We start from the raw sequence: 60,948 nt of genomic DNA, 5'->3' as shown, positions 1-60,948 counted from the left end.
CTGCTTGCCAATGTCAGGTGTCAGTAGCAGGAAAAGCTGTGATCATTCCTCTGTCACTCAATGCATGACAGTCTTGCTCTCAAAGACCAGCCAATTCTGTGCTATTGGACAGATGACTCAGGTGCTCTTGAAAGCGTTACAGAGGTGATTCACATGTTAACTTCAAGTTCACGGACATGGATTTTCAAAGCATGAAACAGCTGAGGAATGACAGAGTTGGGGAATCTATAGTCCCCACCAAACCCTCAAGACCTTTGTGTTGAGTCTAGGCCAGATCCAAACTAGCCCCTTTCCTCTAGGTAGTTTTATGTCATGACCTTGTTGGCTTCTGCTAATATTGGGTCTTGCTTGGGATCACAGCATGATTCCCATAATAAATGTCCCTAACTTGAGTTTCAGTAAGCAAGAGTGGGGGCATCAGAGTACCTTCTCACCCAGAGGAGTTTGGATGCTTTATGATTATAGATCTATGTGTCCCCACAATCCTCTGGCCTTACAGTGGTGGGGGAGCCTTCACTAAGCTCCACAGAAGATAGAGAGCAGTTACACCCTTTCTCCAGGACTATGGATGGTGACCACCCTACATTTTTATTATTAAAAGGACTTCTCAAGCAGTACCACATTGATAAATGTTTAACCACCAGATCTCTGAAAAAAATAAAAAGCCCTGATTTTTTGTTTGCCAGTTTGTGTAATGTGAATACTCTTACCATGGCCAATTTCAACCTACCAGGGTGATGGCCCTGGGCTTTGAGTTGAGAATTAATGCCTGCTGTTGGCACCCTCTGCTCTTGGGAGTCCAGCCACCTCCAGCACATCACTGCCTCCAGTGACCGGCAAGACAGATGACAGCTCTGAGGATACCTCTTGTTTTTGCTACCAGAGAGCTGCTGGAAGCTTTTTCTAAGTAAGTAAATAAATAAAGTACACTCCATTATATACTTAAAAACTGGGACTAAACCAGACAGTATATTCTCTAAATGTTATCAAAATAAAGCTCCAGATACCCAGTTTTTCTGTACTTATCAACCCCCTTAGAGAATCGGGTTTATTTTTTGTGTCTCTATTTGGTTAAAACACATGGTGCCCATCACTTGAAGCACCTCCTTGCTAACCAATGCCATTCCCTCTGTCCTATCTCCCTCCCTTTGTCCTTCTCTCCCTCCTTCCTGCCTTCCTTTGCAACTGCTGGGGAAAAAGAGACATTGAGAAGCCAGGTCCACCATGCGGGCAGCTCTGGACTCCATTCCTAGACCCCGAAGGCTCACGTTTTATATGTTGCTGAAAGTTGTGTGATACTTCAATGAGGGGCCTCTTGTTAAGCATTTGGGCCAGTATGTTTCCTTTAGGGATCTCATTGTGAATTACGATATACATTTAATATTGAACTTGAGAGTTTTGCCTCAAAAGAGTATCTAGGGATTAAAAAAAAGAAGAAGAAATGCCAAGTTACACTATAATCAGCCCTTCCCCTCTTTTCAGTGGTTATTTTGAGAGATGACTGTTAGTGCTAAGCCACAGTCTGCCCCCCAGCCCCCCAACCCCCCAGCCTCTAGCACAGAGAGAGCCCCCTTCTGGGGTAGCTTCCTCCCATCATGTTTCCCTGTCTTCTGGGGATTTTGCCTATGGCCTTTAACATATGTACTGGTGAGATATAATTGAGTCAAAATAGGGGATGCTTGTAGGATCTGTGTTTTTTTTCAGCATATTTTTATTTCGGGCTTACAAAGTGCCAGGCACTGTATTAAGTACTGAGATTTATCAGTGAACAAAATAGATAAAATTCCTGTGCTCATGGAGCTTACATCCTGGTGAGGAAGGGCAGACTGAATGAATGATTGAGGGAGTGAGTGAGTGAATGAATGAATGAACGAGGTAGTGAATGAATGAGTGAATGAATGAATGAATGAGTGAATGGGTGCAGCGCAAACAAGGACCAACGGCCTGGGTGGGGGGGGGCAGCACTTTTTGCTAGAGGAAGCAGTGGAGTCCTAGAGTCTTGCAGAAAGGCTTCGAAACTCAGATATCCTGCCATAGACTCTGGAAAGGCGCTGTCTGGGTTCCCAGAGATGGCAGGACAGTGCTCAGGTTTGATTTCACCCCTTCCCTCACCCCTCGAGACTCAAACTCGGAGGTCCAGGAGCATTGCCAGGCTCCCTGGTCCAAGGGCCCTTAGAAAAGGTGGCTGACCTCCCATCCTCTCAGCCACTGAGCCGCGTATCTTGCACTAAGGTAGTGCACACAGGTGTCGGTGGAACAAAGGGGGGAAGGAGCCCCAGATAAAACCAGAAGCCCCAGCTTTGAGTCCTGGCCTTGCGATTTACTAAACATAAGACTTGAAGCAGCTTGCTTACCTTCTCTGAATCTATTTCCTCACTTGGAAAACAGCTACTAAATCCAACTTCAACCCAGACCAATAGCTGATACAACACTATTTAAATGCAATTTTTAAAATATTATTTTGATTATGAGCTAAAACATATAGTGACTGAGGTGGGTCAGTCTGGAAATTTGTCATGTGTTTCTTTCTCTCTCTTGCCATGTAAACAGCATTTCCAGTACAATGTTGGACACTGAAGCAATTTTCAAGTGGGGATTTAAATCAAATATTAAAGAAGCATGTGAGGTAGCTGGTGGTGGTAGGGTGAGCCTTCTGCTTGAGTGTGAACCTCCTCTGTGGTAGCAGAGGGCTCTTGGGATTTGACCTAATAGTAAGGTCACAGGGGGTGCTTCCTTGTGCCTGGTCGCTAAAAGGAATGAGAGGCTCCCAGGATGCTGTAGGACTCCGGGGGAGGTGGGGTGGTGACAGAATGTTTACGTATAGGAGCACTGGGGGAAAGACTGCCTTAGTCAGTGTGGATAGTGGACTTTACAAGTCTGAACCTCTCTGCCGTCTTGCATTAAATTTGGTTCTGTGGGGGCACCTGGGTGACTCAGGCTGTGGAGCATGTGACTCTTGATCTCGGGGTTATGAGTTTGAGCCCCATGCTTGGTGTAGAGATTACTTTAAAAAAAAGTAAAATCTTAAAAAAATTATGTCCTATGGAAATTTTTAAAAAGATTTTATTTATTTATTAGAGAGAGAGAGAGACAGAGCAGAAGTGGGTTAGAGAAATAGAGGGGTAGTGAAGGGAGAAGCAGACTCCCCACTGAGCTGGGAGCCCGATGCGGGGCTTGATCCCAGGACCCTGAGATCATGATCTGAGCTAAAGGCAGCCGCTTAATTGACTGAGCCACCCAGGCGCCCCTGTTCTATGGAATTTAAGGGAAAAACTATGTCCTATACTTATAAATTACACATGTAAGGTGCCCCTGGTTGGAATTAAATAACACACGTAATTTCTGGTCATTATATGTGTGATACCACAATGTTACTATCATTTTACAGGCAGCCTCTTTGGGTCACACTCAGAATGTTTGCTGATGCGCTAAGAACATCCAGATCATGTCAAGGGCACTTTTAAAATTTAGTACTTGAGAAATCTTTACAGCTGGAGAGGTGGGAGTGTGGGGGAGAGAGACAGCAATTAGCAAAGTAAAGACCTAAGACATTTTAGGAAACATTGTCTATAGGGGGTAGAGTTAAAGTGGCAAAGTAATAGGGGGACCCTGAAATTTCCTCGTCCTTCAAATACAACTAGATCAACAGCCAACTATTTTGAACAACTAGGAATGCGATTTAAGGGTTAAGGAAACATTGTCTATGTTCTTTAGTACTATACCCTTAAAGTGCTGTGGACACATTGTGTTGAAAAATATATGCCAAATTCTTAACTGTTAAAGTTCACTGAAGTTTGAGTCGTTTTTTTTTTTCTTTCCCAGTTTCCCTACTGTCTGATGGAGCCTAAAGTAGTTCATGGAATTCCTGTCTTCCTAGTAGTTTTGGAAATAGTTTGTGGGTTGTAGTTATTTCAAAATGAGAAAACTGAAGCTCAGGGTGGGAATACTGTTTCCTTCCGAAACAAAATGACAAGTCAGACTTATTACAAGGAGTCAGCTCTTCAGACTAAACAGGCATGTGTTACAGCTTTCTAGAAAACGTGTGTAGTTACTAGGCTGTACTGTGTTCTGTCTTCTCCGGGAAGCTTGCCCCTTATCAGTCTGTCTTGAGATACCCTGGAGGGTCTGTCTGCCCTCCCTCTTATCATCCTTCTCCCCCTCTTCTCCCTCCCACCCTCTCCCCTCCCCACTCCCATCAGCGTCACCCCTGCTTTGTTCTCTTCTCTTCAACCAAAGGGGGAACTGTTTGATTAGATCACCAAAAGATACCTTTCCATCAACACCAAAGGACTGATTAAATCTATTTCTCAGGCCACAAGATGACTCACAAAGAAGTTTGTGAAAAGAAGGAGCAGAGAAAAATGATTTAAGATTTTAAGATTTTATGATTTTAAGAGTCGTTTACTTAGTAACAGACTCCATGTAAACAAAACTGTCCAGAGGTTCTGTGATGATTTCTGGGGAGAAGAAGCTAGGGGAAAACAAAACAAAACAAAACAAAACAAAACAAAACAAAAAAACAACAACCCAGATGTGGCCTGTTGGTTGGAACATACATTTCCTCGGTGTTTCCTGGAAAGGGGTACCACGCTGAGGGCAGAACAAGGAGATCCATCATACCTTACATCCTCGGATCTATTAAATTCTTGGGTAACAATTTCATCCTTTTCCATATGCTAGCAGCCTCAACCTGAGTGTGCAGGGCAAAGTGACCCCGATCATGATAAGGAGCAAAGTGTTTTCTGTGCTGTACCATTTCTTTTTCAAAATAGGAAATCTCGTTCTGTGGAAGAAATTCCAAATTGGCTTTTCATTTTACATGCCCATAGCTGCGGGCAGCTGTAACTAACTTTAAGCAGTGATTACAGCCTTGTGCACGTAACAGCGCGTTCTGCATTTTGATTCAATTTATTAAATTCAGGCTCTGGAGTCTATTATTGATGATGTTATTCTGAACTGGATTCAGTTAGGAAATGACTCAGTGTGCACGTGCGCGCACACCTCATCGGTGAGCTGGCACTGCTGGGGTTCTGAGCGTCCTGTGAACCGCCCTGTAGCAGTTGTGTTCAGTCACAGTGACAGTTGGGTTCATCTCGCCAGCTCATTTGCACACCTTTTCCCTCCCCTGTGGTTTTAAATTGCTTAGTTAGTGAATCTGTCTTACTTTTAAGTAGCAGCCAAGCAGGTTGCTCAGCTGCCACGTTTGTTTTGCCCATCAGGGCTCCCCTGTCTTTCTGCCTGGTCAAGTCTGATTAGTTCGTGCACAGTGTGGCTTCTTGCGCTGCTGCTGAGGGGCAAGCTGTATGTTCCCTGCGGCGCATCTCACTGGGTGGTGGTCGGGCATTTCAGCACAAGGTGGGGGGAAGGAAGAGTGCGGTGAACTTGGGTGTCCCTGGGAGCCCCCAAGGGAGAGGAAGGGGCTGGTTGCATCCCTCCTGTGGGGTTATAATCGCAGGCAAAAGAAAAGCTAATTAGTGGTGAAAGGACTTGATCAGGTTGAGGAAGAGTCTGATTTCAGGACATGAAACAAGTCAAATGCCAGTCTTTGTTGGGAGCTGTGTCGGTTTCGTTGGGGATGGGAGATGGTGATGAAACCTTCACCTCCTCCCACCCCCAGAGACAGTTACGCCTCTCAAAACATGCTGGTTAGAGGCAGAGATGTTTTGTCTCTGCAAATCTATCAGATCCTTATTGTTTTGCTGTGGTCCCTGTCACAGGAATGGTTTTGGTTACCCTTATAGATAGCTATTTTTTATAAACAACCTTATTGACATATACTTTACATTCCATAAAGTTCACCTGTTTAAGGGTTCTTTATTATATGTAGAGAGTGCGTAACCAACACCATAATCTAATTTTAGAATGCGTCATCATCCCCCAAAAGGAACCTAGTACCCATTAGCAGTCACTCTCCATCCCCCCTCCCCACCTACCCTCTCCTCCTCCTCCCCCTGCCCCCCACCCTAGGCAACCATTAATCTGCTTTATGCCTCTATATATTTGACTATTCTGGTCACTTCATACAAATGGAAGCATACAATATGTGGTCTTTTGTTGACTTCTTTCCCTTAGCATAATTTTTGAAATTCACCTATGTTATAGCCAACTATGATATAGTTATCTATTCCTTTTTATGGCTGAGTAATATCACATTATAGGGATATATGATTTTTTGTTTATTGATTTATCAGGTGATGGACCTGTGAGTTGTTTCTACTTTTTTGACTGATATAAATCATGCTGATATAAACATTTGTGTGCAAGTTTTTCATGTGGACATATGTTTTTGTTTTTCTGGGGTTATGTACATACCTAGGAGTGGAATTGCTGGGTAATGTGGTAATTTTATATTTAACATTTTGAGGAACTGCCAAACTCTTTTCTAAAGTGGCTGCATTATTTTATATTTCCACCAGTAATGAATGAGTGTTCTAATTTCTTAGCATACTCAGCAGCACTTGTCTTTTTGATTATAACCATCCTAGTGAGTGTAAAGTGGTATCTCATTACCCTAATAGCTAATAATGTTGAAAATCATTTTGTGTGCTTATTGAGCCATTTGTAGATCTTCTTTGGAAAAATGTCTATTCAAATCACTTGCATGTTTAAAATTGGGTTGTCTTCTTATTAGTGAATTATGCAAGTTCTTTATATATTCTGGATATAAGTCTCTTATCAGATACATGATTTGTAATTATTTTCTCCCAGTCTGTGGATTGTCTTTCCTTGATGGTGTTCTTTGAAGTACAAAAGTTTTTTTATTTTATTTTTTTTAAGATTTTATTTATTTATTTGACAGAGAGCACAAGCAGGGGTGCGGGAGAGGGAGAAGCAGGCTCCAAACTGAGCAGGGAGCCCAATGTGGGGCTCGATCCCAGGACCCTGGGATCATGACCTGAGCCGAAGGCAGTTGCTTAACCAACTGAGCCACCCAGGCGCCCTGAAGTACAAAAGTTTTAAATTTTGAGGTCTGACTTATTAATCTTGTCTTCTATTGCTTGTGTTTTTGGTATTGCATCTAAGATATCACTACCTAAAAATCACAAGGATTTCTGCCTATTTTTTTTTCTAAAAGTGTTATAGTTTTAGCTTTTACATTTAAATCTATGACCCACTTTAAGTTAAATTTTTTGTATATGGTGTGAGGTAGGGGTCCAAAATCATTTATTGCATGTGGATAGCCAGTTTTCCCAGCATTTGTTGAAAAGAGCATTCTTTCCCCCATTGAATTATCTTGGCCTCTTCATCAAAAATCAATTGACCATGAAATTTAGGGTTCATTTCTGGGCTCATAGTTCCATTACATTGATCTATATGTCTATCCTCAAAAGTCCTCGTCAAAAAAATCTTTTTATTAACTAAAACATATGCATAGAAAAGATCCTAAATGTGTTTAATTTTGAAAAAATTTTGCAAGTGAATGCAACTGTGTAGCCAGCACTCAGACTTAGAAATATAACATTATTACTACCCCACTGGACTCCCTTACTCCTCTTAGTCACTGTCCCCAAAGTTACTTACTCTCCTGACCTTTATCAGCACAGATTAGTTTTGTCTGTTTTTGAACTATATATAAAGGGAACCATATAGAATTGGCTATTTCCTGTTTGGTGTTTTTCCCTTCAACATTGTGTTTGTGAGCTCCACCTGTTTTGTTTCATGTAGCAATAGTTCCTTAGTAACTAATGCAATTTTTTGATATTGTATTATAAAATATGTCATTTAAGCGTCTTCGTAATTCAACAAACCAGTATTTTCTCTTTTTAAAAAACATTATTTATTTGAGAGAGAGCTAGCAAGCGCTCAAGTGGGGGAAGGGGCATAGGGAGAGGGAGAGACAGAATCCCAAGCAGACTCCCTGTTGAGGATGGAGTCCAATGTGGGGCTCAATCTCATAACCTTGAGATCATGACCCTCAGGGGGGTCATGAAATCAAGAGTCGGACGCACAGCTGACTGAGACACCCAGGCGCCCCTATTAACCAGTATTTTCCAAATGACAAATGCATGGGAAAGGTTCACTTAAAGTGCAATATACATGAATGGATTTTGATGCAACAGAGTTTGAAGAATTCGTTGATAGGATTCCAGTTTCTACGCTGGAATCTACACTGGAATCCAGTTTCTACACTACACATTTAAAAAATGACCACTTGTAGAGTTTTGGTGTAGTATCAAAGAAGAATAGCCACAAGCTGTTAAATTTCTCCTTCCTTTTCTAGCTAAATATCTACATAAGGACAGATTTTCTTCATGCATTTTAACCTAAAAACATATCACAATAGATTAAATGCAGAGGCAGATGTGAGAATATAGCCGTCTTCTATTAAGTTGGCCATTAAACAGATTTACAGAAATGTAAAATAATGACACCCTTTTCACTATTTTTTTTCTTTGGAGAATATAGTTGTTTTTCATAAAATACTATCTTGAGCTACTATGTAATAAGTTTTACCATTGCTATTTTAGATGAATTCATATTAAAATAATTTTTAGTTTTAATTTCAATAGGACAAATATTAACAGATATTACTCAGACAAACAAAAGCTCTTTGAGGTCACTGATCATTTGTAAAAGTGTAGAAGGGTGCTGAGACCAAAAATCTTGAGAATCACTGGTCTAGTGGGCAGCTAGGCATTTCACATAAGCTTGTAAGTAAGCATGTCGTTGTAAATCATGGCAAGTGGTACAAAGACCAGAGTGCTAAGAGAAACGAATCTGGGAGAGCTATCGGAAGGGGAATGATGTCAGAGAAGTCCCCTCTGAAGAAGTGGTTTTCAGCAGAGATCTGAAGAATGAGAGTGAAGATCATTGTGGGCAGAAGGAACAGTACAAGCAAAGCCCCTGTAGTGGGGACGAGTATGGCTTGGGTAGAGTATGATGATGAGAAGGAGAGTGGCATGAGGTGAATCAGGAGCTCAATCCTACAGGCTCTTGTAGATCATGTTAAGATTTTGCATTTTGTCCTCATTACATGAAAATGACACTAATATGAATTACTACAATATGATCAATTCAAATTTTAGAAAGAGAACTGATTGCTGTGTTGAAAAAGGACTGGAAGGGGTATGAGAGAAATAAGGGGAGCACTTGAGTGGCTATTGTAATAGTCCAGGGGAGAGCAGGGGGTGCCCACACCAGGAAGGTGGTGGTGCGCGTGGGGCTATTCCGAGGTTAACATTTATAGTTCTTGCTGCCCTTATTGGAGCAGAAGAGAGAGGAAGACTCCTAGGTTACAGCACTTCTACCCACCATGCTTAGAGATACCAGTTCCAAGTATCACAAAGATGAAATATCCCTTACATCAATTTTATAATTATTAACTGAGGTTTTGTGTGTGTGACTGAATCACCCACATTTACTTGATAATTAGATTTGATAATGAGATTGAAAAAGTCACTCTCATAGCACCACCTTGTGGACAGTAGTGAGAAGTTTTCCTATTGGGTTCAATAACAGAAAGAAGACACAAAGGTCTCGGAAGAGTCTCACCAGTTATCAGCCATTCCAAGTCCTTCTTGGAAGGAGATGGTATATGAATACATCTATAGAATTAAAGTTAAACTGCTATCCTTAAAATAATGGTCTCATTTATTCAGACTTGATCCCCTCTGGTTGACTTTAATATCAAGAGTCATTGACTGAGAATACCTTTTATTTAGATATCACCTGACAGCCAACTCTCGTATCTGTCTACTCCTTCTCTGCCTACTTTCCAGGCCCATCAAGCCTGACTTGACTACTGACCCTGGAATTCTTCAAGGCTTAGTTTTAGACCCAGTCCTCTTCTTGCTTCCTTCTCTCCTTAGGCACATTTATTCTAGACCCTCATGTTACTTCCCATCAAGACTCCCAGATGTAGTTCTTTGGTCCAAGCCTCTCCTCTGATTCTGAGCTTCCTCTTTCTAATCCTCTGTTCCACCTCTTCATGTGAATGTTCCATCCAAGACTGAACCTGGGATTTTCTCCTCTCCAAATCTCCCATTCTTTTGGTGTTTCCAAATTCACTGGAGGCACAACCTTCCACCCGTTTTCAAATCAGAAACTTGGAAGTCCTTCTTGAGTCCTCCCTCCCCCTTCCCCTCCTCTTCAGCCCTCCCTCCCCAGTCAATCTCCTGGCCTTGTCTGTTTTACTGGTAGGTATCTCCTGAGTGGCCCACTTTGGTCTACTTTTATTGGCCCTGCTCTTTCTGGCCATCTCTTGCCTGTACCACAGCTATAGCTTCCTAACTTGTCTCTGCATCCCCTCCAGCTCTCTGCAGCCCATCCTCCACACTGAGGCATTTTTTTCAAAATGCAAATCTTACCAGGCTCTTAAAAGTTTCCAAGGTTGCCCTGTGGCGGGTCCTTCCCTCCCCTCACCACAAGCTGCTTCCCAGCCACTCTCCACCTTGCCCCTGCTCATTCCTCTCCTGGTTATTTCTAACCTACCTTTCTACCTCAGTTTAACCCATCTGTTCACAGAGAAGCCTTTCCCTGAATTTCCAGGCTTTTGTTCAAAAATTCTATGCATCAGAAATCCCTTTCCTCTGAACGCTTATCTCCGTTTTCAAGTTTATATTCATTACGGTGGTGTTCTGATTAATGCCAGAAGAGCCTAAGCTCCGTGAGAGAAGAGGGCCCACGGCTGATTGTGCTCACTGTATTTCTCTAGCACCCAGCAGAGCGCCTGGCACATAGGAGATGTTAGAAAAGTTCCCTGAATGAATGAACAAACGGTTGTGTCTCTAAGGCCCTGAAAAGGCAATTACAGCAGTCAACAGTCTATATCCATAGTTTGTGTTACTTACTTGTAAGTAAAATCAGGTCCAGGCGTGACTACGGGTGGCGCAGACCTGGTGAGCGCAATGCCGAACCCAGCCCGTGTCGGGGAAGGGACTCTGAGGCTGCCTGCCCCCTGGCCAGCTCCCACCTGGTCTTGCCACATTGGTGAACGTGTACTTGAAAAAATCATCTGCGCATCTTCTCTAAGGACAAACAGTGATTTTGAGGGCCATACCAGTCTAAGTCAATATCGAGGGGAAAAAAAGTATTTGCCGTCTCCTCAGGGACGTTGTCCCACTGTGGATACGATCAGCTTAGGTAATGATTCAGAAAATCTGTCTTCAGGCAAATAGCTTTCTCCTGATAGATTAAGAAGCTGACAGGACATGGCGTGCGTGGGTGGCAGAGTCGGTTAAGTGTCCGACTCTTGGTTTTGACTCAGGTCAAGATCTCAGGGTCGTGAGATCGAGCCCTACATCGGGCTCCATGCTCAGCGGACAGTCCGCGTGTGATTCTTTCTCTCCTTCTGCCTCCTCCCCCACCCCATGCTCTCTCTCTAAAAAAATAAATAAACCTAAAATTAAAAAAAAAAAAAAAGAACAAGAAGCTGACAGGACAATTAAAGTCATTTATCTCAAAACATGTAAGTTCAAAAGTGACCTGATTGTCCCAGGACATTTCTAGCTACTTTTAAATAGCATGTTTGTGCCTTTAAAAAAGTCACTGGGTGCCCTGGTAATAAGACAAAATAAAAACTCATTTTCCAACATTGACATGAAAAGTGATTAATATTTTTATATATATCAAAATTATTATACCTTTATATATAAAACATAGGTTCTTAATCTTTCCTCTATTATTTTACTTATTTATAGATTTGTTCCGGGAATAATTTAAGACAAGTTACAACACAAAATACGACAAAATAACACAAATTATAAATAAATTAGAAATTCAAAGGAAAAATAGGGTAGGGACCGAAAATAGACTCAGAAATGAGGCCAATTAAAAAATGCCTTTTGTCAGGACGGTGGGCTGGTTGTCTACACAACAGTCATCTTGCCCTTCTTCCTTCTGGGAGCCCCGATTTTGTTCTGGTAACACGTGTCCTGTTCTCAGCCCTAGAGGATGAATTATGACTGATCTAAGAGAGTCATGGAGTCCTTGCTGGACCATTCTTTTTGGAAAAGCATGTTCCTATTGTTGGAGACACCTTGAGTGAAATCTCTTACTCGTGGCTGGGACTTCCTCCCTGAGGCATGTGCTGTTGTTTCTCATTGTCTCTAAGCTTTCCAGCAGTCCACTAAACAGGGACATTTGGTTACAAATGACTCAGTATCCTTAAAACAAAAAACAGGCCTGCACCTCAGGAAAAGCACAATATTGCTAAGACTAAGACCAAATAAAACAAGGGTCGGAAAGTATCCACGTATTTATCCAATGGATTTAAAATCCCGCACGAGAACACCAATATAATAACGTACTCAGCAATCCAAGCCAAATTGGCTTTCTTTTTTGACATAATTTATTATTCACCTTGAAGTTTCATTTTCTACGTGCTCCTTAAGTTAAAACATTATTCTTTGAGCCAAATGAAAATGGATTTTACAAATTAATTTGGAAAATGGGCGCGGAAAGTTGTTCTTAGCAATCTAACCTTTGGCTTGTGAATATGGAGCCGTAAGTTTGTGAGTTGGAAGACCAGTGGGGTGGGTAGGAAAAAGGTCTAGATGGTTTCCATGTACTTTTTAAAGAAAGAATATGTGTCTTACTCTGTGTATTTCTTCAGAAAACATGTAGGCATTCAACAGGACTGGGAAAGATCACATTCTAAAAAGGATTGTTTCCCTTTTAACAATGACATAAGGAGAGATTCTATTTTTATATATAATTTTATTTTATCTAGGAATAAAACTTCTTTCTCAGTTTTTCTGTTTGTCTGTCTATGTATTTATATTCAGCTTATAAAGGCCAGAAACAAACATAGCACTGGTAGAAAGAATGTCTCCTTCTGTGTGCTCTCCTTGACGGCTTGAACCCATAAGCCAATGACTATTACTGCCGCACTACCAGGAATAGTCCCCGCTCCAAGCCCAAAGAACCCCATTTACTATTTTAATGACCAGAACTTGCTAATGTGGTCATGTGAAATGTAACCTTGGAAAGGAATGCTCTCCATACCAGGAAGTCTTTGAGAAGGCTTGAGTTCTTGCCATAACTAAAAATCTGATGATGCATTACTGATGACTTCATCCCCAAATGAAAGCTAGCTGCCTGTGTCCATAATCCTCAGGGAGAATCACACCAAGAAAAGACTAATTTGAAAATAACAGACAGGAAAGATCCTTCATTTGCTCTATTGAATAAAATGAAGGATCAGTCTATGCAAGTATAGAGAATACACCTTGCAGCCCCTGCTGGAAGGGCCTGTGTTTCTTCTGCAACACAGATAGCAACTGCAGAGGGCTTCACAGAGACAGAGAGAGAGAGACAGAGAGAATGGCTAATGGGGTTTTTCAGTGGGGTTCATGAATCAGGAATGTAGAAGTGAAGTGCTCTCCCCCTCACATGAGGCTTTGTGCCCCAGCAGCTCTGACGCTTCAGAAGTCATTGCACATCCTGGCTTTCTCTTTAGAGAAAGGGAACAGTTCCATTCCAGTTGATGGTGGCTTCTCTCCACTTGGTTCTGATGGCCATCTCCACTGGAGAGAACCGTCTTCCTGGCACACGCTCATCTTCATGTTGGGTCCTTTCCCAGTGATGGGAGTGAGTATCTGAGTGAAGGATAGATAGCATTTTTTTTTTAAAGATTCTGTTTATTTATTTGAGAGCAAGAGAACAAGTGAGAGAGAGAGCAGAGGGAGGGGCAGAGGGAGAGGGAGAAGCAGACATCCCCTCTGAGCAGGGAGCCTGACACAGGGCTTGATCGCAGGACGCTGAGATCAGGACCTGAACCAAACTCAGACGCCTAACTGACTGAGTCACCCAGGCGCCCCGAACGGCCAGCCTTTAGGCCCTAGCCTCTTTACACCATTCCAGAGGAAGCCAGGAACAAAGGAAAACACCACGGTGGGCAGCAGTTGGGCTCAGCAAGCTGTGTTCCTAGAACTGGTTAAGCAGAGGGACATTCCAGTAGATGGTATGTAGAAATGCCCCATACAAACACGTCTGTGGGAACATAGGTTGTTGTGTATTTTGGAACATGAATATGGATAAGTCATGTATGCACATTCCAGCATTGTGGTGTGATGCACAGAGCATCTGGTAGCCACAGGATATTGTCCGGAAGACCAGGAGAAGGGAGAGCTCATCACTTCTCTGTGCTTCTAAGAATACATTTACATTTTTGGGTGAAGGGCGAGGTAGTTTAGTGAGGTAGTCAAGAACTGGATTCAAGAGTCCGTTTTGTCTCATAGGACATTTGAGAAGATACTTAACGTCTCTCAGCCTCATTTATTCAGTTACTAACTATTGGCTACCTCAATTTCTTCTATGTGAAGATAGATATCAAAGTATCTACCTCATATGACTGCTGGGAGAACTTAATGGGATTACATGTAAAGCTCCAATACAGTGCCCAGAAGAGAATGCTTGCAATGCGTGTGACTTAATACAAAAAATGATGTTTTCTGGGGCGCCTGGGTGGCTCAGTTGGTTAGCGTCCGACTCTTGGTTTTGGCTCAGGTCATGATCTCAGGGTCCTGGGATCGAGCTCCACATCAGGCTATGTGCTAAAGCTCAGAGTCTGCTTGGGATTCTCTCTCTCCCTCAGCCCTTCCCCCCATGCTTGGGCATGTGCACACGTGCTCTCTCTCTCTCTCTCTCAAATAAATAAATAAATAAATAAATAAATAAATAAATCTCGAATGATGTTTTCCTCGAAGAAGACAGTAAAGTAGGAACAATATTTTAAGGAACATATTGCCAATGTCCCCCTAAATTAAATGGCTAATATATATCTCTCATAATTAAAGAATTAGGAGCTGCACAGATAATAGAGTCACTAAGATACTTTTCCAGATTTAGTCATTATAATGAAAAAATTTTTAATACCAGGCCCATGATGCTAAACACCGAGTCAAGCATCAAACCATCAAGCCTCCACCAGTAGAACCAAGGTACCCAATACAGAATCCCAGTCTCATCGTGTTTATTCCCTTGTCCAAAAGGCCAGTGTTTAAAGACCTTTAAAGTTTAGCCTTTTTTCCTTATGAGTTTAAATGAATATAGTTGTTATTGAAATAAAATGACCTGTGTGGTTGTCTGCTTGTCTCATTGGACCAGAACCTCTTAAGTTTTGCTGGGACTGTGCCTTAATTATTGTGGCTTTCCTAGTGTCTAGCACAGTGCCTGGCACTTAGTAGGCCCTCAAATATCTGAACAGAAATGCACTCTCAGTTTGCTGACTTACGTCACTGGGTGATCATCTGATCAGTAGTAGGATTGAATTGAGCAAATGGAACACCCCTGCCCCAATCTGTCCATTCTTCCAGTTCTTCCCACAGGCATTAAGTGCCTCATGCTCACAGGTAAAAGATCCTGGAGAGGGCTTTTGGAGGTGTGATTCTTTCCCTTTTGTTGTTTCTCTTACCTGGAAGTCGTTTGTTCCTCTGTGCTACTTCCAAACCCGGGCTCTTATTTAAAGCAGCTGTAGAATGCCCAGGTTGCCGTGCTTGGGTTTAGGCCCATGGGACTCATGCATGGGTCTCATTTCAGAACTCAAGCCTAATAAGCATTTTCCTGCAAAGCGAGCATGAATGTCCACACAGCGGTGAAACGCTGGCAGCCGCATCTTTCTGAGCGTGTTAAAGTCTGAAATGCTCACCTATGGTAAGATGCACAGGCTTCTTCTGCGGGGGCCGGCCACCGTACAGGTAGAGATCAAAGTGACACTCCGCTTTCCAGTCTGATAAGAGCTGCCTGTTTGTGCTAAAAAGGACACTGGGATTCCCATTGATGTCGCACAGCCAAATGGGTAATTTGGGAGTCTTCAGCATGCTGCCCACCTGGGAGGGGAGAGGACAATGCAGATGAATATATAAATTGGGCCGCATCACGGCAGATGCCGATACATCATCGTGTTCAAAAAGCAGCTCGGAGGCTTCTTCTCACACTTGTAGGTGCACAGGCTTCGTCCTGAACGAATTCACACGTACGAATGCCGTCGTGTAGTGCGGATGCTGCAGTGTGGGGATGGCCTCACGGAGGACGTGCAGCCCCCTCAGTTTGCCTTAGAAGTTAAGTAGAGAATAAATAGATAAACTGAAACAGAAGTGTAGGGGTGGAATAAGAGAACTTCAATTTGTCTTCGTCATTGACTGGTGTATTTACTCCTGTGCCCAAGATAGGACAATATTCTACTCGGCAGGTGGTCAAACTTCTGCGAACACGAACCATTTAGAATATAGGAAAAAGAGAATATTTAGAATATAGAAATATAGAATATTTTGAATGGAGGAAAGAGCTCCTGGGAAACGAGGGGGAAACACAGATGTACGTACAAATGTTCGTACACAGGTACACCCATGTGCATGTTAACACGCGCGTCAGATGTGAAGATGTCCTGAGAGCTGAGCATACTAGTTTAGCGTTACAATAAGAATATGAAGTTTGCTCTTTTTATTTTTTTTAAAGATTTATTTATTTATTTATTTGACAGAGAGAGATAGCAAGAGGGGGAACACAAGCAGGGGGAGTGGGAGAGGGAGAAGCAGGCTCCCTGCTGAGCGGGGAGCCCGATGTGGACCTCGATCCCAGGACCTTGGGCACGACGACCCAGGTGCCCCTGAAGTTTGCTCTTTTAACTAGTTTATCTAGCTTTTCCAGTCAACTGTCATTTCGGCCTTGAATTCTCATAGCTAGTGAATTAGATTGACAAAAGTACCACTCCGAGAGGCACCTTCCGTAGCCCCCAAGGGCATCATGATATTACAGTGCATTTCCATTTATGACATCTACCATTTTGTTTAAAGAGGCAGGAAAACACCTGTTTCTTAAAAGATTGCCATCAAAACTTGTTAATGTTAAAAACTACTTTTTTCTATGTAGAGAAATAAGCATGAACTACATAGAAAAAAACCAGCATTTTCATGTGATGCCAGGGAGAGAGAGTGGACCCTCAGCCTTGGCCAGCCTTCCCGTAATGGAAGGATCCAATTCTGCTCCTTTTCTCCATCAGTCCTTAGAGTTGTACTGTGGGTTCAGGAGCAGATTCTGTTTTATGGAAAATCCAGCTTTGAAAAATGATCACTTTTCATAAACCCAAGTATTAAAGGCTAATAACTTGACATTTTGATTTCTCAATAGTTCTATTCAAATCTCTTCGTTTTGCTTTAGTTTAAATTCTTCAGTTGTGGGTGAGTGGGTGAATCAGAAATGCTTTTGTCTTCAAGATTTTCATTTTCAGCTACCATAGAAAAAAATGTATTACTGTGTTTGAAAGACACAAAATCTGTTTTAGTTAATAGTTTAAAAAAGGGGTGCAAGCCTAGCACCTCAATTTGGACATGCTCATAGTGGGTGCAGGATTTGCTTATCTTCTCACACTAGAATTAGCCCCTTTGGGCTGAGTATAATATGAGCATCTCACATGTCCAACGGGCAAGTCGCCCACTGGCTAAGGTCGGAAATAAAGCACAGAGGATGTGCCGCGGAAGCCACCGAATGTGTTTACGTTCCAAGAATCCACCCACAAGTTCCAAATAACATTGTAACCATTCATTAGTTATAAAATAAGCACTTTCTTTCTTAGGCCTTCTTGTGATGGCACCTTGTGTATTAAGGTTAGATGTAATCAAAATATGATCTGCGGGACATCGTTTGGAATAAAATGTCACTTCTTTTGAAATTCAAAAGAATTGAACTTTGACTGATTTTCAACCAATGAAAGTCAAAGTTCCTGTCAATTACGTCTGGCCGGATGCAATAGAATATAGACATGTATGCTATTATTTCAGAGTTATTGTAAGAGGCAAAATTCAACTGGCACTCAGGTACCTCTCTGCGAGGTGCTGACAACACAGGATTGTTACTTTCTGCAACAACGCAACAGTTTTCTCTACTGAAGATTTTATTAGAGTAGGAGGAAGATGAAGTAGTTATAAATACAACAATCTCCAACGCCCAAAGTAACCATACAGAGACTGCACGCTGAGCAGACAGAGCCTCGCTTGCCTTCAGAGATTCTAGTGGAAAGGAAAATGTCATGCATGACTGTCAAGGCAGTTTGGCTATTAACGCTAAGAGGCAAGCCTTAAGCTTACAGCTGAGAGTACACCTGGTTTAAAGTGAGTCCTGCAAAAACAAAACGAAGCACTTCCCAATTAAATGTAGCCAAATATTATATCCCTTTCTTTTCTTAGTACACCACAGACTGTGTTTTGGAACTTTCAGTTAAGAATTTATACTGCTTTTGGGTAGACAGTGTATCAGCTAACCTCCACCCCCAAAAGCAGCATTCTAAATATGTTTTATTGGTGAGATTCCCCCAGTGCAGAATTTGTGCATGTTGCCTCGCGTTGCCATGGTAAAAAGGAAATTAACTTGTGATACAGTAGTGCTATAAATAAAATACCTTTCTCCTTAAGTTCACTCATTGTGTAATAAGCCCAGTGTTACATGCAGCAATCAAGCCTTTCACAACATGTGTCGTTTAAGCCAGTGTAAAACTGTAAGGACAGGGCGAGGGATGGACAAATTCTAAACACTACAGGGCAAGGATAGAGTCCATGTAATTTTTTGTTTCTTTGTTTTGCCATCTAGAACAACGGCGCTTAGAATGTGCTTTTGCATAATGAGCTCGATACTGCAAGTCCCGAGGGCCCAGTGTGGTAATGGGAATGGGAGAAAGGTGTTGGAGATCTGTGCTTTCGTGCCTGATTCCTGGTGACGATTCGCGCGCGTGACTGTGAATGGTCCGGCTCTCCTCTCCGCACCTGGAACACAGAGTTGATGTAATTCCCTTGGCGAGTTTGCAGGTATGTTGTCGTGTTTGCGGGGTGCTACCGCAGCAGCTCGGTGGGAGAGCGCCGTGGGTGGAGCTTCACGTGGTACTTTTATGGAAGGATTTCTTCCTACGAGTCTCTTTAAAGGGAGTTTGAAGAGGGAAGAGGGTACGGCTGGGATGGTGGTGTGCTCTGCCAGGGCTGCCGGGGGAGTAATTCCAGCAAGACCTAAATGGCTTCAGTCCCTTCTAAAAATCAGAGTTGATTTTTCTTCTCGGTGGCAGGTGCGAAGATAATGCGAACCTCCTAAGGCTTTCCAGATGGTGTTAGACTCAAACTGCTTTATGTTCTCACTTAGGTATTGGAACCTCACACTCAAACCTGTACCTTCAAATAGAAAAGTGACGGGAGGCTTCAAAATAGTGCCTCAGCTTGAGGGGAGCTGGCTGTGTTCCGCGGGAACTGTCAGTCTGGTGGGCTCTGGGGGGCTTGCCATGGCATCTAATGAGAGCTCCATTTTTTTTTTTTTTTAAATCTCACCCGCTGGGCTGTGACATTGGGACTGAAAGACATGTGTTTTTGCAGTCTCTGCAATTCTATCCCAGAGTAAGAAGAGCTTTACTTTAGGAAGACAGATGCAGCCTTACAGGATGGGTTTCACCTGGACAGCAGAATCTGTTAGCGCGTTGGTTTTCTTTTGAACTCAGAAACCTTTCTTATATTAGATTTTTATTATCAGTGGCTACACAGAATCTTCTGATTTGCAGCGCTCTCCCTAGGCAGGGGTCCCTACAGACCCACGCAGCACTTAAGTACCCAGTTGGCACATTCAGGGGTCCTGCGTGGAGGACTTACCTGCTCAGAGCAGAAAGGAAGGGTTTTGACCCTGGGGGTCTTCAATCCAGCGATACAGAGAGCACTGTTCTGGAATCATATGTAGGTCTTTCTGAGCAGACTTCGGCTCTGCAAGGTTTTTCAGTTCTACGATAGAATCCTGTGAACTATGAGGTTTCTGGATACACGACGGTCATGTGCGTCTTCTGGTTAGCATGTCTCTCAGGGCCACCGAGCTTTCCTTCGGCCATATACTTGACAGGCACGGTCTGCCAAACCAGCAGGTGAAGGGGGCGGATACTTTTCAGAGGGTGTGCCCCAAGGACGTGTCGTTCATGATCAGCGCAAACTCACAGCTGCTTTAACCCAGTCATCAATGTATAAAGTTCTAGTTTGTTGAGTCATGTCTTCTAAATCCCAGCTGTGGGATAGCCACCATCTGAATGTTAACGTCTAGGGCGCCTGGGTGCCTCAGTCGGTTGAGTGTCCAACTCTTGATTCCGGCCCGGGTCATGATCTCAGGGTCCTGGGATCGAACCTCTGCTTCAGGCTCTGTGCTCAGTGGGGAGTCTGATTGTGGATTCTCTCTCTTTCCCTCTGCCTCTCCCCCTGCTCGCACAAGTGCTCTCTCTCTCTCTCTCAAATGAAAATAAATAAATCTTTAAAAATAAATAAATGTTAGACGGGTGCCTGGGTGGCTCAGTCATTTAAGCATCTGCCTTCAGTTCAGGTCATGATCCCAGGGTCCTGGGATCGAGCCCCAGCATTGGGCTCCCTGCTCAGCAGGGAGTCTGCTTCTCCCTCTCCCTCCGCGCTCCACTCCCACCCCCCACTCATGCTTTCTCTCTCTCTCTCTCATGCTCTCTCTCTCAAATAAATTAATAAAATCTTTAAAAATAAATAAATAAATGTATGTTAGTGTCTAACACCAGTGTACCTATAACAGATATTACAGATGACATGATACAAATCTATATCTATATGTAAATATAAAGCTATGATAGATTATAAAAGCCTTTATGATGGAGTATAATTCTAAGAACTGGCACTTTGTATTGATCACTTTATCAGAAGACAAGAAAAGATGGTAATGACAGCGTGGCCCAGGGGGCAGAACCTGGGCTCTGATGTGGGTGGAGCTGGCATCCTAACCCTGGCTCGGACACCTCGCGGGTGGCCCAGGGCAGGCGCCTACACCTTGCTCAGTCTGGATTTTCTCAGGTCTAAAATTAATGGCCAAACAACAGACACTGGATTAAATGGTGTCTTTGAGTGGAAGTGGGCATTAAATGAAATAAGGTATCCTTGTGAATGAATGGCTCAGAGAGAGCCTAGCACACAGTGTGCTCTGTACAAGAGGCTGTTAGCACCACAATGAATAAATAAGCTTCTCATAGACTTCCTTTAAGTACCATCTTCAGGGATGCTGAAAAGTATATGTAACATCATATATATATATATATATATATATATATATATAAAAACATAATTTTAGATATAATTATTTGAATTATGCAGATGGGTTATGTATTGTTGTTGTTTTTTTTTTTTAAAGATTTTATTTATTTATTCGATAGAGACAGAGACAGCCAGCGAGAGAGGGAACACAAGCAGGGGGAGTGGGAGAGGAAGAAGCAGGCTCATAGCGGAGGAGCCTGATGTGGGGCTCGATCCCATAACGCCGGGATCACGCCCTGAGCCAAAGGCAGACGCTTAACCGCTGTGCCACCCAGGCGCCCCTATGTATTGTTTTTATCCCCAAATAATGAGCGGATATAGAAAGAATAAAAAAGCCCCTTCCGATAAAAAAACTTCATATGTATACGTGTATATGTCTAACATATGCATATGTCTCAGCAGTTCAAGTAAGAAAACTAACCGCCAGCCAGTACTTGCTCTTTAATACATTTGTTCTGAAACCAAACTCCAAGTGCATGACAGAGACGACATAATAAACATCCTCGGGGGTTCAAGCCATTAGTGTACAATTGCAGGCAATTTTCACTGAGGGTAGGATTCATAGGAGTCTCCCTGGAGAGAGAACACTGAGTCCAAGAAGCAAGGATGAAAAGTCACATGAGTCCCTTTTCGAAAAGACAGAAGCGTTGTAGATGTGTCTTCTGTGTAGCTTTTAACACTAACGTGGGCAGTTTCCTTGCTTTGCCCTACTTCCAATTTATGAGCAAGCATTTGCATGGTGGTCCTGTTGTCTGGTACATTTCGCCACATTAGTCACTTTCTCAGTAGGAAAGCTCTTATTTTTTACCTCGTACCTTGGCCTTTTGGCTTGCTTTAAGGTCCTGACAAACATCCACTTTATTACTGGAGGATATTTTAGGCTCTGCAGGTAATTTTCTTTAAAGCATGATTTAGCAGCTCTATTGGGCTGAGCTGACTTGTTTAGAAAGAAATGTGTTCCAGAGAAAATGGTAGCACCGGATCTCTGTGAATTCTTCACTCTTTGAGGCATGCACTCTCCTTCTCTCAGTCCCTCTCTCTCTCTCTCCCTTTCTGTGGCATTTTCTTTGACATAGTCGCTATTCTCAGAGCCACTTAGTAGCTATTTAGCAAACACGTACTTAATTTTAATTTAAGATAAGGCCTGAGACTTGTCCCTAAAGCCTTGCAGATGTTTACAGGGGCAGAAAGCTGTCAACCTTTCTGATACAGCTTGAAAGATGACATTCTTTCTTATAATGTTAGTTGCAATAGCTAGTTTTCCAATTCTACACACGTGGATTTCATTAGTTAAGTCTAAGGAGAATTTTTGCCTTTCCTTTAAAGCGTTAGTTCAACCAAGGCAATTTTGTCCCCCCAGAGAATATTTGGCAAGGTCTGGAGACATTTTTGGTTGTCACATCGAAGGGCAGAGCTAGAGGCATCCGGTGGGCAGAGGCCACGGTTGCCGCTAAACATGCCACAAGGCACAGGACAGCCCCCACCGCAGACATTGCCCAGTCTAGAGTGTCACTAGTGCCAAGCTTGAGCAGCCCGGCTCTCGAACAGAGGTTTCTAAACCTGGCTGCCCATGAGAATCACTCGCAGGCTTTAAAATTCTAATGCTCAGATGCTCTCTAGACCCGGTAGAATAGGGTCATTGGTTAGGACTGGCTATGCAATTGCAGCCCAGCGCAAAATGAAAACATGGGAACCCTTATTCAAAAGTTAGTAAGAATTTTAAGGTGGTGACAGCAGAGCATTAGACGAAGGGCAGGGCCTTCTGAGTGTGGGCCCCGTGTGCCTGCACAGGTCCTCCACACATGAAGCTGACGGTGCTCTGACGGTGTTCTGGGGGATGACCTGGGCATTGGTAGTTTTAAAAGCTCTCAAAGCAGGCCATTGACTTTAACGGACACCTCACCAAACAAAATATACAGATGGCAAATGAGCATATGCCACGATCTTCCACATCACGTATCGTACAGGAAATGAAAATGAAAGCAGCAATGAGATGCCACGATGCACCTATGAGAATGGCCTAGATCCAGAACACTGATGACAGCAAACGCTGGCGAGGACGTGCAGTTCTAGGAGCTCTCACGCACTGCTGGTGGGAATGCAAGAGTGTACAGCCACTTGGGGAGACAGTTCGGCAGTTTCTTACAAAACTGACCACTCTTACCATATACCCAGCAATCATGCTCCCTAGTATCTATCTAAAGATGTTGAAAATTACGTCCACATAAAAATCTGCACACAGATGTTTACAGCAGCTTTACTCATAATTGCCAAAACTTGGAAGCACCGAAGATGCCTTTTGTAGGTGGATGGACAAATAAACCATGGTACACCAGTGGAATATGACTTAGTCAATGGAGTATTATTCAGCATTACAAAGAAGGGAGCAATTGAGCTGTGAAAAGACAGGGAAGAACCTTGAAGTGAAAGAAGCCAATCTGAAAATGCTTCATACTGTACCATTCCAACCATATGACGTTCTGGAAAAGGTAGAACTATGCAGACAGTAAAAAGATCAGTGGTTGCTTGAGGTTGGGGGAGGGGGGGATGATTAGTTGGAACACGGAGGACTTTTAGGGCAGTGAAACTACTCTGTATCATGCCGTGATGGTAGACACATGTCTTTATACATTAGTCCAAATCCATGCAATGTACAACACCAAGATGGTAATGTAAACTGTGGACCCTGGATAATCGTGCTATGTCAACGTAGGCTCATCAATTGTAACAAATACGCCATTCTGGTGGGAGATGTTGATAAAGGGGGAGGCTATGCCTGTGTGGGGGCAGGGAATATATGGAAAACCTTTGTACCTTCTGCTTAATTTTGTTGAGGAAAAAAACTACTCTAAAAAATAAAGTTAATTAAAAACCCAAACCCTCCAGGTGATTTCTGTGTGCAGCCAGTGCTGAGAGCACTGTTCCCTAACATTTATTGCCGAGATCCTTCCCCAATCGGTGTATGTGTATGTACTGGCCCACTTGCAACTCATCTTTTGTATCTGGACACAGAGCCTCACAATTAGGAGATGCTCAATGAACATGGCCAAATAAAGCACTCTGCTGTCATTCTTCATCATCCATTATAAACTTAGGTGTGTACAGGTCACTCTGGCTTTCCAGCAGGCTTTGGCATTCATGATTTTGTTTGCTCTTCACATCAGGCCCATGGTTGCAGACTAGTGTTGGGACTTGATTGCAACTAGTGTTGGGACACTAGTCTGAGACGAGGAAAGAGGTGTAGAGAGGGCAAGTGACCGGCCCAAGTCACACCCCTGTGAGGGGCAGGGCAAAGCCTCCAACCAAGTCTCCTGGTTTTCAGGTCAGGGCTGCTTCCTGCGTATTACAGAACCCCCCCCCCCTTTTATTCCAGGTTCCCAAAGTGTGGCGCGAGTGCTGTTTGGTGGCACATGGCAGGAAAGCCAGTGGCCCAGGGATAAGGTTTAAAACAAAACCTGTTTATTTACTTCTCTGAATACGTATTAGGAAAAAAAGATGTGAGCATGTCAAGTCCGTGGTTTGTATTGCTGCTGCAGAAAAGGTTGCATTCAAGTTTTTAAAGCGAGTGGATTTAAAGAAAAATATTAATCAAAGAATAGCAGCGCGCACAGCAGGTGTTGTGCTACGACAGAGCTGTGAATTACCTCCGCAAATGACTGAAACGCGAGAAACACTGTTTTAAATCTTTGTAGTTTCTAATGAGAACAGAGTGAAATCGTGTGAAAGAGCTTTGTAATCATAGACAAAGCAGTCAAACTACGATTGTGGCTTTTGTGCCAGTGCTCCTTGAAAATTGCCCCCCCCCCGCCCCGGTTGTGTATCCTGCCGTTTTTTCTCCAAACTAAGTCTTGGCCTATTACTGAACTAGGAGAGGTAGGGAGTGCTTGACCATGAACATCCAGGGACCGCGTGTGGTTGAAAAAAAAGAGAAAAATATGTGAACTGAAATCTATAGGTCCCTTCTTTGTAGCTTTTCCTGTTTATTATAGATCTATCAAGTTCTAAGATAAGTTCCCAGATATTCTCGAACCAAGTGATTAGGAATTTTATAGCAATAACAAATCCCTTCTCTGTCCAGGGTATATTCAAAGTACGGTCTTTCACGTTCATGCGGTGGAACTCTTTGCATTCATTAAATATGACGAAGGGCATACATTCATTGACACATACGGCAATCTGTGTTAAATGATAAAAGTCAGCTTCCCCAAAGAGTAGCAGAGGACATGTTAATGTAAGAAAGAAAAAGAGAAGGAAGCATTGCTGAAAGGATTGACCCCTGGGTGATGGGATGGGTTCATTCCTTTTACGTTTAGCTTCTCTGCCACTTCTCATTTTTCTACGATGGGCCTAGATTTCAAACCCAAGGAATAATAATAAGCAAACTTTTAAACACGCTTGTATGCGAAACGTACTTAATTCTGCTGTGGTCCAGCTCTCCTTCTCCGGTGCTCTCAGATACCTGGTTTGTAGGTGTAAGGAGATGGCAGATTTCATGAATAAGGCATTGTGGCTGAAGCCAACAGCAGGAGGGAAGAGCGAAGCTCTGGATCGAAAAGGATCTTCTAAAACCTGAAGTCTCGTGCCCACGAAAGGGATTTTGAGCTGAACTGGGAGAGTGAAGGACGGGACAGGCGCTAAGCAGCAAGGCCCTTACTTGGTGCTGGTGGTTGGGAGAGGTTGGGGCTGCGGAAGGACTGGGGTCGGGGTGGGGGGGCGTTGTCAGCGTCTTATTGAATTACATCTCAGCTGATTTCATGGCCTCTCCAAAGAAGCGTGGCTTTTCACAGAACCCGCCTTGCCTTCCCTGGGTTTTAGGATGGAGATCTTTGTGAAAATATCACAGAAGCATCTTTAATTTGTGGTTTGGGGTGGGTGTATTTGCTTTCTCACCCTCTCTCCTGTTTGTTTCTGCGGAATCACATCTTACTTAATTCTCTGGTTATGTTTTTCAACCACACATTCTACTTTCTGGTTGTCAGAGGTTGTAAATCCCCTGAGCTGGAAAATTTTCAGAGGAGTCTCAAGGGGGGTTTGGGGGGCTTTTTTTCCCAGTGATTTTTTGCTTTAAGCAATAGACAGAAAATATGCATTCATTTGCATAAACAAAGGATTGGGAAGATACCCATGGGCTGCTGACAGTGTTGATTTCTGAGAAGGAGGCCTGTAGCTGGATGGGGATAAAGGGGGCTTTCCTTTCATCTGTATATTTCAAGTATTGTTTTCCAAAAAGTTATTTGTCTATTACTTATATTACCTGTGCTCTATATACATAAAAATGCATACAGTAAAATATGAAGCAAGTACAGTAGACTTGGATATTTACATTGAGACTCTGAGAGTCTCTCTGTTTGGATATGTGTACGTGGTGGGTGGGAGGTGCGTGGGAATATAGTAAAGGAAAAAGTTAGCTCAGATTTTCATTGCCTTAATATAGAGACTGAAAAAAATATCAAAACATTGACACTCTGGTTGTGTGGTTGAGAATCCAAACACACTCACCTGCGAAAGCCTGTCATCCTCTGAGGCGTCCTTACACCACCGCAAATACCCCACGTCACTACGGGTCAGGACTCCATGTAATATTTCTTGCGACTTTCCCTTCTGATAGCCATTAAAGACATTCGGACTTGCTCTGCCGGTGAGAATCATGTTCAAAACTGCCTAGATGATATAGTTTACAAATGTTTACATTTTAGAAGGACTTCATTTCTTTTTTCTTTTAATAATCACTGAAAAATTACCAGTTTTACTTAAAAGAATGAAATCACATAATAACAAATTTGGGAAAAACAGGTCATAAACGTTTGGTGGGGCTAAAACAGAATTTTATTGACTTTGTTTCTTGAGCCATACCCCACAGCTCCCCACGTGCCCCACCAGATCTTATTACCCTTCCTCCCTTTCCATTTCTTTTAAACTCTGTTCTCCGTAGTTGTGATTTAAGAAGCAGTACGCTAAGCTGTTGTTATAGTACTTTCCTTTCCATTATTAGGGATTCCTGGTGGGTCTTGTCAAGGTATTTTCTAACAGGTCTGTAGAATCTCAGGGATGTGGGGCTCTTAGAGGTAAACTGGGAAGACCGTCATGGAAATTGGAAGGTAGACTGATAAAAAACTCAGGGGAGCATCTTCTTAGCCTTTCAAAGATAAGTCGATCACTCTTCACTTCAGGAGAGAATATGCTTAATTGAAAAAAAAAAAAGCCTCAGATTCTACGATTGAAAGGTAAAGTCTCCCAACCTACCTGCCTGCACAGGAAGCCCCCAGCACTTGGTTGCAACAGATGAGTGGTGGAGGCATCTAGGTCCTTCTGAAGCCTGCAGAATGCGAGATGCCATCAGCCTTTGGTCAGAGACAATAACTGCACCAGGAACCTGCAGCCTCTCCTTCCTCCACCTCCCAACACAAAACAGCAGTCCCGTGGGTGTGCCTAGTCACCGCCCCTCCCGCGTGCCTTGCACCTTTCGTCTCTCACTGGAAACACCTCTGGGACGGAGGCTGCAGAGGTGATGGGAAAAGCTAAGGATGCAGGTGGGGGAAGCTGTAGACAGACTCACGTGTTAGAATCCCTGTGTGTGTGCTCCGTGTGGGTGCTGGGCACAGTGGAGAAGCTGTTTGCTCTGAGTGACAAGGGATGCTTGGCTTAGGGCAGTGACACGTGACCACTCCAGAGGGTGCTGGCCCAAGACTGAGTTGAACAGACTGTCCAAGTGGAAAATACCAATTTGGGGGTTACACCCATTTCCTGACTGCAGAAGGGCAGCCTCTGCTGTTTCACCAGGGAGCAGGTCCCACCCTGGAGCGTATGAAGTCAGGATGGGATGTGGCTCCTGCTGTCACCAGGGAGAGCTGCCGAGTACTGGCGTGAGCTGTAATGTGTTCTTGAAGGAACCTATTCACAGGACTGGAGGGCATGCCCTTCTGTGAATAGGAACTAAAAACTAGGGTCAAGCACAATGAATGCCTTGGTGGCATCAGATATAATTCAGGGCAGCATTGCCCACAGTGTGGTGTGATTTTTTAAAAAAATGTATAGTGATGTGCTTAATACATTGTTCTTTAGTACAGCAAATACATGATTAAAAGGATATGGGTGTTTACGAAGAAGTTAATATTTAAATATGTGATTTAAAGAAAGCTGTTAAGCAAATAATAATACAGGCCACAAAAATGGGATGATGTTCTGTAAAAGACAAGTGTTAGGAACAAAGATTCTGGGCTTGGAACTCTTCCTAGAGGCTCTCTCTCTGACTCTCAAGAGGTTACCTTCTGTTTAGAGCCTGGAAGAAAGTCCACTTCTAAGAAGCCTTCCTTGGCTAGTTTATCTGCTGGGGACCCTTCCTCCTCTGGAATCCCCTAAGACTCTTAGTCTTTATACCTCATTTGGTACATGAATTACCACCTGCGCCACGCTCGGGAGCTCTGTGTGCATCTCCTGTCTTTCCCAGACCGGACCCTGCAGGTCAGACCGTCTCTTCTTTTATTGTATTTCCTACAGTGCCAAGAACAGGGCTTTGCATATCATGGAGACAAAAGAAATATCTGTGGATATATCTTATTGTGCATATAAAAAATGTTTTTTATTATGAAAATTATGCAAATAAGCTTTGGCGTTATCTGTCGGTATTTATAACCACCAGGAGAAGGAAGCCACCACTGTCCTAGAAAAGCAGATTCAAACCTTCCTGGTGACCTCCACTCACCCATTAATATGGCCAAACCGACTACAGAAAACGATGAACCAACAGAAGAAAAAACGAAAAAAAACCATACTCATGTTTCCAATAGGGCATGAAAATATTTTCTAACAAAAGAGTACATTGCTTATGTGATCGCAGAGTAGGAGATGCCCGGGCAAATATTTGTTGACTTTACCTTTCAAATGTTCTGGAGAAGATGAGGCTGTAAAGAAACAAGATGACACCATGGCTTCCTTCCCCTTTGAACTGTTCGGGGAGACAAAAAAAAAAAAAAAAAAAAAAACATGTTTGGCTAAAAGCAATGCAACTATGTCTATCTCTAGGCATGAATTCGAGGATTTATAGCCCACGGAGCTAGAAAAGCTGCTGATAGGACAGTTCCCCTAGGTCATTTTCACTCTCAAATGCATCCTTCCTTGTTTCAGGTCCACCCATGGCACTGTCATTCTCTTGCTTTTCAACCTCTTTTTCTTTCCTCCATTTCTATCATGTGGTTGTCTTTGAATCCTGGCTAAGATGTGGTGTATCTTTCCTCTCCATTTTTCCGGCGTCCACCCTAGCCCAGGCCTCTGTGTGCTCTTGGCTGGTCCCCCTCCCAGCCTCTCCTCAATTGGGGCATCCCTCCTTCCTCATTGCCCCAGAGGAGCAGAGATGCTTTATAGAAATCGCTTTGGAGTTATACAGATCTAGGTTCAAAACCTGTTCTACTCTAAATCCCAGTTACTGACTTGCTTGAGATTCAATTTCCTCCTCTGCAATTGCAGATAAATTGCAGGTCTGTTGCAAAAGTTAAATGAAATCGTGCACGGTACCTGCCTTAGTGCTTGGAACGTGCTAGCACCACAGCAAAATTAGTATCCGTCCCTCTTTAAGGCACTTCTCCCCTGTCTCTTCTCTTGCCCAGGTTATTTTTTCTGCTCATGAGTTTCTAAAGGTGCCCTGTGATCTCCAGGATCGAATCCAAATTGCCCAAGCAACATTCAGGTAGTAAGCCTTAGCTTTATGTCAGTTCTCTGCCTGCTGAAAAGTAGCTCCTCGGCTGGCTTTCAAGGTTCCCAGGGTTGAAGCCTCTCCTTTAAAGGCACTGTATCAGGAAGGCTTCTGCTAAAATGCAGGTGCTTTCCCTTTCATGGATTAATTTGTCCCCTTCACGCTCTGTGACCTGGCAGGGGCCGGACCCTCAGGCAGAACAAATTCCAGTGCCACAGGAGCCAGACGGGAAACCAAATGGGTGTCCCGCAGAGTGAGAGAGAAATGGGGGAAGCTGGGCCCTGAGGCAAACGGGGGACACAGGTGTATTAGTTTCCGATTACTTCCTATTACTGCCTTAACAAATCACCACAGGCTTGGTGGCATAAAACAACACAAATTCATTGTCTTCTGGTTTGGGAAGTTTGAATCGGTGTCATTTCATGAGTTTGAGTCCAAATGCTGGCAAGACTGTGTTTCTTCTGCAGGCTTTATGGGCCATGCTGTTACGTCCTTTTCCAGCTTCTTTTTTTTTTTTTAAGATTTTTATTTATTTATTTGAGAGAGAGAGAACGTGAGCAGGGAGGAGGAGCAGAGGGAGAAGTAGACTCCCCACTGAGTGGGGAGCCTCATGTGGGGCTCGATCCCGGGACTCCGGGATCATGACCTAAACTGAACGCAAACGCTTAACTGACTGAGCCACCCAGGCGTCCCCCTTTCCCAGCTTCTAGAAGCTGCCTTATCCTTGGCTCATAATCCCAAGTTGTGAATGTACATGGTGACCCCTCTTCTCCCTCTGCTTCCCTCGTCACACCTCTTTCTTTCTTCTGATATCCACTTTCCCTTATAAGCCTCCTCTTATAATTGGGCCCACCAGGAGAACTCAGGAGAGTCTCCCTATTTCAAGATCTTTAACTTAATCCCATCTACAAAGCCCTTTTACCAGGTAGGTGGCATCATCCAGCCTCTCCCACCTTGTCCAAGGGGAGTCGCTGAACTCTGTCAGCTAATTTGAGGACATGCCAGAAGACCGGGCTAGTGTAGCCAGATTTTCTGATTTGAGGGGAAAAGCTAAAAAATAAAAAGTTTTTATGTGGACTCTCCTGATTGTTTTTGACAGTTGCTGCGTCAAATCTTTAAAGATGCAACACGGTGCGGGGTAATGCTGCAGATCAGGTAGGATGGGTGCATTTGTTTCCCAGGACTGCCGTGACAAATTGCCAGAAATCTGAATGCTTCAAACGATAGGGGTTTATTTTGGCAGTTCTGGAGGCTAGATGTCTGCAATCCAGGCGTCAGAGCATGGCCACGCTCTTGCTGAAGGCCATAGGGAAGGCTCCTTCCTGTATCCTGTAGCTTCGGATGGCTGCTGGCAAGCCCTGGAGTGCGGGGTCTTGTCGGCCGCCTCGCTCCAGTCTCTGCCTGCGTTATCACATGGTGTTCTCCTGCATGTCTGTGTCTGTGTCCAATTCGGCCTCTTCTTCTGAAGGTACCAGTCACTGGAGTAGAGCCGACCCTAATCCAGCATGCCTTTTTCTTAACTTGATTACATTTGCAAAGATCTCCTTTCCAAATAAGATCACCTCCACAGGCACTGGGGGTTAGGACCTGAATATACCTTTATTATTATTATTATTATTATTATTATTATTATTATTATATTTTTTATTATATTATGTTAGTCACCATACAGTACATCCCTGGGTTTTTATGTAAATTTCCATGATTCATTAGTTGCGTATAACACCCAGTGCTCCATGCAATACGTGCCGTCCTTAATACCCATCACCAGCCTATCCCATTCCCCCACTCCCCTCCCCTCTGAAGCCCTCAGTTTGTTTCTCAGAGTCCATAGTCTCTCATGCTTCATTCCCCCTTCTGATTACCCCCCGCTTTCTTTATCCCTTTCTTCTCCTACCGATCTTCCTAGTTCTTATGTTCCATAGATGAGAGAAACCATATGATAATTTGAACATATCTTCTTGGGGGATGAAATTCAGCCCATTACAATGGGTCTTGCTATCCACATGTAGCCCTCAGACCTCTATCTTGAGATTTCCATCTCAATATGGGACGCAGGAATGGGACATAGGACTGGTGCCTCTTGAATGGGCTTTGGTAAAGGTCTGGGATGGGGGTTCATCATAACAGGCAGTCCCTGGTCCGGGGTGCCTTTGAGGGGAGCATCAGGCATGGTGCCAGCGCTGCCCCGGAGTGGCTGTGGTGACAGTTAGCATGGGTCTGTCTGACCCGGGGAGCCCCTGTGCCATGCCCACCCACACCACATGGTCTGCTCTGCTTCAGGCCTGTGTTACTCATCCCAGCCTGACTCTTAGTCTTTAGTGTGTATCGTTGCAGCTCTGGTCCTCTGATTCTCAACTCTGGCTACACTGAGGAAGCCCTTGCAGATGTGGGGGTCCTTCCTAGTGGATCAGACTACCCCAGGTCTGAGTTGAGCAGATAGAACACAAAGAGAAAGGGGTTTGCCTCTCTTTGCTGGAAGGCTCGTTTCTTCTACGGTCCTCTCTATCTGTGTCACCCCATTAAACCTCTCCTGCCCACAACAAAGAGTCCCTAAGCAGGCTTCTAACTTAATATTTCATGTCAGGTACTTAAAATCTATCATACAGGTTTTCTTAGTTTTATATTGAGGCTGTCACAAATAACCATAAATTTAGTAGCTTAAATAATACAAATTTTGAAACCCATATAACACTATATGTTAACTATGCTGGAATTAAAATTAAACACTTAACAAAACAAAATACAACATAAATTTTATTATCCTACAGTTCTCGCGGTCTGAAGTCTGGCCTGCTAGTGGCTCTGGGGGAGAAACTGTTTCCCTATCTTTTACAGCTTCTAGTAGCCCTGCCCCCCACTTCCATCTTCCGACTTCCTCTTCTGTCTTCTTCTTCCACATTTCAGGACCCTTGTGATTATGTTGGGCCCACCTGGATAATCCAGAGTACTCACCCTATTTAAAGCGTTGTGTAATGTACAGAATTATTGAAGCCAAGGTAACATGGTATGTCACCTATACTTAAATAATACAAATTTTTAAAAAAGAAAAAAGAGTCTTACCTGATTAGCAACCTTAATTCCCCTTTTCTATGAAGAATAAAATTCACAGGTTCCAGGGCATAGGGTATGGACATCTTTGTGCTGGGGGTTGGAGGGGACTTTCTTCTGCCTGCCACACAGACCTATGAGATGGTTGGGGAGATAGGCCTGGGGTAACCAGTTTAATCAAGATCGTATGGCCAGTGTGTGGCTGAGAACTCATGCCCAAGTTTTCTGCCTTTATAGCCTTCAGAAGGAGCGGAGCAGTGAGTTTCATGGAACACATTTCCCCTTTCTGTATAATCCGCAGTTGTATGGCTTCATGGTAACCCTGCTAATTGTCGTCTTTTACTCCTCAGGGTTCTGATTCTTTAGAAGATCAGCATTCATTCCTTTCCCTGCAGAGGAATCTTAAAAGAGCACCTTAGATTTTCTACCAACACTATCCTGTCCTAGGAGGTGGGCAAGAACCATTGCCAGAAGGACACTATGTGGAAGGTGCTGGTAGAACAGGTGAAATGGGGCCACCTTTTTCAGACCCGAAGTCATTTCCTTGGAGTCATTTTGGCAATTTAGACTACAGCCTTCGTTGTCGAGCATTTTTTGTGTTTTATCCATTAGATGAGGCAAGACTGCTTTGACATATTCTCTTCCCGCAAAAGAAATCTTGGCATATGCCCTCTATAGTATTATTCTCTGGGTTTGATTAGCCAGGGACAAAGAGGCAATTGTGAGCGGCCTGTGTGTGAGCTGGCCTCTTTTTAGGTTGTGGGGAGGGAGAGGCGGGCTTCTCTTTCTCTCATTTGGCCCTTTCTTCGCTTTCAAAATGACCTGGTTTTCTTAATAAGCATCATTAGAAATACACTTTGTAAAAGAAAGAAGATTCCTGTAAGATCAGTTCAACATAAAGGAATTATCTCAACACTTAAACACTTACACATTGTAAATGATCATAGATGAATCTCTCAGTGGCTTCTTTCTCTAAAAGTTCAAACAGCTGGAGCTATAAATCAGGAATAGAAGATAAAAATGAAAAGGAAGATGAAAGCTACATCTATAAGATGTCAACTTACTGTTATTTCCTCAAGGGGGCTTTTTGTTTCATTGCAAAATCACATTGCTAAAACCTGACATGTTATCTTACATGAGGCCGTGTAAAACACGCATAGTGAGAGCGGATGGCCTGGCCTCACTTGTCCGTTCCTTAGTTTTAAGCCAGTATGATATCTTGTGCCATAAGACCGTAACCATATTTTTTTCCTAATAGGTAGAACTCAGCAATGTTTAAGACAGTGGATATGGAAAATCAGTAATGATTTCAGGTATGGGATATTCTTGATCATGGTGAATTCTGGAAGGAAAATTCACAGCAGGATTCTCCCCTTAGGCTGCCTGGGTCACTTACAACCCTTGGTCCTTCTCTTTGGAAGACACCTTTGGCCACATTGGACACTTCCAGGAGCGTCGATGGGGCCTCACCTTCATTTCCGCATTGAGTCTAGTACACTCTTAGGCTTCGTCGGCCCTTTATCTGGCAGGACGGGTGGAGGCGCACTCACCCGCTCAGTGAAATCATCTCGCGAGTAGTCAGGAGTCGAGGTGACGTAAGTGTCCTCAGTGACAAGACAGACGGTGGCCTTCTCGGCAGCCCCTGCAGCCCACAGGATGCCCGCCAGGGCGGCAGCCAGGCCCTGCTCCTGCTCCCGTTTGCTTATCGCACGTAAACTACAATGCAGGAGGTCGGGGAGGAAAACAGTGGTATGAACAGTCACCGAGCTGAACGCGAGGTACCTCCACCTTGAAGTCCTCTTCTGAACACCAGGAGGGTCTGTTTGGTTCCTTCTTCAACCTACCCCATGAGAATGTCACGGAGGGCCTGTCTTCACTCTGTCACAGGAACTGGCATCCTCACATATGATTTTTCTTGGTGATCTTAGCCAATGCCACCTTGTGAGTCATCACCCCTCTTGAGTTCCCACCTCCTGTCCTCTCTCCTGAACTCCGGCAGAGACCGATCCAAACTTTTTAACCCAATAACGAGCCCTTCGCGAGTGTGACCCCAAACAATCCTTGCAGTGTTATCTCCCGGTGTTATTTTGCAAACCCGCTGGCCCACATGGCCCAGTGCCCTGTACGTACTTTCTACATTCCACCTCCACGCCTTTGCTCATTCCCTGGTGCACCTTTAATGTGCTAGTCTTGTGTGTCCTGCCTGATCGTGTCTGTCCTATGCCTTTCTGGAGGCCACCTCATGTTACCTTCACTGACTTGTAGCTTACGCTCACCTGGCACTCACTGTCCCCAGGGTTGTTCTAAGCACTTCATACATGTCACCTCATTTCATACTCACTTCAACCTTGTGAAGTAGATACTACTGTTCCTGGCATTTTAGGGAGGAAGAAAGAAAGAGAGGTTGAGTAATTGGCCCCTGGTCATTCACCTTGAAGGTGGTAGAGCAGTGACCTGAAATCAGGCAGCATGGCTCCTGCCTCCCTGCTCTTCGCCATCATACTCTAGGGAGTCATCCCAGGCTGTCAGGATTTCCCAGGAAATGGGAGCCAGTCTTTATGGGGTAGACCTTTACGAGGCTGGTTTCCTAAATATTTAACACTGACAACTGTTGGGGAAACATATGATAGGGGTTCGTGAATGAGCTCAGCCATGATGTCTATCATCCTTCTAGCCCTGTGGCGATACAGAAACGAGCAACAAGGAGTTTCATACTCCAAAACCCTAGTCTGAGGAGGTGGATGAGAATAAAACACAGTGCTCTGACAGTACAGAAGAAAGAGACAGGACTTGTGACCGAGAAGGTTCAGGAAGTCTTTGCGGAGCAGGTCTATGAGAGTGGTTCCTCATTACCACGTATTTAGTCTTTGCTACATGCCAGGTCCTGTGCTAAATGCTTCATGTGAGTAGCAAAATGTGTTTCATCTAGGTTCCCAGAGGTCCCTTGTACTTAGTTGGTGGACACCTCCCCCAGCTGCTTTGGGGGACTGCTACTAGTGGCTCCTACTTTTCAACTTTCTTCGCAGAGTTGGAGCCACCTTGCCCGGGAGTGATTAAGAGTTATGTCTGCCTTTTGAGGGATGGCTCAAAGCCAATGGCTGACTGTGTAGGAAGCACAAAGGCCCCATTTCCTTCTTTGAAGATGGGGCGACTGCGGTTGCAGAGCTCCCATGGGATCAGACTGAGGCTGGATATCGCTGGAGACCACGTTCTTCCACTTCTCCTTCCCTATTCTGCTTCCCTTGCTCCCACAGGTTCCTCCTGAGGGCTGAAGGGGAGCGAGTCTTGCCACCCAACATATATGTCTTTGGCATGCTGATTATTTTAAGCTGATTATTTAAAAAAAAAAAAACAACTACAGACTCAAGAGAAGTTCTGAAAACTCAGAAGCTAGCCTTTTGTATAAGACATTTTAAGGGAAATCTCCATTTGTAAGATTATCTCCCTCACTGGAGGAGGGGGATAGCTCTAAATCTCTAGAAACTCCTCTTTCAGTAGAGAATGCACCGATGTAAATCTACATAGCAACCTGACCCTTGTTTACTGTGCTTTTCCTGGTAACCTCCCATAACGGACTCTCCACCCCCAACGTCGTCTTTGGTCTTTAGCTAGAGATGGTATTTAAGGTGATGCCTTTGGCTATTCTGGGGAGTTACTCAATTTTCCTGGGTCTCTCCCGTGTATACAGGATATATACATGTTATTAAACTTGTGTTTGTTTTTCTCCTGTTAATCTGTCTTATGCCAGGTTAATTATTAGACCAGCCAAAGAAGCTAGAAGGGTAAAAGAATTTTTTTTCCTCTCCAACAGGGCATTCCCTTCATAAATCACTTGTAGAAGAATTCCCACCTCTGGCTCTGCTTCTCAGGAAACTGGCAATTCATGATCTTAGAATGAATTATACATTTAGTTCTGGTTTTGAGGGATGGCTTATCCTGCTGAGGGCAGATATATACCTTTTACTTGTTTATTCTTATACCAAGCATAGAGCTTTGTACATGATAGGGGTTTGTTGACTTCTAAGCAAAGTCATTTGAACTGATTTTTGTAAAGAGGGAACTACCAAACACTGTACTTTATCAGCCTGGTTGAATAGGAAAATTAATCCTTCATTTATCAAGGGTTTTTTTTTTTTTTTTTTTTTTTTTTTTTTTTTTTTCAAAGCAGCCCTTTTGTTCCTCCTTGAAACTGTTAGTTTGGGGCTTCCCTTCAAATATTGTCAAGTAGGCCCACCTGAGACCAGGTACATCATTTTACCTGACAGGATGGTCTGCAGTGGAACATAAAAACCGTCAGCGTTATTCCTGCAACCATTGAGAGTGGCTCCAGGAGAGTCCTCCCCAGCCACAAAATCCAGTCCCTCCGGGAGAACCAGAGCCATTTTGGTCTCGTGAGGCAAGGCCCCTTCCCGAGGCCACCCAGGAGATTTTCCATAGCGACTATTTGGCACATAAAGGTTTTCATGAAATGGGTAATTCTCTCAAGTAGTTCTAGGCCTCTTACCTGTGAAAGTTACAGTCTTTTCCCTTCCTTGTAAACAGCAAGTATTTGATGATGGATCCTTGTACAGCCATCTGAATGCTTCGGGCACCGCCCTGAAATGGGAAGAGGAATAGTGAGGCATGTGAAGGCTGGGAACAGGGCTTTACAACAGTACTGGAACCTCCTGGGGCCAACAGGACAAAGGAGAACTCTTGGAAATGGGTGCTGTCTATTCTGTGCAGCCCTTTCCCTCCTGGTATATGGCATCCCTCAGCTTAGCAAAGAGACAGTGTAGTATGTATGTGGGCTGTGGTCAAATGTCATGGCTGGGCCAGAATCTGCAATGACCACCTTCTTTGTGGAGCCCTGTAGACTGGCGCCTGGGGACATGTGTCCTCCTCCACCACGCTCCTGCTTCCTGTCCAGCTTTCAGATATAGAGGATGTAAGGAACTTGTTGGCTAGTCCTTGAAATTCTGTATGACTGGTAATTGATGTCATGAACTACTGAGATTTTAAACAAGCCAGAAAGAAGCTCCTGGATCTCCTCCTGCCCTCACATCCTCAGGGATACTTAGAACTTAAGAAAGAAGAGCCAGTAAAACTAGAACTGGGGAGGGCAGAGTGTATGGGGGGGGTGGGTGGAGGGAAGGAGGTTGAGACTTTGCCACAATCCTGACAGTGAGTTATAATTTTAAACAGCCTCTTATCATTTAAGGTTAAATTTTAAATTGCATGAAATATGCTTCTACAAATGGTTATAAATGAAAACATACATTCTTATGGATGAGAATGGAAGGACATATGGATAGGGAATATGGGATTAGGATATTTACAATTTTTTGCCTACATTACCTTTCCTACTTCCAAAGCAAAAGCCAGGTCAGAAAAAGGATCATGAAACCTGAAATAGGCCTTTTTCCAGTCGTAGCTGAAGACATGAATGGCATTTCCAAAGAGGCTTTGCCGTAACTTCTGAGAAGAGGGGAAATAAAGGATTCAAATGAAGATAATTCTTCTTAGACACATTGTTCATCAAACAGCCTTAAGTAAGGGGGTCTTGTGGAGGGAGGCCTGTCCCCTTCCACCATTCTGGTTTACATTTTACCTTATTCCCCTATTTTAACTGTAGAGTCTTGTGCAAAAGAGTCACACCAGGTTCACGTCGACTCTTTTTTTAAATATTCTAAATATTTGAGAGAGGAGAGAGAACAAGCAGGGGGAGGAGCAGAGGGAAAGGGAAAAGCAGACTCCATGCTGGGTGGGGAGCCCGATGTGGGACTCGATGCCAGGACCTTGAGATCGTGACCTGAGCTGAAGTCGGATGCTTAACCGACTGAGCCACCCAGGCGTCCTTAGACTATTTCATCCTAGAGGCTCAGTGTGTCAACTTTGCACCCTGTTGTCCCCATCTGATGTTTGTCCCTTGTGTCTGTCTCACCTTCCACTGCCAGCCATCTCTCCTTTACACCTTACAGTCCACCCCGGGCTGCTGCTCTGCCTCTATGCCTCTTGTCACTATCTATATCCATGACTCTGCAGCCCCTACCTCTCCCATCTTTGAGTCTTTCTCTCTTGCTCTAGGAACAGGAAACAGAGGACTCTGCATTTCTAGCTTGAGTACAATACTGATTTCAATGATACTAAACAAGCATTCTCTGTTCTCTTGCCCCAGAATCTTTAAGGTTTTCCTGGATACTCTGTAGCATGTTGAGATTGGAGAGGGTCTTCTAGAGCTTCCCAGAAAAGATAAGCCTTTATAAACCAAACACATGGAAAAAAAAAAAAAAAGGAATGCATTCATAATCACGGACATATTCCTTGGTTAGCATGTGCTCGGTCCTATGTAGGATATAGATATGTAAAAAGTCTAATACCCCACAACTATGTGCAAGATAGAATGTGTGAAGTTCTGTAAGTACAAAGTAGCTTGAGAGAACAGAGGAAGGAGAACTTTTGACTTAAACACTCAAAAAGGCTTCCTGGAAGAGGTGGCATTTGAACTAGGCTGGCAAATGGTATCTAGGATTTATTGGGCATTTTCTATGCTCCAGGCACTGGCCTAAGTGCTTTATGGTCGTTATGTTAATTTAATTCTTTGAGGTAGGTACTCTTATTATCCCCCTTTCACCGAGAGGTATTTGACTAAGTCACCAGCTGGTAGAAACAGCTGGGCTTTACGTCCATTCCAACCTCACTGCTCTGCCTCCCCTGTTTTAAGTAGGTGTCATCCTATGATTGCTATCCTTTTTGCATGCCAATCATTATTGAATTTATATTTTTCATTAGCTTGAGCTACTCTTTTATAACTTAGAAAATATCTATTTAATAAGGACACTTCATATCACGTCTTTAAGTGGGAGTCAAAATCACTTGCCATATGGAAAAAAAATAATGGACATAAAACAGTGTTATTGACTTATGCTAGAAACTGTTGCATGCAAAAGCTCTGCCTGAGCTCACATTCTTTTTAATTAAAAGAGGAAATAGCAAGTGTTGAAGAGGTGTCAACGTGTGTACCCCTTACAGCGTCTTTCTCTGGGCTGTGCCGGAGTGAAAAAGGAGCTAACCTGTCCACGAGGTGACCCAGTCTATTTAATATGTTACTTAATGACGTAGCCCTAAAAGCACACATATCCCACACTTTGGGACAGACCAGACAATGTCCTATTGCCTATAATGGAGGGGAGGCTAGACAGAGAGCTGCAAACACACGCATGCACACACAGAGTACCCAGAGCATCCAGGGACAGGGAGTGGTTCAGTGGAACCGGGAGACTCTGTGGTATGCGCATGTGTGTGCATGTATGTGTGTGTTCCAGAACCTTGGGGCAGGAAGTCTGTGGAAGTTGAGACTGGAAAGTACCTCAGGGCTGATCTTGGAAGCCTTGAATACCACATTCACGCATTCAAAGCCAGCTGAAGGGTGTGGACAAAAGGAACATGCAGCCATTAGATCCGGAGCCTAATGGTTTCTAAGAAGTACAGATGCAGAGAAGTCTGCATCTGGAATGGTCTTCCCTTGCCGGACCAGGGTCCAGTTCTGGGGCTGGAGTCTATTCCTGGCCATCTCTGCTCCCACCGTCAAAATAAAAGATTGCCTCTACAAAGGAATAGAGGCAGGTGCAGCCCAGCGTGAGCAAGGGCCCAGGAGTGCACTTGAAGAAAAATAATTTGTTTGGTGTCTCAGGGCAACAGCAAGTCAAGGAGAGGGGGCTGAAGGGCATAGAAACTGCTCTTGGAAGACACAGACTGGGTGTGTCCCATGGCCAATGAGCCACCAACCCAGGACATCCCCAGGAGAGGACTGAAAATGATCCAAGTGTTTCCCTGACATCAGGGTAGCACAACACAGAAGAAGGACGGAGCCCTTTCTGCTCCAGGCTTGAGAAGCCCAGTTTTGCCCCGCGCTAACCACGTGTACTTGGACAGACTGCCCTTCCTTGCTAAGATTTTATTTGCTTATCCTGAAATGTGAATAACTCTTGCTCGGTCCACGTCGTGGCTATTATCGAAAGGAAAGACGTATGGACAAGGGCCTTAGGAACCACTGTGAGCGCTGACTAAATGCAGGGTGTTCCTACCCTTGTGCACACACAGCCTGTCTCCGCGGACCGCTACAGGGAAGAAAGTCCCCCCACGATGAGAAAAGAGAAGAGGCTGGCAGGAGGAGGGGAGGGAAAGCCGTGGCTAAATGTGAGAGATTAAGACTGTTGACACTAAGAAGTCTTAGAATTCAAATTCAATTACTAAAACTCTGCAAGCCAAGCCAAACCCTTGTTTCTGTCACTTCCACCTTAGGGAGCGTCCCTGTCCAGATACACCCGGGGCAGGCCTCGAACAGAGGAGCTGCGGGCCGCTCAGGCCACTTGTCCGCATGACAGTAAAGGTGACTCATCTTACCTATACAGCATTTCCTTCCATATCAAATATAACTTATCACAAGATTAGCCTGGTATATTCAATGATAGGCATCTGTCATCGTGCTGCCTGGTAATTAGACACAAATGGTAAGTGGTCCTAATAAATGACTCTAATGATCATTATTATTTAACACAATCAGGCACAGTTTATAGTTTTTCTCTTTTCACTTTGTTAGTTTTCAAGGATTGGTAATGAATACGTCTCTTTCCTGATTGCTACGGTGATGATAATGATGATGATCATTAGCTCGTGTGCTCACACGCACACAGACACACATGCGCTCACACTCACATGCACACTTACACACACGCACATGTTCACACACTCACACAGAAGAACACGGAAGTCCTGGATCATTCTTCCAGACACATGCAATTTCCTTGCCCTGACTGCCTTGTGTCTGGTCCCTGGGCTTAGGTTATCCCTGTGACCACCTTGCCTGTCCAATTGGGAGCATCTCCACACCTGCCCCCACCCCTAACATGAGGCAGAATAACTCTTTTTGAAGCTTCTTCTCTAAATCTTTTCTTGCCTTAGAAATTACCAGCTCATCATGGAATCAGAGATTTTAGAATTAGTGAGTCCTAAGAAACATTTTTCTCCTAGCCTGTCAACTAGAGTGGTGGACTCTTGGCTTGATCACGTTCACCACGATTCCTCAGCATCTGGTGCAGAGAGCGGTACAGAACAGGTTTGCAATAATCATTTGCTGAATTAAAAAAAAAATCTAATTTGGCCCTTTCATTTTACAATTAAAAGAGTTGGGGTGCAGAGCAGTTACGTGTATGCCCAAGGTCAGGTATTTTGTAAATGGCAGCTCCAGGACCCCAATGCAAGTACCAGTAAGAGTCCCAGCAGGAAACAGATGGCGCGCTTAAGTCAGGATAACTAACTTGAGGAAAGTTTTAAGACAGGGACTATCTACAAAGATATGGGCTGCATGTGGGGCAACCACAGTGGCTAATGCAGACTAATGCAGCTAGCAACACTATCTCCCCTAGACCTGAATGGTAGAAGAGGGGAGAGTGACCTGAACCAGGAAGGAGAAAGTCCCGGGGAGAGAACTGCTGGAAGAGAAGAGGGATTCAGCTGGCTACACAGCGCCTGACTTCTCTCCCTTTCCTGCCTCCAGGCTCCCTCTGGGGCTAATAGGAAGCCAGAGGAGGAGGGAGCCCTGTTGATGGAGTCCCTCCAGGTCAGTTTTGGGAGAAAGCAGGGTGGAGAAGAGTAGAGAGCGCACCTGAGGGGCACATGGATGATGCTCGCTGCCCCATACTGAGATGCCTCTCTGGGGAATTGACCAGAACAGTGAATTAATTAGGCAGACATCCACTAAGGTCCATCTATTGAGCAGACCTTATGCTGGGGCACCGGGCTGTGCTTCCCACTTCCAAAAAGCCACCCCCTTGCCTGTTGCCCTCCACGGAAGCTTCATTCATCTGGGGCTCTGCCAGAATATTTTGATCTCCCAGTGTTACATTTTTAATATGATCCTGCTGGGTGGTATTGCAAACACACCAGGGGCTGGTTTATTGGCTGCTGATCAAAGAGGCTACAGGAGTGTGTTCCAGGCTGGGTTCTGGAGAAGGGCCTGGTTGTGGAGGAGGATGGGAAAGTGCCCTGGAGGGAGGCAGGCAGTTTTGGGGGGGAGGGGCGGAGAGGTGCCCGCGGAAGAGCACAGAGAGGGATGTTCACCTTCTCTACAATCTGACCTGGGCCCGCAGCCTTGGCCATCAGTCATTATACCTCATGCACTGTAAGATGTTCGGTTGGGGGAAGGAAGAAGGCTGTCGTAGTGGAAATGGTCAACAAAAGTTGAGAAACAGGAGTGCTGGGGAGAGAGAAGGTTCACCCCCTCCTTTCTCAGCGGATTCCCAGCAAAGAGTGCGTGCCAAAGTCAGGAAATCCCAGGCATCACAACCCCAAACGGAGGAGGGAAAAGAGAATGGCAGAATGACAACAAAAGGCGCTCTCAAGTGAGTATTAGGATTCAATAGCTCTGATAATTTGCCAGGTGGCTACACTGCCGAAATGTCGATTAGAATTGGTCAAGCTTCCAAACCACCTCCCTGGCACACACGTATTCAGAATCCCAAGGCTCAGCATCTCGAAATCCCAGGGTGTGTTTAATTAATGCTATTGCTATTTAAAGGACACACTATCATCTGGCCCACGTAATGGGAATAAGTCCAAATTCATTTTTTTTTTCCAAGAAAAAAATCAATTATCTCCACTTCTGGGACTTCTTAATACTCCATCAACTCCTGTTCAGGCTAGAGTGGTCTGATTCTTTTGTCCCGCAGGCTTTTCCAAAGGGAGAGAATTACCTTGGAAAAGTCATGGGGGAGGTCTGCAATCACACCACATTTGTGTTTATAGATAAGTGGGGGAATTCAGACCCAGGCTCTCTTGCTTCCACAATATAAAGAGAGACTAGAAGACTTTGGAAACATCTGCGAATGCTTTTTTTTTTTCTTCTGTTTTTAAAATTTCTGTGTGTTTTTAAAAATAGATTGCACATTCACATGGTTCCAAATCCAGAGAGTACAAAAAGGTACGCTCAGAGAAGACTCCCTCCCACCTGTGTCTCCTACCCCACTCTTTCCCTCCACNGCTACGTTCTGTGAAGGCTTCTGGAATTTCTGTAAGCATATAAGGGCACATACTGATATAGATCCACGGTCTTTCTCTTTTTTCATAGAAAAGGTAGTCTAATTTCCAGATAGGAATAAATTCTAAAATGACGGTCTCCATAGAATTTCATTACAGAGCTGGGAATACATTCGTATTAAAGATGGTTTGTAAAAACATATCTTGTCCAGTAAAATACAGGCAGTTGCTCTAACTTCCGGTTCTGTGGCACAGCATCGGCAGAATAATCACGGAGGCTGGAGACTCGAACAGGATCCCCCATTCATTGCCTGTCTTCATTCCCTGAAAGGGGAGCCATTAACTAGATCCATAAGACACGAGTTAGGGCACCATCCAGGGGCTGTGAGGGCCCTGAGCAAGGGCAGCGTCTCAGCAGAGCCCTGCTGACCTATCTTCTGGTGACATCTGGCCTTTGAGCAACAGAGGGAAGGTGGATGGAGGCAGAAGGATTTGTGATAATGAGAAAGAGAGGTGGGCCTCCCAGGCCATTGGTACTGCAAATATGACAGGAAAGAGAGTTGCTCTATGAAGCTGGTGAGGACATTCGTGATAAAAAAAGAACGTGGGGGCTTGGTCCCTATTCGTGCTGATGTCCCATGTGAGGACCTCGACAGCTGGGCCTTCGGGACCGTGGCCAAGGCATTGGCTCCAGCCCTGGCCTGTTTGACCCAATGAGATGCTGCTAGTTCACCTCCTGGCTGGGTCTCTGCTTCAGCCCTATTCTCAACCCCGCAATCAAGTTTGGAATGGAGCAAATGGTCCCCGGGACCAGGAGTTTCCAGAGCCACTGGAATCCTCAGTGTCGGGTTCTTTTCAAATCTGTTTGTTGGTTGGCAGCCCCAGAAAACATTTCCTGAGATCAGCTTCTTGCCCAAGGACCAGGCCTGGCAACAGTGCCCCGCCTCCCCTCTCCTGCCCGCACACGGACAGGGCCCTTCCTCTCACAGCCGCATGGCTTTCTGCGCTGTTGTTGGCAGCACTCGTCACCTGCCCTATCTTACCTTGTCGAGTGATTAATTTGAGTTTAACTCCCTCACTCCCTCAGAGTTAATTGGCAGACCAAGGAAGTGAATAGAGAGATTCTCCGAGTTTGGGAGGAAAAGACTGTAACATTACCGGCGTCCTTGAAAAATACCATAAATAAGTCATTTTAATTATATTCTCCTTTTACCAATAACAACCATCTGTAGTCTTATCTTCAATAATACTCTCACGTGACAGCAGATAAGATTCCCCAGCCTTGTTGTTTGGGGAAGATTACGTTTCCTTTCATGTTTAATTGACAAGCTATACTTACCGTGGCCATTGCTAGGGAGATAGGAAAGCCGCCTGATTTTGAAGAGATGATAGAGGGTTTGGGGATAGAACAAAGGCTACTTGATGGCAAATGTCCTTGTCCTTTGGGCTGACGTATTCCCATTCCATCTTCTGTTTCATCAGCAGGTATATGGTTGCCTTCATGATTCTGTGTAAAATGCCACCACCAAAAAACAAAGTAAACAGAGCTGGTGATGACCTGGTTTCCCCCTTTTCTCTCCTTCTCTCTGAAATAGCAGTGTTCAGAAAATATTGCCTCCCTTTTACAGACATCTGAAAATTGTGATAAATAGCGATAAAAGAGGCAGAAAAATCCCAGGGTCTGTGTCAAAGGGGTTTCTCCTAAGTTTTATGTGACTGGGAGAGGTTAAATGTAACTATGGAAACATAATTAATGCTATCAAGACCTTGACTTGAAATTATGTTTAGAGAAGAATGTAAATGTCACTGTCTCTTGTTTTGACAAGACAACATTTTATAAACAATCAATGAATCTTTCCAGTCTATATGAGGTATTCCTCCCTGTGTTGTTAACTGGCCAATGAATGAAGTCAGGTTACCTCCTTTTAAATCTCTCAGATTCCTTCTTCCTAATAAGTGAGCTGTAATAATTTTTTTCTTTAAAAAATCCATCCCCTACCTTTAAGAAAAAAAAAATCTCTTTTTACTTTGTTTGACTGATTCTTATGGCATTTAAATATGTTAGCATCAAGTCTTCTTCCAATTTACTTAACTTCTGTACTGATGTCATGAAACAAATCTGCCCTATCGGTAGCCGAAACATGAAGGAAACTGCCTTCTTAGTTTTCTGGATTCCTAGAGGCTAAGATGTTTTCTTATCTCAGAAACACAGCATCCAAATTGCAGACTACTGTTGGGATATGATGCATTCCGTAAATCAAATGGAAAATCTTTACATTTGTAGCGATGGGTTTCCCTCACCTTGTATAAAGCGTAACTTGACACTTTTTTTTTTTCCTTTCAAAGATTGTTTTATCTTTTGAATATTCTGTTCTCCCAAATGGTAGCTATTTCCACTTAATACTTCCAGGACTAAAATGGAAGCATTATCTCCCTGATTCCAATTTAGACTGTGGTTACGAAAGTTTTAGCACAAATAAGGCTTTTGATGTCAGGTTACTTGGAGGAAGATGCTTTAGCGTTACAGTTAAAATATTAATAATTCAGTTGTTTGATCATATCATATATTAGTGCCAGGAAAATCACCTTCATATTTTGTGCTGTGTTTGTTCAGAGATTGAATTAATATCCGCAATACCAAGTTCATTACCTTGTAACCTTTTCAGGTTACAGAAGATAAAACACATCTTTCATCTTATATCGTATAACAGATTTTAAAATACCTAGTAACACCTGAATTCAGTCACCTTTGCCTTATTTGAAAATGATGAAGGAAAACAGGTTTTCCGAAGCTGAATAAAGATGATAGCTACTTTCAAAATTACTTTTCTTCAGGAACGCTGAAGCACTTGGATGTCAGAATCTAGTGTTATTTCACAAGTGTAAGAACTCTAGATTCTAATATTACTTTTTTCTAAAATAATAACCATATGGTGCTCTTAATGATGAAAAGTACTTAAAAGTAGGAAGACATTTTTATGGAAAAAGAAAGCACAAGAAAATATTTCAACGGGCTTTCTAGTTTTCTGTGTTCACACGTTAAATGCCGGGTGCCTGAGTGACGTTATGTGCGTAGAGTAAGTGCGGATTATGCCGTTAATGTGATTGTTTGAAGAAGCAGCTGGAGGAAAACACATTGGCTTTGAGAAAAGTAATTACCTGAAGAGTGGTATTATTGGTTCCCAACCTAGAAATGAAAGAGAAAACATCAAGTAAAAGACTCACTCTATTCAACCCTCAAACCTTCTCAAACCCAACCTTGCTAGGGAAGTCTCTCTCCACAAATGGTTATACCGGAAGCATCTTAAATGTAAACCTATAATGGACACTTCTCATGTAGCGAGCGTAAAAGCTGATTATTTCAACACCTGAAATCCCTCTGGTTCTAGAGAAATGAGAAAACAAGAACATCTTACCTTTGACAACTAAAGATTTGCCGCCATTTGTCAAGAAATGAAATTTTCCTGGTTATCTCCTCCAAATCCAGCTCCCAGGAGCACTGTTCCTGGTCTGAGACTTGCATAGTCCTTTGGAGGAACGTGGGGAACTGAAGAAGGAAGTTGTTAGGTTGGGAGAGAGAGGACTGGCCGTGGGGCAGTGAGACACTGGCCAGCTGGAGTGCCGCCCCGACTTTTGACCAGCGAGGAGATGACACCACACGGTCGCTTCTCTGGGCTCTCTGTAAGCCCCGCTATCAGATCATGATTCAACTTTCATTAGAGCTGGAATACTTTCTGTATTGTTGTGCCCTGTATACATGCCATGAATGTTGAATCTAAGACGCGGATTTATAAACAAAAGGATTGTAATTACTCCTCTGTATCAAAGCAATTGGGATAATGTAATTGACGAAGGATACCGTCCTGGTGGAACATGATAGTACTTTCAGCTGCCATGCTTCTGTGGAAGTGCTTGTGGTACAGAAATACTAAGTCGGGGGAGGGGGGTAATAGCCATCCTGTTGATATCTAAAAACTGTATCAACTACTGTTGGATCATATGCAGGCCAAGGAAGAAACTGGCCAACAGATGTTTGACATAGAGTTGAGTACACAGAAATCTTGCACACAGTTTGAAGAAGGACTGGTTTGATTTGTTTCAGGGAGAGGTCTAAAATTATGTCATGTCCTGTTGGCTAAATGAAATAAATGTAGCTGCAATCACCAGCATAATAACGAATATTCAGTGTTGGGATGGTTAATTTTATGTGTCCTCTTGTTAGGCCATGGAACCCAGTTTTTGGTCAAACACCAATCTAGATGTTGTTCTAAAGGTATTTTTAATTTTTTTTTAGATGTGATTAACACTTGAATGGTAGGTTTTGAGTAAAGTGGATTACACTCCAAAATGTGGTTGGACCTCAACCAATCAGCTGAAGGCCTTAAGAGAAAAGACTCAGCTGTCCCGAGGAAGAAGGACACTGCCTGTAAATAGCCCTCAGGCTCAAGAGTGCAGCGGCAACTCTTCTCTGAGTCTCCAGCCAGAGAAGCGCCATGCACATTTCAGACTTATCAACCTTCACAATCATGTGAGCCTATTCCTTACAATAAAGATCTCTCTCTCTCTCTTTCTCCCTCTCTCTCTCTCTCTGGAGAACCCTGAGTAATACAATAGTGTTTATCGAAAACAAATACTGTCTACCAGTAACAGTTTTCTTGTCTCTTCTGATTTGGTTGAATATCAGAATTGAGCCTCTGGAGGTCATTTTTCTCTTTGAACATTTTTGATCACGAGTTTTGTAAAATCCTGAGAATGCTGAGAGGTCAAGGCAAAGAGGTGATTTGGATTTATGACTAGCGTGGTCAGGGCTGGGGGGATTGGTTATACGTAATACGGCAGAGACCCTGAAACACAGCAAGTCACTAAATAGACCATAGGTGGATTTAGGTGTCCATGGTTGCTTTGGACTTCTCTACCTCCAGTTTCTTAAATGAACTTTTGGTGGTTGTAGAACCATTTCATATTCACAAGTTCCATAAACTTCCATCAGATTTCATATTTTTATTGTAAACGTAAGAGGCACAAATAATTCCTTTCTTATTTCCCTTCTCTAACCATAAATCCTTTTTTTAAATCCTTACTGTCCCCTGCTTTATAATTTTATAGTTTTAATAGTGGCATCAGTCGTTAATATTTATTGGGCACTCCCAGTATAGAAAAAAATAAATTATGTGATCCTTGCTCTCAAATAATATAATGATGAGAAATGTCTTGGATTTCCCTATTTAGAAAGTCATGTTAAAGAATAAATTCTGCATCTGCCATTTAAATTGTTTAACAACCCCAAACCAAGAAAGGAGAGTAGCTAAGAAAGCTTTTGTCTTTTTTTTAACCTTTTTAAAAATTTAAATTCAATTAATTAACAAATAATATTTTATTTGTTTCAGGGGTACAGGTCTGTGATTCATCAGTCTTCTATAATACCCAGTGCTCATTACAACACATACCCTCCCCAATATCTATCACCCAGTTACTCTACCCCCCTCCCCTCCAGCAGCCCTCAGTTTGTTTCCTATGATTAAGAGTCTCTTATGGTTTGTCTCCCTCTCTGATTTCTTGTCTCATTTTTTCCTCTCTTCCCCTATGATCCTCTGCCTTGTTTCTTAAATTTCACATATCCCTGAGATCATAAGAAAGACTTTTTCTTAAGAATCATTATTAAATCTATGTATTTTTGTTTGTGTCTCTGTCCTTCTTTACAGATAATTCTGTAAAGGTAGAAGCATAAATACCAGTGAATAGACAACTTAACCAGTAAACTGTTTTGTTGGGTTTAATAAGCATATTTTGAGTATTTCCTACGTGCCAGGCTCTTGGAAATGCCAAGGTGAATACGATGAGGTTCCTGCCCTCTCTAGTGGTGGAAACAGACACACTGAGAGAGGAAAATGCTGTGAACACAGGCTCAGCGGGCTGTGGGTGCATAGGACACAGGCAGGAAAGCAGAGTGGGTAACAATGTGGTCTTTGGGCCCAAACGACTTCGTTTTGAAGCATGGCTTCACCTCTTGCTACCTGTATGGCTTCAGACAAGTTATTTAACCTCTCTGTGCCTCAGTTTATTCATCTGTGAAGTGGGGATACTTTCATATCTTTACCATATTAGGACTTCAAATCTATGAAAACAGTATGTCACTCCACTTATTTAGACCTGATTTCTCTGCCCATCGTTTGATCCCCACAAGTGGAATGCCTGAATCAAATGGTATGGTCATTTTAAAGACTTTAGATACATATTCCAACTTTCATCATTGTTGGTGAACATCCCTTGTTCAGCCCCTCTTATTCCTTTCATTCTTTTTTTTTTTTTAAAGATTTTATTTATTTATTTGACAGGATAGAGACAGCCAGCGAGAGAGGGAACACAAGCAGGGGGAGTGGGAGAGGAAGAAGCAGGCTCATAGCGGAGGAGCCTGATGTGGGGCTCGATCCCAGAGCGCTGGGATCACGCCCTGAGCCGAAGGCAGACGCTTAACCGCTGCGCCACCCAGGTGCCCCTATTCCTTTCATTCTTAAGTTGAAATTCGTGGTTCTGCTCTTTTTAATAAAGAAAGTACTGCCTTTACTTGCTTGCCATGCTCTCCCTTTTCAGTTGGATGCTGATAAGGGCTCTACAGATGGAAAAGGGCTGGCCTCTGGAATACACCAAGAGTCAAGAATGTGTGATTCAGCCACATTCAGAGGAAACTACCCCTCGCTCCCCGCCCCCTGCCTTGGGCATTTTGTCAAGACTTAGAGCAGGAGGTCTGGGTGTGAGAAGTGGGGTAGAACGGAAAGATGGGATTGGGGATCCTGGGCCAGGTTGGAAAGGACAGGGCAGGAGAGGGGTCCAGAAACATGTGGAATCTGGGATTATCCTTTTCTACATTCTTATGCCCTTGCTCCTACCTCATGGCATGTGCAGTCACCTAAAGCTCCTGTTCCAAGACTGTCCGTGCCGTGGCAGAAGACTGGGGGTGGAAATGGAGTCTCGGGCAGCACTAGGTCTGCAGCGGCAAAAGGCAAGGCAAGAACAAACAGGGACGGTGGGGCAGGAAGAGGATTTTGCAGCCGTGTAGAGGGGGCGGTGTGTGACGGTGGAGGGTCCGAAATCATTCACCTGTGAAGGGAGTGCACTAGGTAAGTGCAGAAACCTGCGTCTGAATCCATTAGCTTTCTTTGTTGATCATTTTGAAACATAATACTAGTGATTTCGCGAGAAAAGCTTGTATCTATTCCAAACTTGGAAAATAGGATGTAAAAACGTAATGTGATTACCATTTGCTATAGTTTCCCAGAAAGCTATGATTGATCTTTACAATCACTTACTCAATCAGCCTTATGGTCCAATGTGAAAATGTTGGGCTTGCAAGCGTTTTGACTAGCTTGCAAAATGATCCCCAACCCCCCTTCTTGCTGTTTTCTTATGATGCTTCATAAACAGAAATCCGCAAGTAAAATTTTAGAGACTTCTGACTTTTTTTTTTCTTAAACAGAATCTCGTTAGTGCTTAATTAACCTTACCCCTGGAAAGCTCTTCCTTAGGATTAAGTTAAATCCTTTATGCTTTGATTATCATTCATTTTCTTTAGTTCTACTTTCTGTGGAGATGGAAATTTCCTAATTACATTCCTTACTCAAAGAATTCTGCCAATCCACTGGAAACTAGAAGACGGCTGATATCTTCTCTTTTTGTTCTTTGGTGATGAGATGAGGAGGAGAAAGAGGGTGTCAGGCCCAGTGTCAACCCCCAGGGCCTCCCCCATGACTTGGTAACCTTGGAAAAGTTAGTCTGTCTGAGCTTCATTTCCTGTGGCTCCTTTGACTTAATTCATAGAATCATAATGAATACAACTTACGTGAAAATTCCTAATCTTTCACCCATGTTTTCTTGCCTCCCGTATGTAAAAACTCTTAACTTTAAACATTTTATTTTTTCATGGGTTCATGCATTTTGAGAGTCACGTCATGGGCATCATGGAGCCAGAAGTCAAAGTCTTTAAAGTAAGAAAATGCAGACATTGGTCCCCATCAGTCCCTTAGTCCATGTGGCCTTTGGTTGGTCATTTAGTCACTCATGTGGGCCCCAGTTCTCATCCAAAAGACCTTAAAGACCAGTGTGATATAATGGGAAATACATATTTGGTCGTTGTCTCTGGTTACTGGCACAGAGCTCTTAACAATCCTTGGAATTTCCTGAGTGACAAAGAGTGATAGGACCACCTAGGACTTTCAGCCCTAGCCCCCAACCTCCAGGGAGGGCATACGGGCCATAGATTGAATTGATAGCCAATGGCCAATGATTTGTTCAATCATGCCTGTGTAATGAAACCTCTATAAAACCCCCAAACATTGGTGTGCCAGGAGGGTGACATACCCCAACTCTACTGGGGACAAAGATTCCTGCTCTTGAGACCCTTCTGGACCCCACCCTATGAACCTCTTCACCTGGATGTTAATTTATATTCTTTATGATAAACTAGTGATGTAAGTAAAGGGCTTCCTGAGTCCTGTGAGCTGTTCTAATAAATTACTGATACTGATGAGGGGGTTGTGAGAAGCCCCGATTCTAGCCAGTTGGTCAGGATGATCTGATACTGGTGACTATAATGAGAGGTGAAAACATTCTTGTGGAACTGAGCCCTTAAACCCATGGATTCTAACTTTAGATAGTTAGTGCCAGAATTGAATTAATTGTAGGACACCTAGTTCACCTAGTTGGAGAATTGGAGAACTGGTTGGTGTGGGGGAAAAAACTTCTCACTTAAGTGTCAGAAACAACTTGGCAACCAGCATATAAAGCATATGTCCTGGAGTCAGGCTACTTGGGTAGGAATCGTTGCTCCTTTACTGTGTTAGTTATCTATTACTGACTAACGGATTAGCACAGACTTAGCAGCTTCAAACAACATCCATTTATTATTTCATAGATTCTATGCATCAGGAGCCCTGCCGTGGCTTAAGTGAGTGCTCTGCTCAGGGTCTCACAAAACTGCAGTCAGGGTGTTAGCCAGCCCTTCGGTTCCCATTGAGGTTCAGGGTCCTCTTCTAAGCTCATGACTTGTTGGCAGAATCCATTTCCTTGCAATTACAGAGCTAGTGTCTTCAAGACTAGCAGAAAAAGGGAGTCCCTGCTGCTTCAAGGCTCTCGGATCATGGGGAAAGCTCCAGCTCCCTTATAAAGAATTCACTTGATTAGGTCAGGCCCACCCGGGATAGTCTCCCTTTTGTTTGCTTTGAAGTCCAAACTGATTAGGGACGTTAATCACATCTGGAAAAGCCCTTCACCTTTGCTGGATAAGGTAACACAATCATGGGAGTGATAACCCCTCACCTTTGCCGTATTCTGTTGGCTTATTAGATTGTGTCTTTCTTCTTGTGCGTTTTGGCAGATTGTGTCTTTCGAGAAATTGGTCCAGTTCATCTAGGTTATCAAATTTGTGAGCACAGAGTTGTTCACAGTGTTCCTTTATTATCCTCTTTAAGTCCGTGGAATCTGTGGAATGTCCCTCTTCACTTCTAATATTAGCCATTGTGTCCTCTCTCTTTCTTAGCCTGGCTAGAGGCTTACTGTTTGTTTTGTTTTTTTTTTTTTTTTTAAAGATTTATTTATTTATTTTAGAGAGGGGGTGGGTAGGGACAGAGGGAGAGTCTTAAGCAGACTACCCTGAGCGCAGAGCCTAATGTGAGGCGGGGCTTGATCTCAAGGCCCTGAGATCAGGACCTGAGCCAAAACCAAGAGTCCGATTACGCTTAACTGACTGTGCCACCCAGGTGCCCCGAAGGTGGAGACTTATTGATTTATTGATCTTTTCAGAGAACCAGCTTTTGGTTTCATTGATTTTTTTTTTTCCTATTGATTTTCTGTTTTCAATTGCTCTAATTCTTATTACTTATTTTCTTCTCCTTACTCTGGATTTAATTTGCTCTTCTTTTTCTAGTTTCCTAAGGTAGAAACTTAGATTATTGATTTTAGATCTTTCTTCTTTTCTAATATATACATTCGATACTATAAATTTCCCTCCATGCACTGCTTTTGCTGCATCCCACAAGTTTTGGTAAGTTGTGTTTCATTTTCATTTAGCTCAAAATATTTTTTATTTCTCTTGAGATTTCTTCTTTGCTCCATGTGTTATTTAGAAGTGCATTGTTTAATTGCCACGTATTCGGGATTTTCCTGTTATCTTTCTGATACTGATTTCTAGTTTAATTCCATTGTAGTCTGCGAGCAGACTTTGTATGATTTTTATTATTTTAAATTTGTTAAGTTTTATAACAACCATAAGGGGTCAGCCAGTTGACTGGGCGGGTGTGTTTTATTGCCCAGAATGTGGTCTGTCTTGAGTGTTCCATATGAGCTTGAGAAGAATATGTGTTCTGCTGTTGGATAAAGCAGTCTGTTAATGTTAATTATATCCAGGTACTTGATGGTGCTGTTGAGTTCAACTATGTCCTCACTGATTTTATGCCTGCTAGATCTTTCCATTTCTGAGAGAGAGGTATTGAAGTTTCCAACTATGATAGTGGATTCATCTATTTCTCCTTGCAGTTCATTATTATTATTATTATTATTATATTTTTTATTATATTATGTTAGTCACCATACAGTACATCCCTGGTTTTTGATGTGAAGTTCGATGATTCATTAGTTGTGTATAACACCCAGGGCAATCTCCTTGCAGTTCTATTCGTTTTTGCTTTGCATGGTTTGACGCTCTGTTGTTAGGTGCTTACACATTAAGACCTGTTATGTCTTCTTGGAGAATTGACCCCTGTGTCATTATGTAATGCCCTTTTGTATCCCATATTCTGTTGATAAGCAAGTCACAGGTCCCACCAACACTCAAGGGGAGGACATTACACTTGTCAGGGGGGAGGGAGGTCATCCTAGGTTGTGTCCACCACATGAACATGCTGGCAGTGATCTTGGGTCAATCACTTCATCTACGTGCCTCAGTTTCTACTCTTGTAAAATGGGTATAATAATATTAACTATCTTATTGATTCACTACAAGGATTCATTAATTAGTACCTAAGAAGCATTTAGAACAGTGCCATATAGCAAGTGTTCAGTGACTTTTAGCTATTTTTCTTCAAAATAGGGAAAACTGCTGCCGCTTTCTGGTACTTCTGATCACCTGACCAGGGTTGTTACAAAACTCAGGGGGATGAGACATCTCTGTTAACTGAAAAAATCACACAAATGAGATGGGTTATTGTTTTAGGGCTTGTCTTCCTCATTCTTAACGAATATAGCCTTTCATTTCTTTCCTCTGATGTGCAATGACACGTAATTGTCTCTTTATATTTGTGGACGGAGGGAAGCAGAGGTTCTGCATTGATTCATCTTGTTGATGTTTCACATCTGCCTGCTCTGAGATATTTTCTGTCTTGTCTTAGAGGCTGCTCAGGTGTCAGAAAGGTCATGGGGCAGCGAATAATGACATGTGGGTTCACTGAATCTGCTGTGTGATCTTATGGAAGTCACTAACCCTCTCTGGGCCTGGGAAGGTAAAATAAGGCATTGGACTACACTAGATCCTCGCCTGATAACCCCTCCAGTGCTTACCTTCTGTGATTTGGGCCTCATTTGTCAATTCTACCTAATTCCACCCGAATCTCTTGACTCAGGCCTCTGAGCCCTCTTTATTTATAGACTGAGGTTTTGTAATACTTTGTACCCTCTCCCTGGACTTCAGATTACTCAGTTTTCTATGGAACCAAGAAAGCCCCTTCAGAGACAGCAGAATTCATTCTCAGGAATGTAATTCCAGGAACCAGAAGCAGAGTAATGCTAACAACCTCAAAAGCCAGGCAAAATTAACAGATGCCCCAAGTAATGAACAAGGTGCAGAAAGGGTTCATAATGGCCGCCTCCGTAGAGTATAAATAGGAATGCGTCCCTTCCCTCCCCGTCGCCCCTCACACCATCTGTTATTTGTGTCAGGCAGTCAGTAATCGCTATATGTGACCCTTGTTGTTGGTAACGGGGACAACACTGTACATTGCAGTTTTCTTTGCTTTCACCCATCTCCTGGCAGCTGTGGCGCTAAGGTTTGTGTCTATCCTAAGATGGTAGATGAGGATTTCCTTGGCCCTTGTAACTAAATATAAACAAATCACTCACCCTCCCTATTGGGAAATAAGTTATAAATACCAAGTCAGAGCAATCTTTCATCAGAGAGGCTGTGGTTACTAGGAGACGGGCCCCGTCGTCAGGCTTTCTGCTGTCATTACGTATCCATATGGCATTGAGTAGAAGCTCCGGCTCTCTGTCTTCGGCCTTTTCGAATGGCTCTCAAGTAGACTCTTCTTGGAAATTATTTAACTCTTTTGTGCATTTGGAGAGATGAAGGCTTGGGTCTAATCTGGCCTCTGTCATCAGCATGCTGTGTGACTTTGGGCGAATTAATTCATTTCTCTGGTCCTCAGTTTAATTCTCGGTGAAAGAGATGAGAGCGTTGGTTGAATCAGGGGTTGGCAAATTATGGCCCGGAGGCCCACAGATCCGGTCTGCTGTCCGTTGATGTATGGCTTGTAAGCTCAGAGTGGTTTTCACATTTTTAAATGGTTGGAAACAAATGAAAAGAATAATATTTCATGAAACAAAATATTATACTATATCATAGTATACTATAACAATATATAGTTATAAGATGTAACGTAATAATATATAATAATATGTCATGAAAATTATGATTTTCAAATTTACATCCACAAATAAAGTTTTATCAGAGCACAACCACACTCATTTGTTTACCTGCCCCCCGCGACTGCTTTCGCACTCAGTAGCAGAGTTGAGTGGTTGCAACAGAGGCCGTTAAGGCCTGCAACGCCTCAAAGAATTACCATCTGGCTCTTTACAGAAAAAGTTTGCTGACCTCTGAGCTAGATTGTCTCTTAGGTCCCTGTAACTCCTTTTACAATTGACCGATTCTTCGCACAGCTCCCTCTTACCCTGGACAAGAAATTCCAGGCTTCAGGTGAACCACGCCTGGGCCGCTCTTACAGGAAATCTGGCACTTCCAATGAGTCCTGCTTGCTGCCCTGGGGTGGCCTGAAAAAACTAGATATGTCTGGGCCCAAGACAAGATGGGGTGCTAGACTCTGGCCCTGCCCTCATGCTGGGTCGGCTCAGGCCTGAGGACCAGGGTCATGAGCCACAGGTTTTCCCTTAGAGTGGGGACAGGTGGGGGTTCTGGACTGAGGCTCCTGCAGGCCTAGTGAACGGATAAGGTGTTAGGATATCCCTGCTGTGACAGAGAACCTGAAAAATAGCGGCTTCAACAAACCAGCAGCTCACTGGACTTTTCTGTAAAAGTCCAGGTAACCAGTATATTAAAGACATCAACTGATTGCAATCTATAGAATTTATTTGGATCCCGCAAAAAAAAAAAAATGTATGAGATAATTGGGGACATGTAAGCCCTGTATGTTTGATAATAATAAAGAATTATTAATTTTTGTAGGCGTGATAATGGTACTGTCATTAAGTTTTTTTTTTTTAAAGAGTCCTTATCTTGAGGGCCATACTAAAATGTTTATGGATGAAATGATGTGATGTCTGAAATTTGCCTCAAAATAATCCAGTTGGGGAGGGTTGAAAGTGGGTGATGTATAGATTTAAAAAAAAAAAATTGGTCAGGAGTTGGTAGCTGAAAATGTGTAATAGGTTCATAGTGGTTCATTATATTACTTTCTCTAATCATAGATATATTTGAAGTTTTCCATAAGAAAAGTTTAAAATATTTAGTGTTCATAACCAGTGATTAAAAATTTGTACTTAAAAGGAATTTGGTCTATGAAAAATTTCACACAACTGCCAAAAGTGTATAATTACAGCCATTGTAGCTGTGTTTATAATGGAAATACTTAGAAACAAATTTTCATATGAGAAAAAAAAATCCTTGGGGGAAAATGGTTGTAAGCATTTAAAAATTTCAATTTCAATCTTATTAATAAAATTTTTATTGATTAAAAAATCATTTGAAAATTTAAAGTAGGTAAATAAAGAAGACATAGAAATTACCACTAATTCCCTAGTCAAATCAACTTTTTTTTTTTTTTTGTATTTTTAGCGTGTGCATCCGTCATGGAAACATTTACCATTTGTCAGGTGCTTACTATGATATGATGCATGGTACATGGACTTTCATTATTTCATCAATATAGCTGTCATAAAATTATTTCTTGGATTTGAAAATAAATCTGAGTTCTCAGTGATTAGTGTAGTGGCTTCTCAATCATCAGACATTCGGGCCTCAGGCCACAGCCACTTCCATTTTGTGGCTCCGACATCCTCCTGCTGGGCTTGCATCTCATAGCCCAACGTGGCTGCTTCACCTCCAGCCATTAACTCTGCATTCCAGAGTGCAGGAAATGGAAAAAGGTAAAGGACATGCCCTTTGAGGGCATGATACAGAATTTGCACGTGTCACTCCTGCTTCTCTTCCACAGGCCAGAATTGTGTGGCTACTAATTGGAAGGGAGGTTGGAAATGTAGTCCTTAGCTGGGCAGCCATTCATTCTACTAGGAATATTTTAAGTCCACAGTAAGGAGAGAATAGCTATTGGGGCACAATGACAAGCCTTTGCCGTGGATGTTTATATTTATGTTTACATTATGTTTGTATGCAAACTCTGGGAGTCTCCCTCTTGATATGAGTTTATTTTTATGCCTTTCCCTCTCCTCCATCTGTATTCTGACCTCTCCTCCCCTTTTCCCTACCTTCTCGTAAACAGCTTGGTGTGGGAACCCATGTGACCACATTTCTTCCGGTCTGGTGGTTCTGATCCAGACACCCACTCACCTATTGTGCATGCGTTCCTGTCCATGCCGTCACCCAGCCGCTCCGCCCACCCACACCCACATCCACACCCACAGTCACGTGGTTGGTTCTGAAGTTCAGGAGGCATGGGTTTTTACTCTTGCCTCCTTCATCTAGCCGGTATGTAACCTTGGGTAGGTCAGCTAAGCTTTGTAAGCCCCATCTTCCTCACACGGACGAAAGCATCACTGCATCACAGGAAAGAGCCCTTGCTTAGCCTATCTTCTGTGATAAGTGAGGGTGTGAAGAGTCATGGGGAAGTGCCTGGGCTTTTAAAGAAAAAGCCACATTACTGGAAAGTAATGTGTGGAGGGAACCCTGGTGCACTGTCTTGTCCCTGAATGTGATCACACTAACCTTCTCGTACACAGGACCACACCCCAGTCACAGCTGGGTGATTCGGACATAGACTCTTGTCCCAAATTGGCTTGATCATTGCTTTTGGAAACATGTATTTGGACTTCAGAGTCAGCTGATGATGACAGAGTCCTCTTAGAGGCCAAGGTCTGGAGGAACATTGCAGGAACGTTCCAGAGAATGTGGGGTCCTGGAGTCTTTTCTGAGTCCTGGAAGTCAGCAAGTCTTTGTATTCTGTGAGATACCTTATTTCTTCAATACGTTTCACTTCTTTGCTGACGTTTGTTAGCGTAGTTTCTCTTCCTTACAAGAACCTTAAACTAAGCAATTCGGCTATTGGGAAATTTAGCAAAATTTAACATTTGATGCCCTCGTCTTAAAAATCTATGCCCTTTCACCTCTCAAAGTGAAAGGTAAGTTATGGTTTCTTCCTGTTGTCACGCTTTTTCCCACTCAAATTTAGCCATTAGAGAAGGCTCCGACAGCAATCACATGAAAACGTGTGAGTTTTTGGATATCTACCTCTCCTCCAGTGACAATGTTATCCTTAATTCTAATTACATAAAAAAACACATATTTTTCCCCAACAAAGGGATTTGATATATCAGGAAAGAGATGAGGGTGGACTTCCTGGAGGAAGGGACGATCTTTCAACCCTGTCCACCTCTACTTGAGATCGGTCTGCACAGGTGGCTGTCTAGATGGCTTGTGTGCGTGCGCACACGTGTGCATCCCCACATCAGCACGCATCCATGCCACACTGTGCAATCACATGCAGGCTTAGCCATCTAGCTTTTGAAGAAAGAAGACCTGGCTCCTCACATGTTTCCCGGGCGATTTCTGCTTCCCTCTGAGCGCCCCCTTCCCCCCAAGCACCTAGACCTGCTGTGTGGCTTCTCCCATGGGTCTCACTGACCTGTGCACCCCACGTCTGAGGCTCCAGTCCTGCCGTCCTCTCGCTCCTCACCAACTCTGGACATTTGGGTGGCTCGGCGGTGGTACAGTACAACACCCTTTCACCACACCCTTGTTAAAAATGCAGGAGAGATTTTATTCAAGCTATTGCAGTAAGGGAAAGAGACAACTCAGCTCTGAGTACGGCAAAGACAACTGGTTCCTCACTCCTCACATTTGGTCAATCACTGAATCCCAGCTAACTTTGCCTCATAAACATGTCTGCCTCCCTCCACTGCCTGAGACAGCCTCTCTTCTGAGTTTCTGTAAAATGTTCTTGGTTGACCAGTCTCTGTTTCAATCCCTCCTCCACAGGCACTAGCAGGTGGTTGTTCTGTAGTGTAAATCCAACTGTGCCATTTCTCCTCAGAAATGGTGGAACTGCCAGCCCGCATGGCCCTTCCCTGGGTTCTGTGCTTGCTTCCGCCATGGCGCCTCTATGCCGCTGGCCTCCCATGGACGCCGAGCACTCTCCACACTGCCGCCACCAGGTAGATCTAATCAGCATCGTACATGCCTTCTCGGGCTATGACCTCAGCTTGCTAAACCAACACAGTCCTCCCTACCTTCAGCGGGTGGAAGAAACCTCAGCTAAAGGCAGTGATTAATTTAACTTGGCATCTGGAATATTCACAAGTCACAAGGTGCTAAAGATACAGCTTTCAGCTTTCTGAGCAAGGGGCAGATTTGGAAAGCCCCTGAGGTGACCGACACAGAAACTTCCAATTTCCAAAGGGAGCCTTTTAGAGAAAAATGGAAAGTAGTGCTAATATAAAGGAAGAAGAAAAACAAGGGAAGACGAAACCTCAAAGATTAGATGAACAAGGGATACTGACAGCCTTAAATACTGACTGTCCACCTTCTTGCCTTTCTGGTCTGCATGGAGGAACCGCACAGAGAACAGACTCCCAAATGCCCTGATGTGGGGCCACTGGGTTATGGCAGGCCTACTATCCTCTGCCCACCCTCGTGCCACCGAAGTCTGTGCTTGCAATGATGCGCTGCCCGGCTGGTGGTACTGTGCCCTCAAGAAGACCTGGATTCCTTCGCGTCATTGGCTGTTTTAGCTGTGAGGG

The 60,948-nt window shown here is 43.5% G+C and overlaps 1 protein-coding gene across 1 annotated transcript; it reads right to left on the bottom strand.

Annotated features, from left to right (window-relative positions):
- Positions 1–13,024: 13,024 nt before the first annotated feature.
- On the bottom strand, positions 13,025–53,266 carry MINDY4B (MINDY family member 4B). The gene is made up of 14 exons (XM_040636576.1): positions 53,068–53,266; positions 50,643–50,740; positions 47,172–47,302; positions 46,915–46,942; positions 45,095–45,262; positions 38,077–38,196; positions 37,244–37,335; positions 34,290–34,455; positions 33,668–33,733; positions 28,874–28,944; positions 27,243–27,315; positions 26,499–26,660; positions 15,590–15,770; positions 13,025–13,538 (listed from the first exon to the last, which is right to left on the bottom strand). Exons 1-14 carry the CDS (start codon positions 53,264–53,266, stop codon positions 13,396–13,398), a joined length of 1,698 nt encoding a protein of 565 aa, XP_040492510.1. The 3' UTR covers positions 13,025–13,395.
- Between the last annotated feature and the right edge of the window lie 7,682 nt (positions 53,267–60,948).

This window comes from Ursus maritimus, unplaced genomic scaffold, assembly GCF_017311325.1.
Source record: "Ursus maritimus isolate PB19 unplaced genomic scaffold, ASM1731132v1 scaffold_20, whole genome shotgun sequence".
In the NCBI taxonomy this organism is placed as follows: Eukaryota; Metazoa; Chordata; class Mammalia; order Carnivora; family Ursidae; genus Ursus; species Ursus maritimus.
The sequence above is the reverse complement of the archived record's forward strand: the minus strand, read 5'-3'. Positions and strand labels throughout refer to the sequence as shown.

Excerpts from the sequence above, each read along its gene's own strand:
- MINDY4B (XM_040636576.1), bottom strand. The coding sequence starts at position 53,266 with ATGGCTAATATTAGAAGTGAAGAGGGACATTCCACAGATTCCACGGAC. Across the intron at positions 38,197-45,094 it reads TCTCCCTAGCAATGGCCACG|AAGTTACGGCAAAGCCTCTT; the intron begins GTAAGTATAGCT and ends CCCTCTTCTCAG. Across the intron at positions 26,661-27,242 it reads GGGGCTTCCTGTGCAGGCAG|GCAGTTTTGAACATGATTCT; the intron begins GTAGGTTGGGAG and ends TATATCATCTAG.